The sequence below is a fragment of the Glycine max genome, chromosome 18 (genome assembly GCF_000004515.6).
Source record: "Glycine max cultivar Williams 82 chromosome 18, Glycine_max_v4.0, whole genome shotgun sequence".
Classification (NCBI taxonomy): Eukaryota; Viridiplantae; Streptophyta; class Magnoliopsida; order Fabales; family Fabaceae; genus Glycine; species Glycine max.
This window is the reverse complement of record NC_038254.2, coordinates 46,016,724-46,088,812: the sequence shown is the minus strand read 5'-3', so window position 1 is coordinate 46,088,812 and position 72,089 is coordinate 46,016,724. Positions and strand designations below refer to the sequence as shown.

The window sequence follows — 72,089 nt, the reverse complement described above, 5'->3', positions numbered from 1 at the left end:
TTTGTTAATTTTAAAAAAATAATTTTTAAGATATTTTTTAAAAATATAAATAAAGAAAATTAATAAAATTAGAGAAGATTATGAAGTTAAAGAAAATTAGTTAAAAATAGTGCATTGTAAATTAGTTTGGAAGATCTACATTAGTTAAAAATAATACAGTTAAATAATGATTTTGAATTTATGAATGATGTGAAATGAAATATATTGATAGGAAAAAATAATAATTTTCTTGACTAGAATTTTCGGGACGGTGGAGGTACCTATTTTTTGAATGACCAATTAGCTTGTAGATTGAACAACGTTTTGGTTGACCTTTTTTCTCTCTCATCCATATTAGTTCGTATTCTTGTAGATTTTGGTCAACCTTTTTTGTTTCTCCTCATGGCTAGATTGACACATAATTGTGGTCCTTCATATGGTGGTCAATATTCATGATGACGCATGTCTGTTAACGGGACTTTGTAGACACTTGACACATAATCCAATGTGTATATTGAACTAACATATTGCAAATAATCTATATTCCAATGTGTATATTGAACTAACATATTGCAAATAATCTATATTGATGTGCTTACATGCAGCAATGACATGTACACATGACATATGTAGCTTTTGAGGCTCCCTACAATCACATGTTCTTTGATCCATCCTGATAGTGAATTTCCTTATTCGACGCCTCTCTCTCGTATTCACTCTTTCCTTAACTTGAAATTGAAATCTTTGGCGGTCAAACTATTGAACGAAGTGAGTGTTGGACTTAGTTTCTTCTTCGATGATGAACTTCACTGCAATGAGTGTGTAAACTTGTCCTGAGGCGATCATTGCATCAGCCAGATTCTCACGATCAACAAAATATTTGTTTAACTTCTCATACGTGGCTCTGACCAAAGTAGTGATTGGAAAATTTTGAATTTTTTTTAGCACCGAGTTTAGTGACTCTACCAAATTAGTGGTCATGTGTCCCCACCGTTTTCCCTCATCCCATGCTAAGGTCCATTGCTCCCTTGGTATTTGATCAACCTAGGTAGTGTCGTGTGGGTTGTCTCCTTATAACTCCTGGTAGTGACGAAAAAACTTTGGTTGAGTCATGACATACCATGTAGTTTGAAAAAAAATGTAAATCTGAATGTTAGTTTAATGATAAATAATAAAATATTGTGAATTAGAATATAAACAAGATATCTTACCCATACTCAAGACGCTTTTTCTTTCGTCCTCATTTTTGAATTGTTTTTTATAATTTTGACCAATGTGTCGAATACAGAACACATGTGACAAGTTGTCTACTGTCCACCCATTGTCAGGTCGTCTGTATGCACTTTTGATTGACTCATACCTGTCAGAGATTAAGCATATACCATGTTGTGGTGTCACATGTGTTCTCAAGTTTTGCAAAAAAAAAAAAAGAAGTGTCAACCATCTGCTGTCTCACCCTCGACAATGGCAAATACCAATGGAAATATGTTTTTAGCCTCATCTTATGTAAATGCAATTAATAGCATCCCTTTGTATCTTCCATATAACCATGTTCCATCGATTTGCACAATGGGTTTACAAAATGCAAACGCATCAATGCATGCCTTCAATGACCAAAAAAGTCAATGGAATATGACCTTGTTTGGAATTGGTTGGTTCGACTCGTCCAGTGCAGGAATAGTTTGAATCCTGACAATTGTGCTAGGGACGAAAAGTTGCAAAGCTTGTAGGTATTTGGGAAGTATGTTGTATGACTCTTCCCAATTACCATATACCTGCTTGAGGGCCCATTGTTTTGCTAGTCATGCTTTACGATATGTGATGGTCTATCCAAACTCTTGTCCAACGAATGTGATGAATGTAGGAATGTTAGTTGCTCATTTTCTTCAACCATCGCAAGGATATTTTTGCCTACAAGTTTCAATTCCATCTTATTGTGATCTTGTGAAATGGTCGGCATAACGCATGTGTGAGGCCCTTTTATCATTCTAATTTCCCAAACTTTTAGATTTTTTCTTTCAAACGCTCTAAGTTTCCATTGACACCCCTCAATTGGGAAACATAAGACCCATGTATCCTTTGCACACCTCTTGTGTTTGAAAGTGACATGGTTCTTAATGTGTCACATTTTTACTGCGTGTTTGAGGTCCTCCAATTAACAGAATCACTGACCAACATACAACTCACCATCCTATGAGTTAGATTTTTGTTGTTGGTCCAAAAAATGTCTATAGTCGGGGTTTTCAGCCACTTAGTTGTCACCAACATCAATGCTATTTGGATATGGACAATAGACATTTTCAGTTGATGTTGGTTGGAAAGGGAATTGTATGCCATTATCGTTGTTGTCGTTAATGTTGTTGCTGTTCACCAAAATTTTGTCTTCGTCGTCACTGAAGTCACCAACTACTTCATCCGGCAACCCATTTTGAGCATGATAGTCATGTGACATTTCATTGCTTTGAGACTGAGCAACATGGATATCAATAGTTGGCTCGACATTTAGGTGGGAAGACTCATTTAGTTGAGGAGTCATCTCACAGTAGTTTGACGATCCACTAAGCAGTTGTGTGTATGAGCTAATGTGGGTATCAAATTCAATGGGTTCAAAATAAGGGATGTAATAATCATTTGTGAGCCTATATGGGATTGGTGTGTAGAAAATGGGCCTTCATGGTAGGTTTAAGTATGGTAGTTAGTGTATGGTATTTTGTGAATTATGGTGATTGAATGATTGTTTCGACATTGGTGGTAGAAGAAGGTTGTTGTTCGTATTGTACGAGCAACTGAAAGCCACTTAAGCATTGATGTCAGTTATATACATTGAATATGCCATCAATATCCTCATCGTCACTGATGGTAACAACCTAGTAATTTAACATGTCAGACCTAACAAAAACGTGGTATTGATAAATGACTGCGGTTATGGTTTGACCTCAGTTTAGGCCCATCTTACGTTGGATTTTTGTTTTCAAGGCATTGAGGGTCATGCCTCTCTTCATTGAAACAAGTATATTGTTTCCTCCCTTAAGCTTTACGCCATCATCATAGTCGGCTACATAGGCATTATAGTAGACTACGATAGGGACGTTTTCGTTTATGCTTGCCATGGTGATAATATGGTGTGTTGTATATGAATAAGGTTTGGAGACGGAGAGTGATTTGAAACTTCTGTCGTGAAGTGTTTTCTGTGTGTAAAAGAATACATTTGGAGACTAATTTATAGTGTTGTGGTATGAGAATTTGTTAGGGATAGATCCAATGGTCATCATCGCACGACAATTTTAACAGTCAAGATTGCCTCTACAATGACATGAACAATGCACCAACATTTTTGCAGTGAAAATTGTGGGAATAGTCCCGTGAACAATGCACCGACAATTTTTGCAGTAAAAAATGGGTCTACATTAACGTGAACAATAATTGAACAGTATACTGACACGCACAGTGACATGAACAATGTCTCTACAGGATTCATGATGCATCAATGACGTGTACAGTGACATGAACAATATACTGACATGCACAATGATGTGGCAGTGTGTTTGTAGGATTCCTAACACACATAGTGATGTGAACATTATTGCTAACGCGTACAATGACGCTGCAGGATTCCTGATGTGAATAGTGACACGCGCAATTTTTCCACACCTATAAAAACCATCTCAAATGGCTTATTCCATACAGCTTATCACACACACCTGTTCTTTTTTAATATTAACAACTAAATTTTCAATCATTTGATTGTGAAAAAGGAGAATGGAGGCGGCAACATTATTATGGAAACAAGATTGTCGCCGAGCTTCAAAGATACAAAACATGGTAAGTACTAATTAAATAATATTATAACCTTTTATTGTCCTGACAATTATAAAATAATAACTTTTGTTTTATAGGGACAACCACCAATAATCATTTCCTATTGTCATTTGATGTCCCTCCTCCTCCTTTAATTGAGTCGTTGCTTGCTCATATTGGGTTTGTTGATGTTGCAAAATTACGCACTTCAAAATTGATCACCATCTAGTGACTGCACTTGTTGAGCGATGGAGACCAAAGACTCTCACACTTTTCATCTTCCTGTTTGAGAATGCACAGCTTGACATAAGGGTGGACGATAGGCCAGTCACTGGTGCAACGTACTATGATTGGGAGGAAATGTGTGAACAATATTTGGGTGTGGTTCAACCAAAGGGAGAATCAATAGTAGGCTTTGCCATTAAGCTTAAGTGGTTGCAAGAAAATATGTCGCTGCTTCTTGCAAAACCAATACAACAAAAGTTAGAAACACATTGTAGAGCTTACATTTTACAACTAATTGGTGGGGTTTTAATGCCAGACAAGATGAGAAATTGCGTTCATTTGATGTACTTCATTGTGTTGGCTGATCTCGAATGAGTCAAACACTATAGTTAGGGCTCTGCTTGTCTAGCAATGCTATACAGGGAAATGTGTAGGTCCACTAACCCTGATGCCAAAACCATGGGCGGCTATAAGTCATTGTTGCAATCTTGGGCATGGTATTACATGCTCTTCATTGCAACAAGAGTTAATCAGATAGCATTGTATCCATTGGTTATGAGGTAATATGAATCTCAAATTCATTGTTATATGATTAGCATAGTATGTATTAAATTAATAATTTTTCATTTATTAGATGGAGTGGCGGTGGATTAAGCTTTTCTGGTACACCACATGGAGATGTCATCAGTTATAGAATGAGATTAGACCATATGACAGCTGAACAGGTAATAAATAAACTATGGGTTACGTAAAAATAATGTTGAGTTTTGTGTTTTTAATAATTAATTATTCCTTTTTATTATTTCAATTCTTGTGGAATCCACATCTCTACTTTTTGGATGCTTTGGAGTGGACAATTTTCGTAGACTCCTCTATATGGACAGCTTGCACCCCTCTAATTTATTTCTCGATAGTAGAATGTCACCAAGAGGATAGAGTTAAACTTCAATTCGACCTCCAACAAGGCATACCATATCCCCCAAAAAACACGGACAAACTTCACAAAATTGACATGCGAGGTCGAATTGACACAAATTAGGCTGAAAAACATGCAAAGTGGATAAGGTATTGACAACAATGTCAATCAATGGTTTTATAGGGACAACCGATTATAGGGCATGCAAAGCATTCTTAGGAATACATGGTGTGGTATCAAAGTAATACTATTATTTTTTTAAATATGCAACTGCCAAGTGGATCGTCAATGAATTTTGAAACTAGTCAATCCTCAAGGGCAACAAACATCGTGCAACCATAATGTAATCCTACATACACACCAACTCCCCCCATGACATATTACGTTCCACCCACATAAACACCGATTCCTCCCATGACAAATTACATTTTTCCTAGTCCTTCAAACATAGACTGCACTCCACCAATTGTCCAACCAGATGATTTCCCGAGCAATGTTTTTGGAACTGATTGTGGCACACCAACATCAGCTCGTGAATACATGCATAGCTTACAGAATGAAGTGGGTAACTTTACTCCATTAAGTTTCAATTTTATGTTTAGCCAAAATGTTGAAGAGAATAATCCACCATTGCATGATATACTAGATCAACACCCATGTCGAAATTCAGGACGTAATAGGAAACACCCTCCTTGTGGAACATGACACCATTATGGGGATTAAGTAGTCAAATCTAATGTATGATGAAAATATCATTCTTCAATTAACTTATGTTGCACTTTTTGACTTAATCTTCATGTTCCTTTAATTTTACAATTTATTTAAGTACCCTCATGACAAATGAAAATGACAACTGAACAACATCGTACAAACACATTAAACAAACGTCAAATACATAATAAAAACTAACAACTAATTAAAAGCAATACAATAACAACATATGTTAAATAGTTTATTCTAATTTCATTGAACTATTCAACTTCTGCTCCATCTCCGTCCAAATTAAGTCATTAGCGTGAGACAATGATGGTGAAGTATGAACTTCAACTCTAAGTTCCATACATATTACACTTGGCATGCTTGTGAATGTATTAAACATGCAACCAAACATCTTCTTCATGAGTAATTGGACATGCCATATACTCAACATGTCCATTCATTTCGTGTATAGGACAACGATACCAAATTGAAGTAATTGCAGATGAAACATCAACATCTGTAATTGATGATTGTATTACACTGGTTATGTCGGCTAGCGTCATTGTAGGATACAACAACATCGATTTTGTGTTGTCACTGGTGAAAATTGTGTTTCCACTTAAATTACGGGTGATCTCACCATTGACATAAACAAACACACAAATTGGGGCTAAACTCTTTTTTTTTTGCACTATTCTTTTTTGGCTCATTGACACTTTGATGTAATTATGCAAAGTATAGGGTGATATCATGCAATTAAATATATAATCAATCACAGGATAATGGTAGGCGTGCTTTGGAAGCTAGAGGCATGACAATAAGATAGTCGTGCATAGGGGTTTTGGAATATCGAGGCATTACAGTAAGACTATCTTTTTAATGGAAATTGGAATCACGAGGCATGACAGTAAAATGGTTTTTTTAATGGCCTTTAGAATCTCGAGGCCTCACATCCAGACAAAAGCCATGTGCAAGACAACCTCGCATGTCAAGTATCATTGCATGTGACCTCATAGTGAACAATCGCACACAATCAACAAACCATGTGCGACTGATTAAAGGTGTTTTTTATTAATACGGGTCACCGCACTTTATCAGTGCATGTGATTGAACAATGAATGCCTGCATGCAACAGACAAAATCCCAATTAATTATGATTTGGACCCTTGAAACAATGTTTAAGTGACCATGTTATGCATGTTTTTAAAATTATGTCCAATACATTAGTAATATCCATGAAACATTTTTTCCTTAATTTAAACGTCAAAGAATCCAAAAAATATATATCGTGCACCAGTTCCATGGACAACGACCTCAAATTAGGAAAAAAAAAAAAAGCTTTGGACCCTTGAAACAATGTTTAAGTGGCAATTTACCAATTCATCTAAATGCACAGTTAATACTATTGAGTCACCCAACTATAAACAAATTTTATAAATACCACTACAGCTAAAGACATTCGTAGAACTTTCAAATATTCATCTCCACCCCTACCACAATTTGTCACCTAATTGCATATGTTTGTGTTTACTATAACGGCCAAATCTACAACACTAATGAGAGCACTATCTTCGTTAGTAACAACACAAAAACTTTCATGGACAAAGGCCATACCTTTACACAGTTGATTGAACTTGTTCACTAAAAACTAAACATTGAATCACACCAATATAGCCAATATCTCCACTTTCGATGCCCCACATTTGAGTCAGGACAACCTTATATGTACACATCTTTTATTCTGTGAGATGATGCTGATGTTCGACAAATGTTCAACATTTTTTACAACAACCCACCACTACCATTTGTGGAGTTATTTGCCATAATTTGTGACAATAATAACCCACCAAGCAACCAACATGACTCAACCTCCAATCTTGAGGACCTATCAGATGAATACAAGAATTGTTGGGTCAAAAACTATGGTAGTGATATTGACTCCTCTTCCGGGCCTGAAGGAAGTAACATGTCTTCATCCCACAAAACAATATTCAAACAAGATTGGTAATCTAGGGATGATTCATGTCTTAGTTGTTTCTGCTTTGAGGTTTTCTTGTGGTGTTCTATGTCGGTGTTCAATGATCACTTTACGTAATGAAATAAATTGTTTATTTAATTTTATGTTAACAATTTCCAGTTTACCCATTTCTACTGTAGTAGGTGGCATGGTAACATAACAGTCGAAATTAACAACACTTTGTAATTTAAACATGACTCTTAAAAAAAATAAAGACTTCACCAACAAAACTTTTATAAAATTGACAACTTAGAATCTCTTTTTTAGTCTTAAAGTTATAATGGATGTCTGCTGCATCAAGTAGTAGGGAAAAATCACAGCCGAAATTCACAACACTCTTCAATTTGCACACGTCTCTTAAAAAATAAATGTTTCACCAACAAAACTGTAATAAATTCGAAAACTCAGAATCTACTTTTTAGTCTGAAAATTATAATGGACATTTACTGCATCAGGTAGAAGGGAAAAATCACAGTCAAAATTCATAACACTCTGTAGTTTGCACACGTCTCTTAAAAAACTAAATGTTTTACCAACAAAACTGACATAAAATTGACAACTTGGAATCTCTTTTTCAATCTAAAAGTTATAATGGATGTCTGCTGCATTAGGTAGGAGGGAAAAATCACAGTCGAAATTCACAACACTATGCAATTTACACATGTCTCTTAAAAAAATAAATGTTTCACCAAAAAGACTAGCATAAAATTGACAACTCAAAATCTCCTTTTAGTTTGAAAGTTATAATGGATGTCTGCTACATCAGGTAGTAGGGAAAAATCACAGTCGAAATTTAAAACATTCTGCAATTTACACACGTCTCTTAAAAAAATAAATGCTTCACCAACAAAACTGACATTAAATTGACAACTCAGACCCTCCTTTTTAGTCTGAAAGTTATAATGGAGGTCTGCTGCATCAGGTAGCATGAAAAAATCACAATTGAAATTGGCAACATTCTGCAATTTGCATATGTCTCTTAAAAAAATAAACGCTTCACTAACAAAACTAGCATAAAATTGACAACTAAGAATCTCTTTTTTATTCTGAAAGTTATAATGGACGTCTGCTGCATCAGGTAACATGGAAAAATCATAATCAAAATTCACAAAACCCTGCAATTTGCACATGTCTCTTAATAAAATAAATGTTTCACCAACAAAACTAATATTAAATTGACAACCAAGAATCTCTTATTTAGTCTGAAAGTTATAATAGACGTCTCCTACATCAAGTAACATGGAAAAATCATAGTCAAAATTAACAATATTCTACAATTTGCACACGTCTCTTAAAAAAATAAATGCTTCTCCAACAAAATTAACATTAAATTGACAACTTAGAATCTCTTTTTTAGTCTGAAAGTTATAATGGACGTCTGCAACATTAGGTAGCATTGAAAAAACATAGTCGAAATTGACAACACTCTGTATTTTGCACACGTCTCTAACAAAATTAAATGCTTCACCAAAAAAATTGACAACTTAGAATTTCCTTTTTAGACTGAAAGTTATAATGGACATCTGCTGCATCAGGTAACATGGAAAAATCACAGTCGGAATTCACAACATGCTGCAATTTGCACACGTCTCTTAATAAAATAAATGTTTCACCAACAAAACTGATATTAAATTAACAACCCAGAATCTCTTCTTTAGTCTGAAAGTTATAATGGACGTCTGCTGCATCAGGTAGCAGAGAAAAATAACAGTCGAAATTCACAACACTCTACAATTTACATACATCTCTTAAAAAAGAAATGTTTCACCAACAAAAATAACATAAAATTGACAACTCAAAATCTCTTTTTTAGTTTGAAAGTTATAATGGATGTTTGTTGCATCATGTAGCATGGAAAAATCACAGTCGAAATTTACAACACTCTACAGTTTGCACACGTCTCTTAAAAAAAGAAATGTTTCACCAACAAAAATAACATAAAATTGACAACTCAAAATCTCTCTTTTAGTTTGAAAGTTACAATGGACGTTTGCTGCATCATGTAACATGGAAAAATCACAGTCGAAATTGATAACACTCTACAATTTGCACACGTTTCAGACAAAATTAAATTTTTCACAACAAAATTGACATAAAATTGATAACTCAAAATCTCTTTTAGTCTAAAGTTATAATGGACGTCTGCTACATTAGGTAGCAGGGAAAATCACAATCAAAATTCACAAGACTCTACAATTTGTACACGTCTCTTAAAGAAATAAATGCTTCACCAACAAAACTGACATAAAATTGAAGACTCAGAATCTCTTTTTTAGTCTAAAAGTTGTAATGGACGTCTGCTGCATCAGGTAGCATGGAAAAATCACAGTCGAAATTCACAACACTCTTCAATTTGCACACGTCTCTTAAAAATATAAATGCTTCAACAACAAAACTGACATAAAATTGACAACTCAGAATCTATTTTTTAGTTTGAAAGTTATAATGGACGTCTGATACATCAGGTAGCATAGAAAAATCTCAGTTGAAATTCACAACACTCTACAATTTGCACGCGTCTCTTAAAAAATAAATGTTTCATAACCAAAACTGACATAAAATTGTCAACTCATAAACTCTTTTTTTAGTTTGAAAGTTATAATGGACATCTGTTGCATCAGGCAGTAAGGGAAAATTACAGTCAAAATTGACAACACTCTGCAATTTGCACACGTCTCTTACAAAATTAAATGACCCACCAACAAAATTGACATAAAATCTACAACTTGGAATCTCCTTGTTAGTCTTAAAATTAATAGACGTCTGCTACATCTGGTAGCAGGGAAAAATCGTAGTTGAAATTAACAACACTCTGCAATTTGCATACATCTCTTAAAAAATAAATGATTCACTAGCAAAACTAACATTAAATTGACAACTCAGAATTTCTTTTGTAGTCTGAAAGTTATAATGAATGTCTACTGCATCAGGTAGCAGGGAAAAATCACCCTCGAAATTCAATACAATTTGTAATTTGTAGACATCTATTAAAAAAAGAAATGTTTCACCAACAAAAATGACATAAAATTGACAACTCATAATCTCTTTTTTAGTCTGAAGGTTATCATGGACGTCTGCTGCATTAGAAAGCATGGAAAAATATAGTCGAAATGGACAACTTAGAATCTCCTTGTTAATCTTAAAATTATAATGGACGTCTGCTACATCAGGTAGCATGGAAAAATCATAGTCGAAATTCATAACACTCTACAATTTGCATAAGTCTCTTAAAAAAATAAATGCTTCACCAACAAAACTGACATAAAATTGACAACTCAGAATCTCTTTTTTTAGTCTGAAAGTTATAATGGACGTTTGCTACATCAGATAGCATGGAAATATCACACTCGAAATTCACAACACTCTGCAATTTGCACACGTCTCTTAAAAAATGAAATGTTTCACCAACTAAAATGATATAAAATTGACAACTCAGAATCTCTTTTTTAGTTTGAAGGTTATAATGGACATCTGCTGCATTAGGTAGCATGGGAAAATCATAGTCGAAATTGACAACTTATAATCTCCTTTTTAGTCTTAAAATTATAATGGACGTCTGCTACATTAGGTCGCCTGAAAAATCACAGTCGAAATTCACAACACTTTGCAATTTACACACGTCTCTTAAAAAAATAAATGCTTCACGAACAAAACTGACATTAAATTGACAACTCAGAATTTATTTTAGTCTGAAAGTTATAAGGGATGTCTGGTACATTAGGTAGCATGGAAAAATCACAGTTGAAATTCACAACACTCTGCAATTTTCACACGTCTCTTAAAAAAATAAATACTTCACCAACAAAACTAACATAAAATTGACAACTCAGAATCTCTTTTTTAGTCTGAAAGTTATAATGGACGACTGTTGCATCAGGTAGCTTGGAAAAATTATAGTCAAAATTCACAACAGTGTAATTTGCTCACGTCTATTAAAAAAATAAATGCTTCACCAACAAAACTGGCATAAAATTGAAAACTCAAAATCTCTTTTTTAGTGTGTAAAAGGAGTAGGAAACAAAAGAGAAATACACCTATACACCGAGAGACAGAGACTTAGAGCTCTCTAATGAATAAATCCTAAGCCTGAGTATCTCAAATAGGGTAAACCCTCTTTCTATGTCCATTATCCCTTTCTCTTCATTTATCCATCCCTTCCCTTTTTCTATCCATATCAACCCCTAAAGTGTAAAGTCTCTCATGGCAATGAGAGGCTAAACCCCCATTGTTGGAAGCCTGGCAGACCAACTCTTGTAATGTAACTCTTTCTTATTATGTATTTGATGCAATCTTGTTTCTATTGCTCTTTTCTATGCCTAATTGTTTATTATGGTCTAGCCATCCATATAGTGTTTAGGGGATAATGCATTGAAAAATGGTTATTTTCTAAAGAAATAGGAAAGGGTATCTAAATGAAATCATTGCTAGAAATAGATTGATATTCGTTTATCCTATTTCATGCATCTCTAATCTTAATGCGATTTATTATTTTTATCTTTGCAAAAAAATTTGGAAAAAAAATAGATAAATTAGGCTCTTTATGTGGGAAACCAAAGATAAAGTGTCTTAGTAGATGTGGGTGGAAATAGGGATATCATTAGATAAACTAAATCATTAACATTGCATCACAAGTAGTTTTGGCATGCTAGGTCCTAACATATTTTCATTTTGAATTCATCTTTTTATCATCATCTTAACTTCTACATTTTTTTTATCTTTATCATCTTTTACTTTAAATCTTTATCTTATCTTCTACCTCTCTTTATCTTCTATTTTAACTTTCTTATCCTTTTTATCTTTTACTTTCTTTAAATATTTCATCTACAATTCCTTATCTCTTGCTTAAAAATTGGGATATACACCAGCTCAAGTACGAACAAAGTCCCTGTGGATTCCACACAACATACATTCACAAACCAAATTCAATCTCAATACTATGACATTCATGGGAGAAACAACCAGTCAGACCATTGCTAACTCAGGATTAGCCTTCATTTTTCCAAATAGATCAATCATTCACAACCAAACTGGTGTTTATTTTCAAAGTCCCACTCCAACACCAATGCGAGTTCCTAATGATTGTTCTTTTGAGACACTCAAGAGTAGAATGCACAAAACCATTCAGCTAATCAATGATCAATTAGTGGATGAAATCTACTACCGACAACCATTCATAAATGCAAGTCAAAAATATTTTTTTCAATCTCTACAATTGAAAAATGATGATGATGTTTACACAATGTTAATGTGCAATGAGCAATACTTGTGTGTTGGCCCTATAGAATTATTATGTACCATTAATAGAACACTGTATGATATACTCAACCTACTTTAATCCACTATTACTCCTACTCATGATGCAATGTTGTATTACAACGGGAAGTAGAACATATCTAGCCAAGGCGGATTTTTAGGTTACTCTTTCACTAGAACAAATTCAATAAGATTTGACATTCCTTCGGGATGTAGCATGGACAAACTCAAGGATATAATCAAGCAAGTTGTACCTTTAGGGGTTCCCCCTTATGGAATTCACGAATCACAGGTAGTCAGACGATTGTTCTTTCGACAACCAGACCATGCTAAATATTTAGAAAAATTAATAGAATATGAAATAACAAAGTTGAAAAATGACGAAGACATGCTAAAGGTGTTAGTAGAATCCAACTACTGGAAATGATTCTGCCCAATAGAAATTTTAGTTATTTTTAGCATACCGGTAACCCAAATGGAAGAAGACATGTCTCTTGCACAACATCTTTTAGACTATCATTAGTTTCGTCATATTTGCGTTGCAATTGTGTTTTTTTAGTATGTTTCGTTATTCTTGTATCTCATCTCAGTCACTGTATTGTTTACTTTTATGTGTATCATATAACGTGTGCAATGTAGTAATTATTTATTCACTGTGTTTTTTTAATTTATTTTAATACTACTAACTAATTTTCTCATTTTTTAATTAATGTACATAACAAAACAAAACCACCAATGACACATAAATTTAGCTTTACAATAATTCACAACATGTTTAAATATCTTAAACTTGCAATTTATTTAAATACCTACATCATAACTAAAAAATCATATCATAATCTTATTCAATTTTATTAATTTCCTTTATTTATATTTCTAAAAAATATATTTTTTAAAATTAATTTTTTTTAAATTAAAAAATATAAAAAATCACGTTGAGAATTAGGGTTGGGGGAACTCAAATTCTCAACTGGTTTTTCAAAAATTTCTTTTGCAAATCACAAGTATAAATTCGGGTCCTCCCCCTGGAGTGATATGTTTTGGTAAATTTTGTTTTTTACTTCTATGTTTTGGAAAAAAAATCCACGAATGTTGGATGGTGATTGGATGGTGATTAAGTTTGTAATGGGCCACGAATGTCGTTATAAATGTGATTAAGTTTGTAATGACATACGGTTCAAATTCCGTTATCTAGATATTTTCCATCATAGACCTAATGGTTAGGCCCACTGGATCATAATTAGGTGTTCAAATTCCGTTATCATTAATGACATTACCGGTAAACTTAAATATGATCATATGAATCATAATTTTAACCTTTTTTTTTATTGGACAAAACAAAATGTTACAATTAATTGCATTCCACATAAATAATTCAAACATTTAGTCCATACTTATGCATAACAAGAAGTCTACTAGCACGGTCGCACATTAGTGTTTTTATTTTATTTTTAATTTAGTTTATTTATTAAAAAAATCTTATATTTTTAAGATATAAAAAAATCTAAATTTTTATAAATATTAAAACAAAAATTGTTATATTTAAATGAAAATTAAGAAGACAATAATTAAATAGATCTTTAATTTTGCATTCAAGTATTCATTCATTGTCACAACATTCAATTATTCACTAGAATTCATCTTATGGATAACCTTAGAATTTGGAATGTGTGATCAGTCAAAGAAAGATTTGGCTTCTTGGTTATAAAGATTTGTGCAATACAAATAATTCTAGTACATTTGATCTGTCCTCAATAAGTAAGTAATTTGATAAAATATTATCATTGTTCTAAATTCATATAAAAAATATGTTGTTCTTGACATAAATTTTTTTTTTACATTTAGTATCAAATCCAATTTTATATGATTTAGAATCTGATTGTTATATCCTTTATCTCTTATTTTTCTGATTAAATCTTGATGATTGTCTTCAGCAAGTTTTTTGTTCTCGATTTGTAATTGAATCCACCTGTTAAGTTATATGCTCCTTTGCAATTCAGAGGCAGATTCAATTGCATTATTTTTTTTAATTGTTAATTGTTGATATTATATATGATTGTTAAATTTGGTGAGGTTCAATTATTTTGTGCCACCGCTGAATTTTAATTAGCACTGCTGGTTCACGCTATTTGGCTATTTGCGCTCCAAATTAGCAATCCATGCATACTCCTATTTTAAAAATTTAGTTGCCCTATATTATTTATCGCATATAAGTGAATGCGAAACTGAAACCTTGTTATTTCCCATTTTGCAAATGGAAAACAAATCAACAAAAAATAGCTTTTTTTCTTAGTTTTTTTTTTTTATGTTGGGTTTGGACCCTAGACTGGCCAAGCCTAGGCCAATATGTTTTTTATTTTTTCTTTCTTTCTAGGTATGCTTTCATTACTATGTGTTGCTGTAGGAATTTTGTTGAAGGACAATACACTTCCAATTGAATGCCGCAACAGGGTTTATCTCCACCTGGGTTTAGTTGGCATCATGATTTTAATTGCAATTTCAATTATATTATGATTGAATCATGATGTATAATTCTTAAGCTACTGTTTGAAGTTTATAATATATTTTCATTGACTACTATTACTTGTTTTAATTGTTATGCATGTTAGTCAACTGATATTTCAATTGAATGAATGTCATTGTATTTAAATTCTACCTATTCTTATGTTATCTCAAGAATTAAATTGCACTCCTCGATTGCAATAGAAGTTGCACCTATTACTTTCCAATCAATGATATGTCATATTGTAAGGTTTTCATTCTTAATTGTTATATGTTTCTTATTTGAGACCATTTCTTGACTTCTAAGCATGGTATTTTTTGGAGTGATTTTTTAATTGTCATTCAATTATTTTATTACTTATACGCTCCTGATTGCTCATTTTCATCAATTGTCATTGAATTGATATATGCTATTGCTATAATAATTATGCAATGACTTATTTCCTATGACATGGTGATTTTAATTAATCACATATGGTTGGTGTACTATTTCAAACGCAGTTGGGTAATTGAATGGGTATTTATTTTTCTATGGTAATATTTGTTATTCTTATAATACTCAAATTTGATTTCAATTAATGAGTATTTATATCCTCTGACAAAGTGGCAATATAACTAAATTGTATTTTGATTCTTGTCTGGAATTATTGTCCTTGGGTATGTAGATATGCTTATCGAGTAGCTATGTTCCTTGTATTTTGATGTATGAGTTGTTGTTGTCACAAGGTGGGAAGGGAGTTCGATGTAGAGCCTTGTACGGTATTTCTTGTAGAAATTCTTTCTTGCATCTGGTGTACTTGGTTTTAACGCTTCTTGTGTTTTTCAGTGTCAATATATATGGTTGCCTATAAATAAATAAAAAAAGGGGTTAAATTGCTATGTTTTTCTTGTGCAATTGCTATTATTGCTTGCGTAAGTTACTATTTTGGTAATTGGCGTTACTTGTTTGCTTGCATTATATTGCTATAGCAATTGGAAAGATAAATCAATAAAAGAGAAGATAAAAAATTCATTGGTGGGATTTAAACTCAAGTTCAAAAGGTGAATTAGAAAAGCTTGACCACTAAACCAAATTGTGTTGCTAATATTGGTGTGTTGAACCTCTGAAATATGAATGTCAATGTATAGAGTATGTCTACATTGTGTTTTAATTTCTTTTTTCCCTACTGAGAATATATTATTAATTTTTTATTTAGTTGAATTTCAAAATTAATATGCTTCAATATATAGCCATTTTAGCCTATTTGGGTACAAAACATATTAGGAATGCAGTTCATTATTGTGTGATCAATAATGATACTTTTTAATGATGCATTTGCTTTGTTGACTAGGTCATGTTTTAGGATAACATAAAATTGATTCCTATGCAAGATTTTTCATGGGTTGTTATTTGTCCTTACCACTAAAATGGGATTACTTGTAACACCCCGAATGAATCGCATCAAAATAAGAGAGATTCAGAGGTTGTGCAGATATGAGACTTACAATTGAGAATGACTTAAAGAAATTTATCGGTATTACCTATACCAACAAGATGCATCTATTTTTTGGTAGCCTATTACTTAAGAACTCAACAGTTAAATGTGCTTGACTTGAAGTAATTATGGGATGGATGACCTTTTGTAATGTTTTCCAGAAAGCGTGTGAGTGAGGACAAAGCATGCTGAAAAGTCTCGTGTTGGTTTGTGTAGACATTCAATGATCCTAAAAGAAGATGAATGTTGTTAGAGCTGGTTGTTGATGTCTTAGAAAATGCTACCTATGGAGAATTCTAACCAACGAGGAGTGGAGTGAAGTGCCATCATGTCAAGTTTTGTAGTGTGTGAGCCACCAAGAAGTTGACAATCAGGGGCATTACACCACTTGTATTGATTCATGGTGGTTTTGTAGTTTAAGGAATGCTATGATATTTGCATGTGATTTTCTACCCAAAAGGGATTGTTATATGCTTAGGATAAAAGTTAAGAATGGATGGAGTTACTGGAGAATGTACTCAGTCAAGGGATTTGTTTGCCAAGAGGAGACAATTTTCTGAACTTAGTATGTGCTCATGGATTAACCCATCTGAGGTATTGACCTAGGTTGTGACCTTGGTGTGTGCATTTTGCCCAAAGGGAAATATGCTATTATACTAGCCTTGCTTTGATAGTTTATTATGTCCTAAGCTATATCTTGTTATATTGTATGTTTGGTGCATTCTTGTTTTGTCTAACAATTATATGTTTTGGATGGAGATATTGGAGAACACATTGGGATAGGGAATTTGTCTACCCAAAGGGGATAATTTTTGGAATCCAGTGTGTACTCATGGATTAACCCATCTAAGGTTTTGGCTAGAGCTATATAGCCTTGGTTAGTGCATTTAGCCCAAAGGTAAATGTGTTATTGAAGGGCCTCATTATTGATAATTCCTTACATCTTACACTATATCTTGCCATAGTATATATATGTCCCTATTAACTATAGGTAGTTAATGGTTTTGAAACCCATAACTCAAAGTAGTCGTGGAAATAGAGGGAGACATTAACTTGATTTTAGAATTTGGATCTTAGCTTGTTTTGAAGGATAGTTTTATCTACCTCCCTTTAAGAGATCATTATGTTAAATATGTTATCACAAGGCAACAAATGGGATCATTTATTACACACTCATAGGATAGTAGAATAGTTCCTTTATAAATGATACTTAGGAGTCTTAAACTGTATTATGTGGTCGAAGGACGTGACTGCACACTCAAGGATATGATGAAGAACACTAAGACTGTGGATTCCATGTATACTAAGTTCCTGAAGTTTGATGTCCCAGGCCTTGTCATCCTATCAAATAAAGTTAATGTTGTTTTAAGCAACATTGTTTCTCTGTTGCTACTTAACCCTTATAGTAATGTCATATCTACTATCCATGATTAAGTTCATTTTTTCTGTTATGGATGTAGGTAACCCTTGAGTTAATGATGTGGTTTGTTCTCCGGCTATGGTTCAGGTTTCACAACCTATTGGTCTAGTTGAGTAATTCCTACAAAAGGTTTTATTAAGTAAAGGCGACCTTAAGTTGGTGATGACTTTATGGTATATTTCAATGAGGATACAAATAAGATTAGAGATATTGTTGATTTGAGATTTATCAAGTCTCTTCTTGCCTTTAGTCTAAAATATGAAAGTGTAGTATTAAGAGATGTAACTATGTTAGTTAATGACATATGAGAATCGATTGAAGAAGGGTTATCTAGGTATAAAAGGATTTAATAAGTAACATTGAGAGATTTAAAGTTATACAAGTCACCGAAAAGTCACATTTATACACGCAACAACATGAAGGTTTTCATATTGATGATAATGGGGAGTTTGTTTGTGAGCTAAAGAATTCAATTTGTGGTTTGAAACAAAGTTCTGGATAATGGTAGCTAGAATTTAATAATCAAGTAACTTTCATGGGGGTTAGAGAGAATAATTTCGACTAGTGTATATACCTTGAGGTCAGTGGAAGCAAGTTTGTCTTCATGTTATACGTAGATGATGTATTGTTGACTTCTAATGACCTTAGAATGTTGCATAAGACAAAACAAATATTGACTAGCTCTTTAATGTGAAACATCTTGGTAATACTTTTTTTTTGTATTGGGAATCGATACTCATAGGGATGGATCACGTTGTGCAATAGGGTTGTCTCATAAGGCTTACATCAATAAAGTCTTCAAGAGATTGATTAGTATACATATTTGTAAACCCAAATGTATTCAATAGTTAAAAGTTATAAATTCAACAAGGATTAATGTCCTAAGAGTGAGATTGAGTGAGCAGAAATGAATGATAAACCTTTTAGAAGTGTTTTGGAAACTTCATGTATACTTAGGTATGCATTAGGTTTGATGTATCCTTTATAGCTGGCATTCTTGGTAGATACCTGTCAAACCCTAAGAATGACCTCTTGATAGATACTAAGAAGGTCATGAGGACTTGTAAAGGAAAAAAGAGTATATCCTTGAATATAGAAGAGTTGACAACATGGAGATCATAGGGTGCATGAACCTAAATCTTGGTGGTGCCCCGCTGAGAGGAAATCCACTTCTGGATGCATCTTTATGATGGTCAGGAGTGTGACATCTTGTAAAAGTAAGAAATAAACTCGTGTTGTCTCTTCTAGTATGCAAGCAAAGTTCATTGCTTGTTTTGTTTTGCTATTCCTAGGCCAATGAGGATTCTCTATGACATATATGTAGTGTTCCATATAAAGAACAATAAGACTTCTAGTGGTTCTATACTCATGGAGTTGAACAATGTCTTGGCTATAAGATATCTTGTCAATTAAAGGTTGTCATTGTTGTTTAACATATAGACACAAACTTCGTGCTAGTTGATCCTTTAACCAAGGTACCCAGGCCCATGATTTCTTTTAAGAGACATGTAGTTTATATGGGCATTGTGAGTTCTTTTAATCTTTTAACATGCTTGGTTAGTGGGAGTATAAGTAATGTGTTGTTTTCCCCTATGTTGACAAACCTTTAAATTTTGGGCCTTTTTGGTGATATTTTCATTTGATTTGAATTTTATCATGTACTTTGTATATAGGTACATAGACTATAATAATATTAAAAGTTATTGTGACACCCTCTACCCCGACAAACATATTTATATAATATTATACATGAAAATGCGAAATTAATTAAAAAGATTTTATTTAATAAACATAAAAGAGTTCACGTGGGTAAAAAGTTTACATCCACGTTAATCATTAAATTAAAAACTTATCAAATAAGGGTATGAAAACATCTCCGACCCAAAACAAGACCGTCCAATTTTTACAAAAGAAAACAAGTTAAGTAGCAGAATAACATAAAGTAACATGTTTAGAACATTATGCAAATAATATAGAAACCCATGCCCCAATGTCACATCCTATTAGAACGTTGTGTCCCAGTGTTCTTTAGCACGAGGTTCTTTAAAGTCATTCACCTAACCATCTTCAACCACGAACACAAGGTTCGAGATCATCACATGATTTAAACACAAATAACACGCAGGGAGTGAGTTATCATATTCCTAAATAGATAGAGATAAACAAAAACACACACATATATAATATAAGTATAACAACCTCAACTTAGCATAATTCGCATCATTTTACCACTCGTTGCGTAACATCACTTGTCCCAAGGATTTAATCACAAAATCATATTCCACACCTTCACATTAATCATGTGTTCAGAACAACATATCTCAAGTACAACACAACATCTCACACTCACACAATTCATTTCCCACCATTACATAACAAGTCACAATGATCATTATACAGACGCTATCCAACGTATACACTAAGATTCAATTCTATATGCAATGTGGTACCATGTCAGTGAAAAACTACACCAGGGCACCTAGGAGTACATAACAAGACATACCATACAATGGGTATGTTAGGTCACTCTCATTAAGTGAAATCATAAGGTGACCAGTCAGAGTCACTCTTTTTTGCGAGAATGCTTCAACCATATGGGATCAAAATAGGCTTAAAAGAGCATTTAAACCGAGTGTATTTACCCCCAAGGCCTATACTCCAAAGAATCTGTTAGAGCCTCACCTTCCTGATTCAGGTCTAACCCCTAAAACAACTTTTGCAGACAAACACTGCTCATGAATTATACAATACCCATAACCTCACACTTATTTTCAAACACGTTCAACACATTGTGCTACAATTTAACACCTCAGGTTCTTAACTTGGAACCCTACACTTTACTTTTAACACCTCGGGCATAAACACTTTTCTCAAAGTAAACACTTGTCAGGTTATTGTATAATTCACAATTCACAACACAAGTAATATCACATCAAGTTTTAACCAAACAATTATTCACAACCATATTTCATGTTTTCAATTTAATATCTCACAATGTCACAATTCACCATCACATGTTCACGTGTATCTCACAAATTAACACATGCTTAACTTGCCACTTATACTCAATCTCAATCACAATTTCATAATCTCAAAACGTCATGTCATTACACCTCATGAATCATATACACATCAGACAATAGTAATATTTACATGGCACAAAACATATATGTATATACATATATATATATATATATATATATATATCATACAATAGTCATCTTCCAACATTTAAGGCATATAATCATTCACTTATTTATTCAGTTAATAACAACCACATGTACAAGTATATCCTTACATTTCCTCCTAATTTACTACGACCTTTGTAGAGTAAAATTACAAGTACAAGGGATGTACTAATCCTATTAAGTTCATACTTGTCTTGTTTGAAAGCTACGACAATTATCTACAACTCTTATGTTGATCACAAAAACGGTAAACATTAGATCATTGCTTAATCCTGAGAGCTCGAGCTTTTCTTAGCAATTTGAATCTCTAGGGAGCTATACAACTTCGAATTAGGTGAAACCAATGGAATTTGTTAACTAACATACATGGCTACAACTTTCATGAAGACCACAAAACCTAATTCAATCATTTTATTAGTCATTTATAGGCTACAAGTTAACTCACGTTGTTAGGAAAATAGCACGGGCGTGCTCTCATCAAATACGATCATGCTTCACGAAAAACCTTTGTTTCGTGAAGCAAAAGAGGCACAATTCAGACCTCAAAATACACCCAAATTCAAAATGAATAGCATGGAACATGTGATCACATCATGGGGAACAAAACCCCTCAATCAATTTCAATAAAACATGCAAGAATAAAAAATTGCCAAATTCCAAACACTCAATTAAACCATCTAATTTGCATCAGGACATCAATTGACCCGTCAAACATGAGCAATTCATAGTTATCATTGTACATGAAAAATTAAAATGCATAAAACACCCGAAAATTAATCCCAATTTGATCCTCTAAGGATCCCTACACATGTTCACTATAACCCAATTGCGATAAAATCATTCCTTACCTCTATGCGGGCTCACATGCGTAGTCCAAAAATGATATTAGTGTCTCTAGAAATTCCCTAAGATTCCTTAAGCTTTTCCTCTAGTTGTTCTGCTAGGGTTTCCAAGCATCAGAGGGAAGGAGAAGGGATTGAACCCTTAATTTCACTGTCTCCGTGCGAGAGGAATTTTTTTTTTCTCTCTCTCTCTCTATAGGAATTATTTTGCAAATTCTGACAGTGGGAATGTGCAAAAATGAGTGCCGAAGGTGGTGTCTAAATTCTTGAATGATCCAACGATTAACATGTCTGGGATCATAGTTTTACTAGAATAGGTTTGGATGTATGTAGGAAAAGAGAGGGTTTCAAGAGAAGAAAAAAGGAGAATGAAAATGGAAGGAAAAGAGAGCGTAGAAACTTATCATAAATGTAAAACTTGACCTAATATGTCTCTATTTATAGTTAAGATACTTTGAGCCTATTATTTACTCTATTTTTTTATTTATTTTATTATTTTATAAAATGAACTCTATTTTACTTCCTATCAAATGAATAACTAAAGTATCCTTTTATTTTCTAATAATACATATTTATGTTATTTACGTTAAAACTATTATTTTAATTAATAAAAATATTTCTCCTTATTTATTTAATTATAAAAATCTCATTATTTTTCTAAAACTCTATTTATTTTTAAATAAAACCCTTTTTAATTTATTTTACAAAATACATGATGTTACATATATCGTTGGGACCACTATGTCAGTGGTTGACACCAGGATTGGAGCTTAGGCCTAGTAATATTATAGCTTAGTGTCGTTGGGACCACTATTTTGGTGATCGACACTAGGATTGAAGCTGAGGCATAATAATATTAAAGCTTGGTGTTGTTAGGATCACTGTGGGCCGGTGATCGACATCAAAATCAGAGCTAAAGCATAATGATATTGGAGCTCGATATTGTAAGGACTACTGTGCCTATAGTCGATGCTATTTTGGAGCTAAGGATTGATGGTTTCCTGATAAGCCATGTAATTTCTTTGGCTATCAAGCACTTGAGAGAAATTAAGGACTGACGAAGAAAATGACATTATCGCTTTTTAATCACATTGGCATGTCATTTCTTGCTACACCCCACATTGATGACTAGTCAATGGAGTCGATAATATTTGTAACAAGAACATGTTGTATCAATGAGGGATGCACTTATCGCCATGATTCGATGTTACATGGCTTTTGTTGGATGGAGTCTTAACTAGGTGTTGTACCTTGGGTTCATATGTTTTATGGCCACAATATGTTATTTGCCCGAGAGTCATTTTTGAAAATGTTTTTTAAACTTTAAGGATACACAATTAATTTTGCTCAAGTGGGAGAATGTTAGAATTTTCCTATGAGTTTTTGTGGTTTGCAATTAATTGTAACATTTTATTTTGCAAAAACCAGACTAATATTATGATCCATTTAATAATACTTAAGCCCACTAATAATGTGATTAATGATAACGGACTTTGGGCACCTAATTCTAAGCAGTGTGGGAAATAGTGTGAGCCTAACCACTAGGCCCATGATAGGAGGTGCTTAGGGTTAATAAATAGTGTGGCTAGGTCCTTTTTCCATCACGACATTCAATTGCTCATTAGGGTTTGCTCCATTGAGAATCCTATAATTTGGAGCATGTGATCAGGCAAAGGAAGACTTGGCTTCTTGGTTTCAAGGATTTGTGCAACACAAATAATTCTAGTACATTTGATCTATCCCTAACTAGTAAGTAATTTGATAAAATATTATCATTGTTCTAAATTCATATAAAGTATATGTTGTTAGTGTCATATGTTTTCTTACAATAAAGTCATTGTATGCCACATTATCCTTACATTTGCAAAAAGGTTTTTTCAGACTCATAACCAATCGGTCACTTTAAAAAGAAAGTGAACATAGATTTTGAACATATAATCATGTAATTAGAAAAAAGAATGTTTATATGTTCTTTATTGTTGTTTGTGAAAAAAAATCCTTAAGAACAATTTTCAAACATTACCTTCACTAACCTTTAGACACTATTACTTTTTCATGAGCTTTCAAACATTAATCTTGCACACCACTTACTAGAGGGAGAAAACAAGGTTAAAAGCTGAAAACATTATAAGAGAGAGAGAGAGAAATAGAATGCATTACTTTATAATGCTACAATTTGAATGAAAGAAGAACACAATAAAGAACAAAAACAAAAACGAGAGTGATGTATAATAAGATGGTGTAGTTTGAAATCATACTCCCTCTAGTCTCGATTATAAGAAAAAAAAGACATGCTTTAGAATTATTAAGAAAATTAGTTAACTTCATTAAATTATGTCTTTACAATTAAAAAATAAACACTTCTTAATTATATTTCGTTGGAACTCGATATCAAGCATAAAAAATTCTTTGGCCTTACCACGTGTAGGGTATTTTGGAGAGAATCTCATTAAATAAGGTATAGGAAATTAAGATTTATTTATATTTGAGGCCAAAAAATAAGGAACTTTTGTTGCTTATATTTGAAACCAGAGAGAGTACATATATAAGAGAAAAATTGAAGAGGTATATGAATGTGATTATCCTTTCCTCAAGATATTTTGGATCCAGAGAACTAGCTTTTGAAATTGAAGCGAGAACTAGGGATGGGCAAATACTCGTTATTCAACCCAAACCTGAAAAATCCAAACAAAGAAAAATGCTTTAGGGCATATTTAGGCATTCTTCTAGGTTATGTGAGTAAAAAAACTAGTTTTGGGTGGGTTATTACTAGTCACTTCAATTTTAGACTTTTTATTTCGTCAAAAACTAAATCTGACTTACTTAATACCATATAAGACTTATGATTTTCAATGGTCCTAAGTTATAAAATGAATGTGATGTAGTGAATTGTCTAATCAAGTTTAGCCTTCAATGTTTAGTCACTTCAGCGTTCATAAATAAAACCAATGAGCTCCAAAATCAAAATCAAAATCAAATTTGAAATTTCAATTTTGAATTTATAAAAAAGGGAAAACTAAAAATGGAATATAGGACTAGTGGAGAAAATTCTAGTCTCACAAACTCTTAGAGTCTCTTCTCACTTTAGACTCTTGATCTCTCACGCTTGTGAGCTGTGCAAAGAAAAACTTCTTTATTCTCACTTCTTTACTCTCACTTCTCACTTCATTTTTCTCTTCTCAATTCTTTGTTCTCATATTCCCAATTTCAGTAGTCAAAATCCCTTATTTTCTAACCTCTAAAGCTTGAGCTTAAATTTCTTTCCTCTGTTGGTATTTTATTTATTTTTTAGTTTGATGGATCATATGCCATATGTAACACCCTAAAGGCTATTACCATAACTACGCTTAGGTTTCTAAGAACGTGAAATTTAAAATACAAAAATGACATGAGTTTCATGTAAAAGCTAAACAATTTATTACACAAGGATTCCATGCATGCTTAATTCTATTTCATTAATCACCCAAAGGTGTAATACAAAACATAGGGAAATACATTGTCATAACCAAAGCTAAGCTATGTCTTCTTATATGTGGCTTCAAGCTCCATCAACACCAAAAAGAGGAAAAAAAACTTAAAGGGGTGAGATATAATGTCTTAATAAGTAGCTAGACTCTTCTACCCAAACATCATTTTGCTTATCTCTCATGGATTTACTTTCACTAAGTCTCTAACAAATCTTTCAGGTCTAAGGTCGAATCTATACCTTTTGATCATTAATAATTTCCATTCTCTTCTCTCTTATTCTCAGACTGATACAGTGATTTACTCTCATTATCAGTTTAAGATTTCATCTCACTAATAATACTTTCCTACCATAATTTTACCTACTTTAGTCAATATTCCTTATGTAGACTCTACCCTTTTTTTCCTATGATTCTTATGAAATACCTAAAACACACTAAAAGAGAGGGGGGGGGGTGTTGAACAATGTGATGGATAAAACTTAGTCTTTTAAAAACTTTTAAAATCTTTTTTCAGTGGATGATGGGTTTCATCTAAGGGATTTAAAATCACGTCGTGCTTAGAAAACTAATTCACAAAACTTGGATATAGTAGTGTAGGAGTAACTTATAGAAAAGAACTAGTTATATAGAAACAGTAAAGAAAACACAGGTTTTATATTGGTTCACCTCAACTCTTGGGCTATGTCCAGTTCTCCTTCAAACCTTAAAGGGTTCCACTAATCAATTCTTTGATTACAATCAAGTATTCTCTATGCCGCTTCTAGCTATAACAAGTACTCTCTAGGCCACTTCTGGCACTACACTTAATCTCCCCCTGAGATTAAGACCCAAATATTCTTTGTCACTAAGTCACTCCTAGCTTTCACAAACAATATTTGTTTGATACAAAATGTATTCTTAATCACTTAAAGAGTGTTTTCACAATAAGCTTGAATATAATGAAACTCACTAACTTAGCAAAGCTAAGATTCACCCAATTTTCTCAAGTTTTCTTCATCCAACGAACTGACAGGGTTACAACACTTGTTCGTTTTGTATCAGATTATTCTCTTATGATTCGACAAACTTTAACAAAAACATCTTCAAGCTTTATATAGACTTTAGAGCTTTGATCCATTGAGAGATCCCAGCTAGTTGTTGTCTAATAGCTTTGGTGCTTGACACGAGTCCCCTATTGTGCAGAGAGAGTGGGGACCACAAACATTTTCTTCAACAAATTTTCTAAGAAGTACAATATGCTAGTGTCATCTAGTGCTCAGAGCTGACTTTCAACATAAAAATCGAAAGAAATGTTAACAACATAAGACAAATGAATTAAGAATGACGATACAAGACAATTTAAATCTTCTCTTTTGTGCGCTATGACACGAGTTTCTTATTGAACCTATGGACATTAATTTTTTATGATTGTTTTTAGTACTTGAGGATTGAGTAACTGTTTCATTGCTTTTGTAATGCGAGCCAAGTGCTAAAGCACTTGTCTTTTTAGGACTAGACGCTGAAGCGGTATCATCCAATGACTAATACTTTGGCTATTGTGCAGAGCCTTTTTGTTCATGCTTTTCTGCTTGTATCTCATAGAGATAGATGAGCTTGTAGCTTAAGCTTGAAATGTTAATACATAAAATTTATACTTTGCTAACATCAAAACCTTAGGGATTTAATTGTTTGGTACAATCCAAAGTGACTTGGACGCAACCATACTTAACATCTTATAGTTGTCTACCAAGGTCATGTATAAGGTTACTATTGCTTCTAGGATGCTTCTAACATTTAGTTGGACTTATGTCATTCTATCATCAACTGGTGTAGTGATAATTGCTATGCATATGTAATTTTTACATGCCAATCTCACAGCAACTATCTACTTTCCTCTATTTTAATGCTTCTTTTGGGTTAAAACATTAAGAATTTAGCTTCTTTTACGTTTTTATCGACTGGATGCTAAAGTTAGTTCATTTACAATATTTTTGGTTCTATTTTTTTGTAAAATTGCACAACAGAAGGTCTAGAAGATGATTGAAGAACTAGAGCAGCACGCTCAGCGTGAGGAGCTAACCTAGAGGCTGATTTAGCGTGCATCTGGAGGCTTAGGATGTTTCTAATGCTTATAGGATGTTTCTAACATTCAGCTGGACTTACGTTATTCTATCATCAACTGGTGTAGTAATAATTGCTTTGCATATATAATTTGTACATTTAAATCTCATAGCAATTATCTACCTTCCTCTCTTTTAATGCTTCTTTTGGGTTAAAACACTAGGAATTTAGCTTCTTCTGAGTTTTTTTCCAGTGGATGCTAGAGTTAGTTAATTTTTAATGATTTTATTTGTAGTTTTTGTAGAATTGCGCAGCAGGAGACCTAAAAGATGGTTGAAGAATTGGAGTAGCGCACTCAGCGTGTCAACAACCGCTTAGCGTGCATCTGGCGGCTTAGCACGCAGTCACTTATGTCAGATGGGATTTGCATGTGCACTCAATGCACACATACAGGCTTAGCGCATAGTCAATGTCAAAAAAACATGATTGTGCTGCGTTTTAAAGATAAAAAGAGGGAAAATTGAAAAAAAGCAGTTGGGACCAAATAGGAGAGCTAGGGCATGAGACAAGAAAGGAAACCCACTCACTTGGGCACGATTTTCACCATTTTCTCCCATCCCTCTTGTTTCCTTTTTGTATTTGTAAGCCTCTTATGACAATGGCTACAGGCTAAACCACCCCATTGTTGGGAGCTCAATAACCAAACACTTTTGATGTAATGATTGTTACTATCTATTTAATGTTATTTCAATGTTATTGTTTCTTTTCTGAGTTTATTGTCATGTTTATGGTTTGATCACCCATGCTCATGTAGTGTTATAGAGTTTATACATTGAAAAATGTTTATATCCTAAGAACTTGAGAACAACATCTAGGTAATCCATGTCTAGGGATAGAATGGTATTATTTAACCTTATTTATGCACCTTTATTCTTAAAGCAAATTATTTGATGTAGCTCTTAAGGGATTAGGAGTGAAATTATGAAAGTTAGGCTCTTTCACATGAGGAATCATGATTAGGGTAGGTTAGCAGATGAAGGTAATAATTGGAATAACGTTAAATAGTGAAAAATTTCTAACATTGCATCAAGAGTAATTTTGATCAGCCGAGCACTCAACACATGACGAAACTCTACATCAATCAACAACTTACCACCCCAAGTGTTTGTTTGTTGTCTCTTGCATGTGCTCTGCTCTTTATCTTTATTTATGTTGAATTTTACATTTTCCACATCATTATTTAACAAATATCAAATTTAGTTTAGTATTCGCTTAAAATTTGATATATACAAACTTTGAGTATAGTCAAAGTCCCTGTGGACTCGACACTTAGACTTACCGTTTTAATTACTACTTGGATGAATTGGTGCACTTTCCAAGGAGTTAACAAGTTTTTGACGCCATTGTCAGGGACTTTGTCCCCTGTAGTCAATAGTTTGTATATCCTCATTTCATTAATTATTTATTCTTTGATTCTTTGTTTTAAAAGAAGTATCTTTTTCTTGTGAGTGTATGCTTGCAGGGTGGAACCTTTGAAGAACTTGATCCATGGAAGATATTTTGAGTAGTATGCTTAGACAACAAAGGCTTCTTAGTAATCAATTAGAGATGTTGTTTGAGCATCCTGAAATCATGCAATTAGGGGCCAGTCATCCACAACCTATCAATTGCGATTTTTATGGAGGAGAGCATTTCGATGATAGTTGTCATCTTTACTCCATGGAAAATTCTTGGTGGGAGCAAGAGTTACACTTTTACAAACAATATGAAGAAGAAACACTCTCTAATCTTGAGAATGTGTTGATGTAATTCATGGAAACTTCCCAAGCTAGCTTCAAAGCCAATCAAAACTCTATTCAAAATTTGGAGATTCAAGTTGGTAAGCTAGTAAAATAAGTGGTTGAAATACCTTATTTGGTCATAAGGGAAGAAAATTTTGTAGAGGTTAAAGCACATGAGGATAGTCTTGTAGAAGAGCATGATTCAAGAGAAAAAGAGGAAGAAAAAAAAAAGAGAAAGGTGAGGAGAGAACACAACAACAATGGGAGAAGTTGACGTAGCTCCATGTGGAGCTTGTAGGCCTTAGATATTCTTCATCAATGGAGTCCTTTGCTTCTTGAAGAGCAATGGCAGCGGAATGGACATGAAAGAAATATTATTGGAGATGCCACTTCAAGGATAAGATGAGTCAAGAAGAAGCTCACCACCATAGAAAGCCATGGATAAGAGCTTGAAGGTAGGAGAAGATGAGTGGAGGGAGAAAGAGAGAAGGAGCACGAAATTTTGTGTCTCAAATGAGGTCTGAACTTTGAAGTGTAATTCTCAAATGATCAAAGTTAAAAAAATGCACACACAAGGCCTTTATTTATAGCCTAAGTGTCACAAAATTGGAGGGAAATTTGAATTTCTATTCAAATTTCACTTGAATTTGAATTTGAATTGGTGGAGCCAAATTTGGAGCCAAAATTTCACTAATTATGGTTCACAATAATCCAAGATCAAGTCCAAGATTCTCCACTAAGTGTGCTTAGATGTCATGAGACATGTAAAGCATGAAGGACATGTACAAAGTGTGACTATATGATGTGACAATGGGGTGTAGCAAGCAAATGCTCACTTCCCCCTTAAGATGGTCCAAAATTTAATTGGATTGGGCTTCTCCTAATTCAGTTAAATTTATCTCCCAACACACACATCAAATAGTGCACCTAATGCATGTGAAATTACAAAACTACCCATAATACAAAAACTAGTCTAGGTGCCCTAAAATACAAGGGCTGAAAAATCCTATATTATTAGGGTACCCTCCCTACACTATGGAACCCTAAATACATGGTCCAAAAATAATGAAACCTTAATCTAATATGTACAAAGATAAGTGAGCTCATACTGAGCCCATGGGCCCAAAATCTACCCTAAGACTCATGAGAACCTTAAGGTCTTCTCCTGCATCTCTGACCCAATCTTCTTGGAGTCTTCTATTCAATGCCCTTGGAGGGTAGGATTGCATCAAAGTGCTCACAAGCAGAAAATCAACAATAAAAACCTTTCCTTATCAATTGATTGGCAAGGAAGAAAGGCATGGAGAATGTGATAAATCTTTAAGTACCATTTTCTCCTTGATCACCAACATGTCCTTTGTAATGATTTGGAAGTTGTTTCATGGATACATGATTCTCATGGAGTCTTTAGCTAAGAAGCAAAAATGCAAGGAAGATGTGTTTTATGTGACATTCATGCCACCTTGAAGGCATTTGGCCCATCAAACTAGTGACGCTGAAAAAGCGCTTACTAGGAGGCAACCCAGGATTTCTACCCTTTTTCTCTTTTTTTGTGACTTGTTTAATAATCGTGTTAGTTGATTTATGTGTTGTTTTGTTGATGTTTGGTTGATTTTGGTTATGCCCATGACTTTGAATATTTGTGTTAGTTGATTTGTGTGTAGATGTTTGTTGTTGTTTGTTGTCTAATTATGTTGTGCACTCAACGCTCATGTGTGCGTGCTTAGTGCTTACATGCTGTTTTGATAGTTGTGCTAAGCCTGCACGTCACTCTAAGCTCAAAGAACTCCCTGTTTTGAAATATTTCGTATTTGGGCTAAGCGTATGTGGGCAACTTGCTAAGCCTACATGTCGCGCTAAGCCCAAAAACACCTTTATTTTTTAATATCTCTAATTAGGCTATCCGCATAGGAGTAGGCTAAGCGAGTCACACATTCTTGTTAAGCTTGCGAGGCTCGCTAAATGGATTTTGCAGGAAATTTCCTCTTGCAGAACTCGCTAAGCCCCACATGGTGCGTTAAGCCCAATGATATGTTTGGAGTTACAATTTAATTATTTGGGCTTAATGCACAAGTTTGGGCTCAACGCAGCTAAAAAAAAGTTAATTTTTTTTTTAAAAATTTCTTTTATTTTTGTTTTGGCATGTCTCCTGCACAGCAGACTTAGCACACACTTACGTGTTAAGGTCCAGTGTTCCTTAGTGTTTGCACTTTTTGTGTTGGGCTAAGCGCCAGTTGCGTGCTAAGCCTAATAAACTTGATGTTGTTTTTTGTTGTTGTTGTCAATTGGGCTTGGTGCATATTTATGCGCTAAGCCCACTATGCATTTATGTCTGTTTTGTTTTGGGAAGCGCTAAGCGCGCACCTGTGTGCTTAGCGCACCACTCCTACCTGCCTTACTTTGATTTTTGTTACTTTTCAAGTTTGAATTCACTGTTATGTTTAATTTTGCATGAAAGACATGATGATACATTTTGGTTAACTCTGATACTGAACACATTCTGGGCATGTTTTGGTTGAATTGATTGCATGACTGAGACATTGTGTACTAGTTATTAATGTTGTGAATTTTTTTATTTTTGAGAGAGCACATGTTGTTGAGTGATGGTTTTGTGAATTAAATGCGCGTGAGTGAGTTGGTTAGCTTGCATCATATAAAATTTATGGAAGAAAAACTAAATGATTCATGTTACCGTGTGAGTTGTGTGTACCTTAATTGCGAGAGAACGATTGGTTTTACTCAAGGCCTTGTTGTTTAATTTAATTTTAGCCACTTAGCCAAAAAGCTAACCCTGTTGTAAATGAATGTTATGTTGGACAAGTAGCCTCAATAACTTAAGAGGGGGGGGGGGGGTGAATTAAGTTTTAATCGATGTTCTTTAAATGTGCAAGACAAATTAAATTGCAATAAAATAAACGAGATAAGGGAAGAGAGAATTACAAACTCGATTTATATTGGTTCGACCACATCCCGTGCCTACGTCCAGACCTCAAGCAACCCACTTGAGATTTTCCACTATCTTTGTAAATCCTTTACAATCTCCGAATACACCTTGGGATCCTTCACCCTGTGTTCAAGATTCTCACAAGCCAAGAGACAAACAGTCTCTTGATTACAACTAAGTTTATGAGATGTACAAAAAGATTTATCTCCTTTAGAGTAGATGATACAAATTGAAGTTCCTAGAAGAATTTTCCATAATTTGCATGAGTCCATTATGCCTATTCAAAATAGTTTGAAGAGATGTGTCTTTTCAAAAAGTTTTTCTGAAACTTTTTCACTGGTAATCGATTACACAATTATATTCTTGAAGAGTCATGACTTTTCAAAAGCTTTTCTGAAATCTCTTTGCTGGTAATCGATTACACAAATCAAAATTCAAATAAGTTTGTGTCGTTATGTCAACAGTTCAAAATTTCAAAACGTCATGTTCAAAATCTCTCTGGTAATCGATTACAAGAACCTGGTAATCGATTATCAGAACCTGGTAATCGATTACCAGTTCAAAAAGATATTATTTTGAACTGATTTAACTTTGATGAAAGAAGTTTAACAATTAAAAATTTTGAGGCCAAACTATAGCAATAAAAATTTGAGATTCTTTTAACAAAATTGACTAAGTTCTTATCTTAGATTTACTTGATCTTGTGTGTTGACTTGATTCAATCTAGGCTCATCAAGTAAATACTTTGGCATCATCAAAACCTGCATTATATACATTCACATTATTCCCCTTTTTGATGATGACAACCATATTTAGGTAAATAGTAAAGAGAGAAATAATATCCATCTATGTCGTTCACTCCCCCTTGATTTTTCAGTGATTGCTTATATAAAAAAAAGTTTAAGATTTGATGAAAAATTTATATATAAAACTTTTTCAACTTTGGACAAAAACATGGATAGAAAAATATACAATTCTCCTTACCATCTATCTCTCCCCCTTTGGCAACATCAAAATCAAATTATGAGTAGAGAGAAGAAAAACATACAACGAGTATAATAAATAAGATACCAAACCATACCATACCTGGTCAGAGTACCATCCAAGCAGAATAATAGGACCTTAATGTAACTTAAACAAGTCTAAAAGTCTAAAGGACTAAAGTACTAAAATAATTTAATGCAATAAGTATGAAAGTCTAAAGGACTAAATAAACCCAATGTGAATAATTATTAAAATCATTAAATATGCAAGGAGGAAAAGATCATAGGTAATTGTATGGACTAGGAATCTAAGTCAGATTGGTCAACAATTCCTAATTCTCTTCTAATGGTAAAGAAACTTTCTTTGGGCAGAAGTTTTGTAAAGATATCGGCCAATTGATTTTTAGTTTCAACAAACTCTAGTACACAATCATCCTTTTGAACATGATCTCTAAGGAAGTGATGCCTTATTTCAATATGTTTTGTTCTAGAGTGCATAATAGGATTTTTGGATAGGTTGATTGCACTTGTATTGTCACAACGGATAGGAATATGATCACGCATTAAACCATAATCAGAGAGTTGTTGTCTCATCCATAGGATTTGTGCACAACAACTTCCACCAGAAATATATTTCGCTTCTGCAGTTGATAAGACAACACTATTTTTCTTTTTGCTTTGCCACGATACTAGTGCCGAACCAATAAAGTGGCAAGTCCCACTAGTGCTTTTCTATCATTTTGCATCCAGCAAAATCAGAATCAAAGTATCCTACTATCGGTTTTGCATCTAGCACACATGCAAGGACTAAACATAATATCCGGTCTACTTCCTGATAAATAAAGAAGAGATCCGACCATACCTCTATATTTCTTTATATCTACTGATTGACCAGCTTCATCTTTATCCAAGTAGCAAGCAATGCTCATAGGGGTAGCCATTTGTTTAGCATTTTCCATTGCAAACTTCTTGACCAATTCTTTGAAATATTTTGCTTGACTAATAAAGATTCCATTTTTGGTTTGTTTTATTTGTATTCCAAGAAAGAAATTCAACTCACCCATCATGGACATTTCAAATTCACTTTGCATATCATTAGATAATTCTTTGCACAAGGAATCATTAGTAGCTCCAAAGATTATATCATCTACATATATTTGAACTAGGAGAATGTCATGCATTTTTTTATGAAAAGTGTGGTATCAACCTTTCCTCTTGTAAAGGCCTTTTCTAAAAGAAATTTGCTCAATCATTCATACCAAGCCCTAGGGGCTTGTTTTAAACCATATAGAGTCCTTTTCAATTTAAAAACATGATTGGGCAAATCTAAATTTTCTGTCTCTTGCATGTGCTCTGCTCTTTATCTTTATTTATGTTGAATTTTACATTCTTCGCATCATTACTGAACAAATATCAAATTTAGTACAATATTCGCTTAAAATTTGAGATATACAAACTTTGAGTACAATCAAAGTTCCTGTGGATTCGACACTCGAACTTACCGTTTTAATTACTAGGACGAATTAATGCACTTGCCAAGGAGTTAAAATGTAGTATATGGCACTATCTACATCGATTTAGCCAATAACCGATGTAGAATGGTGACTTTCTACATGCATAACTATCATTTTCTAAACCAGGTTGTAGAGGGACCAATGTAGAAATAATGGGTTCTACTTCGATTTAGAAATAGATGTAGTATGCCTTTCAGAACTCATGTAAAAGTTGACTTACATTTAACATCACTTCATGCGACATCGATTTTGGAACCGATGTAGTATGCCATCCAAAATTGATGTTAAATGTCTTTGTTGTAGTAATGATAGGCCGAGTCTTTGAATTTGGATGAAATGAACTATTTTGAATTGTTTATATCATAAAGAGCACTTAGACCAAAGATATTTTTCCTTTTCATTTCATGACGTGACAAACAAGTTGTCAACATTTAAATTCTATTTAGAATTACTAGCTCTACAAATGTCTATCTTTTTCAATAACTCAATTGTTGCTAGAAAAAAGGTTACTATGAGTATCCTTCTTTCTTGTAGTGGAACAACTGTAATATGAATTAATCAAGGTTGTAATACCAATAATAAATTTTAAAAGGGAAAACCTTGATCCTTGTGACAAATGATGCACAAAACAACATGATAACTCTCAAAGAGTAATTTCATAACAATAATGCTAATACACAAAAAATTCAGCAATAATTGCTCATGGAGCTTGGAAAAAAGAAATTATACCTCAATCCATAGTCAAGAGTGTCAAAATGAGTTGAATTTGATGAATTCGAATCGACTAATAATTAACTTTTATGTATGAATTAAGTTGGATTGTGAAAATTCAAATCAAAAACTTATTTTGGCCAAGTCCAACCTATCCCAAATTTTGGAGTCGGGTTGACCCATGAACCAGTTCAACCAAAGTCTGAACTTTAAGCAAAATTCCAACCTATCATTAAATTGTATCGAGCTAGCCCAATCCAAAAATATGTTGGTTTGTAACGGCTGGACTCACTGAAGCTACAATTATTAGTCTAAATAGCCCGAATTGAAATCAACAATTGAAGCTGGATTCACTGATCATACAATTACAACTGCTGTTAATCAAGCCTTGTGGCCAAGGAAGATTAATTCAAGTTACAAACCTTTTCTCCGTTTAATTATCAGTTAGCAAATTCGAATTCCTAAGGACAAAACTTGGTATTTACAGCTCCTAAAGCAGAGAGGAGTGTTAGTAAATGTGTTTAGGACTGCTAATAGGAATTGTGAATGTGTTTTATTTGTTTCTCTTGTTTATGTTTTTAGGAAGTAGTTATTTTGTTGTTCTCTAGTCATGGGCTCATGGCATAATTAATTTTAGGATCATTTTGTTAGTGGGGAGTTGCTGTTTTTAACTTTTAAGTTGTAAGGTTTCTGATGTTTTTTAACATTTTCTCTTACTCGGGTAAAACTAAGAGAACAAGTTCAACACCTCTTTGTTCTTTATCAACTAAAAAACAAAGATTCTGAGATTACAATAGCATCAAACTACAATTCGTTATTTTGCATAGTTCAATTGGAGTGCAGAAGTGCTTCCTTTTATAGATTTTAGAACGAACAACACTTTGCTTTGTAGGTGGTGATAAAGAAAAAAAGACTGTTGGATAAGGTGGCACACGATGAGGAAATTTTCAGAAAGAATTTGAGAAAACATGAAAAAGTTGAAATAAACTATGCTTTATAGGGTTGGTAAGTGATAACATTGTGTGTTGCCAAGTGACATGGCTTTTTGTTTAGAGAGTATGCGAAAATGCATTGTTCATTAAGCTACTTATAGTGTATTTATAGGATCATGACTCTTGAGATTAGCTAACCCAAAAAGGATGGGAGAACAACAAAGAATAGTAGTAAGCACTATAAATATAATCTACCAAGAGATTTGATAATATATTTATTCTACCTTGGTACATTTCCCTCTGTTCTCTAAATGACCTTAATAATTAAAATTAGAAAGACCCTAAACCTTAGTTTCCGCACCCTCACAATCACTTTTGCCTTCATAGCAATCAGCCACTGCTAACTTTTGCACATTTTTGTAGGAATATCGACGTGCAACAAACACAAACAAGAACAAATTCACCGTGGCTATGGCTGCCAATAGCCAATAGAATTTGTCCAATCGACTACTATTCAAATCCTTACCAAACCAACTCTTCCCACTCTTCTTAGTCATGTGATCAACAACTGTTATCAGCATACTACTTAGGAAACTCGCTGCACCAATTACACTAAGGTAAAATGCTATGCCTAGGCTTCTCATTGAGTCAGGGACTTGGTCATAAAAGTACTCTTGCAAACCCACAAGAGTGAAACCATCACCAAAGCCAATAATAAGAAACTGTGGTGCCAACCAGAACACACTCATTGTTAGTGAACCCTTAAAGGGATCCCTCTCAACAGCTTCAAGCCTCTTTTTCTCTACCAAAGCTGCTACTATCATTGTAGCAATAGAGAAGAGCATTCCAAAGCCAATCCTCTGAAGAATGTTAATTCCTCTCTCGTTTTGTGTTAGCCTTCTTAACACAGGCACAAGAATTTTGTCGTATATGGCCACAGAAACTACCATTCCCAAGGCAGCAACAGTGAAGATTGAAGCTGGAGGAATCTCAAACCCGTTACCTATCTTTCTGTTCAACTGGGTACCTTGTTTTACGAAGAATGTAGCTGTTTGTGCTACACACATACCAAATGGTATGGTGGATACCCAAATGGGGATAATGTTGATAATAAGCTTCATTTCTTCAACCTTAGTTACAGTTGCTAGGTTCCATGGACTCTGTTTCTCTGCTGAACTTCCATCATCAACAATAATTGCTGCCTTGTCAAGAAATCTGAAATCAAATTATAGCAACGATGAATTAGATTACATGTTTAAGAATAAATTAGTAGAGGTTAAAATGGGACAAAACATAACATATCAGTTCTGTTCTAAGCATAGAATTTAATTAGAACATTCACGGTATAAAAGTTTCTATATTATTATATACGATAAAGATGGTTAATTTTTATAATAATTATTTTAAAAATCATATATAAAGTGATTTCTAATTGATTGACATTATTAAATAATTTAGATTGATATTGTATATAGTAAGATTATTAACTTTTATAATAATTACAGTCACATATGACTTTTTATAAATCTCCAAAGAGTGTTAAAAAAAGTAATACATTTTGGTTGCACTAAGGATAACCGAACAGAAAAATAAGATCTGTTTTATTTTGTGTTTGCTCGACAAATACTACCAAGTCATGCTACTTACTTGAGTTTGTTAGTGTGACACAGAAATCTTCTATTATTGCTGTTATACTTGGGAACCTCATATAATTGATCAGGATTAGAAGGATATGGAAGCTTTCTTTTGGAAATGGCAGCAAAAAGAACCTGCAACATTGGAGTCAAGGGACTCCCAGTTGGTACCCTATAACGATAAAATGGCCTTCCTATTATGAAGATGAGCAGTGAAAAAGCCATGACCACTGTGAAGATAATATCAGCAGCTCCCCAGTTTATGTTGTCTTGTATGTAAACAATGAGGGTCACTCCAACAATAAGTCCACTGCATAGAGCACAATTCCACCAATTGAAAAATGACATTTTTTGCTTCCTTTCTTCATCATGGTCCTCATCAAATTGGTCAGCTCCAAAGCTCTCCAAGGAGGGTTTGTGCCCTCCAGTTCCAATAGATATCAAGTAAATGGCAAGGAAGAAAACCACTTCATGTATTCTCCTTGGTTCAGTGCACATGTTTGTGTCACCACATGGCTTTAAGGATGGTAAGAACCAGGACAGAGTAAGGAGAACCAAACCCTGCATTTTATTTATGAGAACAAGTTTTCTTGGTTAGAAGATATAGAGGAAATGGACAGATCAATAATGATAATGTGTGCAATACTGAGGGTATGTTTGGATTTCGAGAGAGAATTTAAAAGTAAGTTGGAGAGTAAAATCAGTTTGAGATTATGTTTGGTTATTCCTCAAAAGTATGTTTGATGGTAAAATTTTGTTTGAAAACTCAATTTTGAAAAAGACTTAAGATATTTTTGTAAACTCAGTTTGCAAACTTAAGTTTGCCCAAAACTTAAATTTGTAAACTTTAATTCAAACATATGCTAAGTTGTAATGAAATAGGGATTGAGCTTACTATGAGATAAACAAAGCATGATGCCAGCACAGTGGAGTAACGGCCCAAGTATGCATCAGCTATGAATCCACCAAACAGTGGCATCAAAGTTGTGACACCAGCCCAGTAGTTCACATTTCTTGCTGCTGTTTTGAGTTCTTGATGCATAACCTTTGTGAGGTAAAGGACCAAACTAGTTGCTATTCCAAAGTAGCTCAACCTCTCGCTAGTCTCAATAGCTGAAAACAAAGATCAAATTAAAATCTTATGGTTAATTAATGGCACTTGATGAAGATAAACAACTTTTGATTCAAACACACGTTACTTAATATTTAGGTACTCTAGTTCGGAAGATCTTGATTGCATTTGGTAAGAGTAACAGATTAATTTTGGAAAGTAATTAGTAAATTTCATTCAGATAAGTGGTATAAATAAGTTGTTATTTCCAAATATATTAAAATCAAACACAAACCTCATATTTACTATTCAATTCTCCTTTAATTGAAATCCTTGGGCTACCCAAATCTCATTAAACCAAGAAAAGAAAAAGAAACAAAGATATCCTACTGTATAGTATAAATGATAAATACGGACAAAATTTTTGCTAGTTTTGGATTACATAAATGGAAGAAATTTGTTAGCTTCTTGTAATTTAATCTTGTAAGTTCAAGTAATAATTTTTTTTTGACATAAGTTCAAGTAGTAATATTAACATTTGGATACATCAAGAAAAAAGTGATTTTAATTTACTTGCTTGAAGCTTATGTGTATGGAAGATATTATTCAAAGTTCCACGTACAAAGGTGGATCGATCAACTATTTGAAACAGAACAAACTACCTGAGCCACTAATCCCTAATCTTGTTATTATATATAAATCAAGATCATGGCTAGGTAGGTGCAACTTGCAAGAATTGCTTAAAGCTTTGGATAATGGACCTATAAGAGTTGCTAAAGGAGATGTTTTCTTGTTGGTTCCAATCCGTTCCTCCAGATAATTCGGATTGTCTTCTCTTTGGCCTCACAGATATATATATATATATATATATATATATATATATATATATATATATATATATATATATATATATATATATATATATATATATATATATATAAAAGAATTGTTTGCAAATCAACATGTATCAGAAAGACAAGGTCCAATCTCTTGTCTCTATTATTAAGTCTTTTAAACAAGTTGATACATAAATATTAGAAAGAACGTTAAACCAAATAATGAGAGATAACCATGTTAATTTACATGGTACACCGGAGATAGTGGATTCGGCTTTAGAGTTTTGAGGCAGTTCTTTAGTTTTCCGACAAGCATAGCGGATACTGTGGCTAACCATGAGCTATTCTTAGATTATATGACCAAGCTATTTTTATTTCTTCCTAATTTTGCTGTTTTACCTTTAGTTTAGGATTGGTCCTCTACTATTTTTTTTCTTCTATAAAGGTGGTTTCTTGTAGTGTATAAGTTTCCTACATATTACCCCTTGAGTGCAACTCATGTTTAGATAAATTTTAGAATAATTCTGACATATTTTTACTGCAAATATATTTTAGGAGAAATAAATTTATTATTTTTTTAAAATGATTTTAAGTGTGATTTCAGCAATTTTTTTTGAAAAAAATTGTTAACAATGAATATTTGAAATCAATTAAACAAATAATATATTCAGTATTTTATCATCTAAATCATAGTTCACTTTCTAAAAACAATCACAAAACACTTCAAAAATAATTTTATTCTATGAAACGAGCCTCTCCCTTCCTTCATTTTCCTTTCATCACTCACTTAAGCTTATATCTCCTTTTATTCTCTCATACTTTAACAACTTCACATTTAATTATATGCGGAAATTTGTTTTAATTAGTTATAATGAAAGACGATCATAATTGTGTGTTCTAGGGCTCAATGAATCTTACTATGCATACTACAAGTAGAATTTCAAAACTAGTGGAATATCACGATTCACGTGGGTTCTGAAAAATTTGCGTAATTATTCTCAAGTGAAATTCTGAAATAGTTATTAGTTTGTGGTAGAGGATATAAGGTCGGCCACTGCAGCGCCGCACTTTATATATACACTATACAAGTTTCATGCAACGGTCCATGTACAATAATCACGTACGTTTTCAACCTTTAAATACCAAACACGATTGATTTAAATCAGGGTCAGTATCTTCAAAAGAAGAACCACTACTAATGGCAACATTCTTAGTGATAGCATCCATTAGGCTTTATGCGGTTGATATGGTTTATCACATCATAATTTTAATGGTCTTAGGATAATGTCTATTAGTGGCTAGTGGCATGTGGGACTGGGAATCCACCGTTTTCATGGTTGTACTGTTTTTGACTTAAACTAGGGTGGAGTACAACAAGGGAAATTGACCATAATCATTTCCCCTTTTTGCTGCTTCTTTCTTTTTGTTCAGGCCAATAATTCCTCTTAGCTAGGGTGGGTTTGGTGGGTAAGATATAGATACAAAAGAAAGAAAAAATTTAAGAAAATTAATATGGAATTCATACTTTTATCACACTTCTTTTTTTGTGCCAAATGTTTTTATTACATAAAAATCTCACTATACTACTTTAATTTAAATATATTTTCTCCATTTCATTCTACCAAAACAATCCGCTTGAACATAAGGATATGAATACTACCTTGATAAATATATGACAACTCAAATGATAACCTAATTAAAATAATTTTGCAAGTGGTTTGATTTTAAAATTAGACTCTCTTAATTCGTGTTTACTAAATTTATTAATTTCCTCCTAACCAAATAAATAAAGAAAAAAATTAAGTCTGAGCATCTAAATATATACATATATATATATATATATATATATATATATATATATATATATATATATATGTATATAGATGTATGTATGTATGTATATAGATGCTTGCTATTTCAACTTGTTGTTCTACAACCACTAACCAAGCGACGTATATATATGAAGCTTTGAGAACCTTATCAACAATCTAATTTTCTGTACGTAATATAGTTGGATTTGACTCTCCTGATGGAATAGATGTTTCATAAACTTCTTTAATATATTCTGTTTTCATGAATTAGAAGAAAAGTTATTCTCCTCAGATGATTTGGATTATTGAAAATTTAGATAATGTTATATGTGTGTATGTATGTATAAGTTGGATGAGGCATTTCTTATTTATGAGAGATTGTTTGCTTGTGGCAGGGAATATATAATGTGATGATATACGTACATGCATGTGTGGGCGATTAATGCAGCATATTTTGGGAATAATTCTCACGAAAATGTAAAGCGATTGTGAAGACTTAATAAAGTATATGTTGGGTAATTAAGGAGCGAAAAACAGAAAGAAAATAAAGACATGAATCTTTCCCCATTTATTATGTGTTCGCTATGTGTAAGGAGTGTACAGTGACTTACAACTTTTTTATAATCATTTTTAACTTATAATTTTATTAAGTTTCACTGAAAAACTTATTATTATATGTTTTTAATTTTATGAATAAACTCCTTTTTGATAAAAAAAATCTATTAAATAAGTGTTTAATCAAAGTATTTAACTGAGCACACTAGTGTCTAAAACATTTCACCAAGGTGCTTCTCTTTAACAACTATATTTGTCATTAGCAGCGCTAGCTAGTACTAACTTCAGGTAAATATATTCTTCATTCAAATGTAACATATATGCCAGAAGCCACACTACGCAAACTCCTTTCATAATTTTTTTTATTAAAATCATCTGTGGTAGCCTTCAATCGTGAAGAAGACAAATACTTAAGTAGAGGTCAAGAACAAAGTTTCAGCAAACACAAGGAGGGACTCTAGTAACTGATTGAAGAGTCTGAATATTAAAGCAAAATAGAAACGATAAAAGTAGAAGCATGAAGAATATTTCAAGAGTAGTAGTAGGTGAAAGTTTGAGGAAGAAGGAGCTTTCCCTAAACTTTATTGAGAACCAAAAGGAGCATAAAGAAAGCACACATAAAACCAAATTAAATTGCATGTCCAAGTCCAATAGCTATTATTATATATGGAATGCAATAATAATTAACTTGTATTAATGAAGCAACTAAACTCCTTAGTCCTTACCAATAATGAATAGAGCAGCTTTCCAAGAACCAGTTGAAGCTCTGAGTGGAACCCTGTCTTTGTGGTCAACTGAAGAATCAAGAACCCATTTCATCTCATCACCCTCTTCTGGAGCTTTCACTTCAAGACTAACCTTCTCCATCTTGCAGCAGTGTTGCTTGAGTTCTGCTACTTTAATACTGCAAGTAGAGAAGACTTCTAGCCTTGCTTGTTGCTAGTGTCTATCTATTACACTCACCAAACCTTTAACCTCATGATCTCTTTTTATAGAGGAGGGATTTGCTTTCTTTCTTTCTTTCTTTTTTTCTTTTTTGAAAACTTATTCCTTTTTATCTTCTGTTGTTGACATAATAAAGATATCTTTTTATATCATTATTGATTTATTTTTTCATCCTAATTTTTATCATTTATAAATCACTTTCTCCTTTTTTTTTCCTTCTAATTTTTCTCTTTCCTCACAAATATTGTAGGTGTGATAAAAAAACCCTTTAATATTTTTGTGTTAGTATTTGTATCAATTGAGAAACGAATTTTTTAATAGTAATGATGCATAAAATATATTAAGTTCGCACAAGGAAAAATACATCTTACTTAACACTAATAGTTACTCAAAATTAAAGTTTAGATATCCAATTCAAATGATTAGTTATAATTTTAATTAGTTAAGTTTATTAAACTAACAATAGAGATGATTAAAAATAAGGATTTAAATATTTTATGATTTTAATTTATTTTTATAAGAAAGCAAATAGATGAATATAAAGAGAAATTTTTAGTTATGATAAAAATGATTATGGGTTATGACTCATCAGTACCAATTTTTCCTCAATCTTAATCCTAATGAAATTTCTTCCCTAGTTAATTACCGATTTCCAAAATTAACTAAATCTTATGATCATGGATTTATCAATTTAAGTCAAACGATAAAATCAATTATAGGAATGATTAATTAAAGATCAACTAATCTATCGAAAATTATTCAAAGAGTTTGATCATGCAATTTGGTGCAAAACATTCTTTATCTAGATATACCAATTACATGCAGATGATCATTATCATGCAATCAATTCAGTATTAAAATGACTAGTTCCAAATAAGCCTTAAAAAAAGAAGAAAATTAATTAACATAAAAAATGAGGAATATCATTAAGAACAAGGAGATAAGTACATTTGCACAGTTACATCATAATCTCGGACTAGGGGAACTAGTCACTCATGACCAGAGTAAAACTAGCAATCTTATAAAAAGTAAATATAGAGATATCAATAGGTAAGAACGATGATCACGATCCATTCTAGCGGTGTTTTCCACGCTATTCAACTCTCAAAAGCCCTCAAGGTATTCGCTTAAATTTTAAAACAAATAAGAATAAAAGTCAAGAAGATAGTTTTTACAAAGACAGAAACCTCTATATATAGCTTCCTAAAGATAACTACATGAAAAGGTGCATTATGGCCGTAGTGAATCCACCACGGTTGTGGTCGGAAGTGACGCTAAAGCCTTGAGTTATTATGGATTGACTATGACCCTCTTGATTGACCACGATCATGATGAGTTTATCACGACCATTATCGGATCCTTAACCCTATTCTAGGAGTGTTGTTATCATTTGATTGCGGTTGTGTTGATTACTACGACCGTGGTAAATAGACCACGACCGTGATCAAGTGTAGATTCTTTAAATCTTCATAAATTTGAGTAATTTTTAACTCTTTCACTCAATTGAATGATTGTACTTTTGCAATATAAAACTAGTGTCTAAATGTGAGTTCTATCAAGAAAATATATGTAAAGTAGTACAAAAACTCACCCAAAATATCACTTAAAAAGTGATTTATCAAGTTCACCTAATTAGGTCATTTGAAGATACTAATCTCTTTAATTTAGGGTAAATTTGCCTCTAATTAAAGCTTAAATTCTGGTAGCAAAAAAAAAAAAAAAATAAACACCATTTTTTAAAGTCAAGGTTTGCAAGCCTCACAAGAGAGCGGGCGATCCCAACTAGATTGGGACTACCAAATGATCCATAGCTGATAAAATTTAACTTTTATAAAATAGTACGAAAGGAACTGGCAGACTCAAGTGGAGCTGAGGGGATGCACTTGCACTCCTTAACTTTGAGATATACATAAGAGCATATTAATGTATTGTTATTTTTTGCACCCCTGTTTTTATAATTTGATCCCGTTGGCTTCAATTTTTTACTTATTGTGAAATTTTATCTTTTAATAATTATTTTTTTATTATTATATTTTATCTAGTTGGACATTTCATTTAATATTCTTTCTTCATTTACATGATAATAAATTATTATTATTTTTTTAAAAAAAATAAGTTGCCCCATTGGCTCTACGTCCTGGATGGCATTTAATCCATTTTACTATGTTTAGCTAGCACTCAGCATTAATGGATCTACAAATATGTATAAAGTCTCATATGCAAAAAAGTGCATAACACATGATGACAAAAAACATGTTGCATTTATCTAAAAAAACGTTGTATAAACAAAAAGCCATGATATTTCAACAATTATGCATCTTAGCTTTCTTCACTTTTCTTTTGTAAAATTTTATTTTATGCTTCGTTGTCAGAGCGCGACGCAAACCTGCCTTTGTACCAAACCAAAATTTTAAAATTTGTACCGTACATCGATCAGGAGTAAGGTGACCACATCTCAAGAAAAAGGCGTGTCACACATCCAAAATTTGATGTGGCCATTAAGTACATTAGACACAAAAGATTGAAACTTGATATATGGATGATTAATTCAGTGTTTATAGTAAAATATGCAAATTGTTTTATCCTATGTACTTCCTAATTTGGTTATTTATCCTACCATTACAATTTAGGAAGATGCGAATCTTCAAAAGTTTAAGATATGAATTCTTTTTGTTACGGTAACTGCTCTTATCAAAAGATATTCCCAACAACAAAATCGTATTGAAGTGATGACACACCCTTCATTTGGCCGGTTCTCATTACAGGTCTCTTCCTTACCTTGCTTTCAAATTGTTTGCTTTTTAGCTTTGATTCTTTTTTATTATCATTAATTTTAGCTCTGAATTGAACTCTAACATTGTATTTGGATGGAGAAATTTAACCAGGTAAAGTATTTCAACAGAGATATTAAATTGTCTTCCAATAATCTAATATGTTAGGATGGGGTATTTTAAAAGTAATTAAAATGCTGTCATTTTTACAAAGTATTTTAATATACTAATTTGAGAGAATTTGAAATTCCCATTAAAAAGCAAAGAAATTAAATGATGTAAGCTCCATTGGAGCTTGTAGGCCTAGGATCTTCTTTATCAATGGATTTCTTTGCTTCTTAGAAGATGAATGGCAGCGGAATGGAGAAGGAAGAGAAAGAGGAGACGCCACTTCAAGGAGAAGATGAGTCTAGAAGAAGCTCACCACCATAGGAGGCCATGGATAAGAGCTTGGAGGAAGAAGGAGATGAATGAAGGGAGAGGGAGAGAAGAACACGAAATTTTATGCTCTAAAAAAGCTTTGAAATCTGAAGTTTAATTTTCAAATCATCAAAGTTGAAAAAAATGCACACGCATGACTTCTATTTATAGCCTAAGTGTCACACAAAATTGGAGGGAAATTTGAATTTCAATTCAAATTTCACTTGAATTTGAAATTGAATTTGTGGAGCCAAACTTTGGAGCCAAAATTTCACTAATTATGATTAGTGAATTTTAGTTATGGTTCAACTCACTAATCCAAGATCAATTCCAAGATTCTTCACTAAGTGTGCTGAGGTGTCATGAGGCATGTAAAGCATGAAGGACATGTACAAAATGTGACTATATGATGTGGCAATGGGGTGTAGTAAGCAAATGCTCACCTCCCCCTCTAAAATTTAATTGGATTGGGCTTCTACCAATTCAATTAAATTTATTTCCAACCACACGCATCAAATATTCACGTAGTGCATGTGAAATTACAAAACTACCCCTAATACAAAAACTAGTCTATGTACCCTAAAATACAAGGGCTGAAAAATCCTATATTTCTAGGGCACCCTACCTACATTATGGAGCCCTAAATACAAGACCCAAAATTAATGAAACCTTAATATAATATGTACAAAGATAAGTGGGCTCATACTTAGCCCATGGGCCCAAAATCTACCCTAAGGCTCATGAGAACCCTAGGGCCTTCTCTTGCATGTTTGGCCCAATGTTCTTGGAGTCTTCTATCTAATGCCCTTGGGGGGTAGGATTGCATCATTCCCTCCCCCTTGAAAAGGATTTGACCTCAAATCCAGAGGTTCTTGAAACTCATTAATTCTTTCCTCAACATGTGTAAAAAGAATAAAAACATATGTATTAGTGATGTTGGGTATGTTAGAGTACAGTAAGGATTGAAAACCCCTTTCTTGACCATCTTCCCATAAAAGAATATAGTGCCTCACCAACTCAATGAGTGGTGCTACAAGTATAGAAAAATATGGGACAAACCTTTTGTAAAAGTTTGTTAAGATATTGAAGCCCCAAATTTCCCTTATACTTGGTGGAGTAGGCCACTCAGGAATGACCTTTATTCTCTTAGGGTCCATGGGAAGCCATTGATCACTATTTAAAAAGTTAAGAAAGTAATGGAATAAAACATACCTTTTTCTTTATTTTCATGTTGATTATTCTTACAAAAAATTACGACAAACCTAAGGTGTCCCACATGAACACCTAGGTTTGCATTGAAACAAAAAATAAGAACAAACCTACCTAATGAGTCCCTATGTACACAAATCATGAAGATATTGGGTGCATGAGTGATTTTACAAAAGAGTGTTGCACCACTCAACACATACCACCTATCATAGGGATTTGGTGCCTAATAATACCTATTTTAGGCACCAACAAAGCACAAGAATTTAAGCTCTTGTGAACCAAACCCTCATCCAACAACTCCTTTACTTGAGGAATAACCTCAAACCCAAGAGGTGTGGCAATGCTAGCAAGTGTCTTTTTACAAAAGAGAAAATGTGGAGGTTGTCTAAGAGGGAAAGTTTCTTTAATGTCTGTCTTTATTGTAAAATGAGACTTACCTCCTTACACTTCTTTTTAACCATTAATGGTTGTCCTTCTTCTTGGGGGTAGATTTCTTCACTAGATTCTTCCCCTTTTGCTTCTTCACTTTCACTAGAGGAAGGTGAGGTAGTAACCTTATCTTGGCTACTATAAATGTATTGGTCCCTCATAATCATGGTTTTTGTGGTGGGGCATTGAGAAGTAATGTGTTCTCTTCCAAGACATTTAAAGCACTTTATAGAGATAGTTTTCTCTTGCATACTAGCCTTAGGGGCTTGCTTTTCTATTGTCTTCCTCTTGTCATCTTTGGGCTTAGAAGGTGTCACCCCTAAGATGCCTTGACCTTGGTCTTTCTTTGGATAAGAGTGAGAGCCATAAGATTTTGAAGTAGACTTCCTTTTAAGTTGTTGCTCTACCCTTATTTCCCAATCTAAGTTAGCCTCTACATTGTCCTTCCCATGAAAGTATGGGAGGTTAATGTTAGCCTCTTGAGGCTTTCTTTCCTTTTCTCTCATATGGGAGTGAGATCTAAGATGTGACCTATACCTTCCTTCATAATAGTCATGAAGTTCTTCACTTAGGCTCTTGCAAGAGTTATGACTACTATAGGAGGCATGTTTTTCTTTTCTTAACTCTTTTAGTATTTTCCTTCTTTCTTCTTCCCTTATTTTCTTTTTTTCATCTTGACTTATTTCTTCCACTCTTTTTTCCCTTTTTCTTTTCTTTTTTGTTTTTCTTTCCATAACTTAAGGGATCTCAACTCATCTAATATCTTATACAAGGGGTCCTTAGTAGTAGAACCCTCACCATTAATACTAGATGAAGAATGAAGACTCATGGTGGTTTCTAAGTTGTGGTTCTTTCTTGTTGGGGGTTTGAAAAAAAAAGGTAAAAGAAACTATGGTTGAAACTAGCCAAAATAAACACTAAAAGAGGTGTGAAAGATAAGGTAAAAACTAATTGGTAAAAGGCAAGCTATTTAGGCGGTTTGACAATGGAGGGTAAAGGAAATAAGCTATGAAAGTAAGCAAGAAATTAAAGTGCAAGAAATGCAAACTAGGTGGATCCTAAGAGTGTTTGGATGACCTCATTTAAGGTTCCCAACAAAACACTCACTATCCTAAGGTAAAATTGCCTAAAATTATTACACACAAATGGAAGTAGGGTGACCTAGCGGAGGCTCCCAACTTACTTCCAATGAAAGGCCTTTTTGGTACAAAATTTGAAAGCAAAGCAAATTGCCAATTACAAAATTACAAAGAAAAAAAGTCCTCAATTGTGGTGGCTATTCTCTCTTTAGTGTTTCACTCAATTTGGAGTGCTTCTTATTCCAATATCTCTTAAGGTGGTTGGCCCCTTGCTTCTTGACTCAAATTCTTCAAGATATGACACCAATCCTCCTTTCCAATTCCCTATATGGCAACTCACAAGCAAGGAAACAAAGAGACAAGCAATAACCAAAGACTAAAAAAAATGAAATGAAAGCTAAACCAATAGAGTTTTAACAAGACAAATTTCCAAGGATTATTCAACAATTAAAGCAATGAAAAGCACAAAAAAGCAAGCTAGGACTCAAAGAGAAACCTAGAATGGCTCTAGAGTATAGTAGAAAAACTAAAAAAAAAAACTCAAGAAACCTCTAGTTTTGGCACTTGTTTTCACAATAATTTTCAATTGAAATTTCAGAACTAGGATTGGTATAAAATAGGCACCAATTATAGAACAAATTTTGAGCCAAAACAACAAGCACACTTCCCTTTCACCTTTTTTTTTCCTGGACACTGGTTTTTCTACCAACTTGTGTGATTTTTCTTATTTTTTCCTTTAACCCAAATCATTTGGTTCTTTTTTATAATTTTGGTCCAGATATCTAGAAAATTCAGTAAAAATTTCAGCTCAAAAAACGTAATGATCAATTCCCAGTAATTTATACAAATTCGTATGTTCAAGCTACCAGCACCAGCGATTTGAACCTAGAAATCAAGAGTAGTGTTTATGTTGCTTAAGATTTGGATAGTTACAATTTGTGTTTGCTTATGCTCAATTATCTTGAATAACGCAATTCAAGAGAGCTTAAGACTTATTTGATTCACAAATCCAGCCACAACTCAACTTCATCATAGGCATCATGTAGGAATCTTAGAAAACAAAAAAGAGTTCAACAACAAGACTACTTCTAGGAATTGATTTAGAACATGTTATGAACTAAATAACATGCATGAATTAGACTCAAAATTCAAAAGATAGGCTAAGAATGATAAGAATACATGAACAAATGTATCTAGAATTCAATAAACAAAATAAAAATTCAACACAAACTTAGAGCATAATGTGACAATTACTATGACTAAACATGACTCTAAGACAACATGGATTAAGTGATTTACACTTAGATTTTTGTGTTTTTTTTTTCTAATCAATATTTTTGGAAGAACATTTAGATCTAAGGTTCAGCACAAGAATATTATGAATTAAAAATCATAGAACCTAAAATCAACACAAAAACAAGATTCAAGAGTAGATCTACAAAATTTGAACCATAGAAATGCAAGAACAAGTGTAGATCTAAGATTTAATTGGTTTATTTTTTTTAATCTACTCTAAACAACACCAAACCACAAGACAATGGAGGATATACATGGAGAATAAGATGAAGAACAAGGAATTAAAGAGAAATCACCGAACAAAAAGATAGAGAAAGCAAAAGAACATCACCTAGATGAAGATGCTCTTGATACCACATGATGTAAGCTCCATTGGAGCTTGTAGGCCTAGGATCTTCTTCATCAATGGATTCCTTTGCTTCTTGGAAGATGAATGGCAGCGGAATGGAGAAGGAAGAGAGAGAGGAGACGCCACTTCAAGGAGAAGATGAGTCTAGAAGAAGCTCACCACCATAAGAGGCCATGGATAAGAGCTTGGAGGAAGAAGGAAATGAATGAAGGGAGAGGGAGAGAAGAGCACGAATTTTTATGCTCTAAAAGAGCTTTAAAATTTGAAGTTTAATTTTCAAATCATCAAAGTTAAAAAAAATGCACACACATGACCTCTATTTATAGCCTAAGTGTCACACAAAATTGGAGGAAAATTTGAATTTCAATTTAAATTTCACTTGAATTTGAAATTGAATTTGTGGAGCCAAACTTTGGAGCCAAAATTTCACTAACTATGATTAGTGAATTTTAGTTATGGTTCAGCCCACTAATCCAAGATCAATTCTAAGATTCTCCACTAAGTGTGTTTAGGTGTCATGAGGCATGTAAAGCATGAAGGACATGCACAAAATGTGACTATATGATGTGACAATGGGGTGTAGTAAGCAAATGCTCACCTCCCCCTCTAAAATTTAATTGGATTGGGCTTCTACCAATTCAATTAAATTTATTTCCAACCACACGCATCAAATATTCACGTAATGCATGTGAAATTACAAAACTACCCCTAATACAAAAACTAGTCTAGGTGCCCTAAAATACAAGGGCTGAAAAATCCTATATTTCTAGGGTACCCTACCTACATTATGGAGCCCTAAATACAAGACCCAAAATTAATGAAACCTTAATATAATATGTACAAAGATAAGTGGGCTCATACTTAACCCATGGGCCCGAAATCTACCCTAAGGCTCATGAGAACCCTAGGGCCTTCTCTTGCATGTTTGGCCCAATGTTCTTGGAGTCTTCTATCCAATGCCCTTGGGGGGTAGGATTGCATCATTAAATTCCTCCCTGTATCCCTCTCTCAACACACCACGAGCTCTCTCTCTCATCGCACACACACACCACGAGCTCTCTCTCTCCCTCTCAGCACACCGGTATGAACGTTCCAAGCTAAGGTTTTATTGGAGATATTCCTTATTGCTTAGGTTTGCATATCATATCCCAAAAAATAATAAATTTATGATTAAATAATATAAACATATTAAAGTACAAAGAAATAGACATAATATTTATATATCATCTCTATATATTATCATCTTTCCATTTTTTTACAGCTATCTTTCAATATTTTTAATACTCATTGATATATTGAGAAATGTTTTAAAAATTAAAATATTATTATATTTGGGTTAAATTCTTATTTTAAGCATATTACATTGGTTGTGTGGAAATGGATCACTGGACAAATCAATATTACAAAAGAAATGTTCATGGAAGTATGCTAATTGATAAGCAATAACCTGATGGCATTGATGGGATAGGTTGGTATTGCTTTTTGTTGGCAGCTATACCATGATGGCAATGATAAGCAATACACGTTGGAGGATTTATTGGTTGCTAAGGTAGCGGGTTAGGACTTAGGATGTAATACTTATGTAATCTCTCTTAGGATGCAATAAGGGCTTTTTAATAAGTGCCTTTTGTTTTAAGGTTATTGTTTAAGAAATAAAAAAAAAGATTTTATTAAAAATCATACAAGAGCACTTTTTATTCTTTATATTCGTGTATATATCCATTACTCTACTAATACTAGGAACTAGGAACTACTTTGCAGTATATTTTACCAAAAGATATTTATACTAAATACCAAAAGTATAACAAGAATCATATGCTGCATATATTTCTCCTACACTAATTAAAGATAATATAAGATAGAGTTTTACATATACAACCACACTATTAGTTAATAATAGAATATGAAATATAGTATATTGCTCCTAAATAGATTAATCTATATAAAATTAATAATAATGGATTGGTTGTTGTTATGCCCTTCGACTTTGGAGTAAGGTTGAACCTGGTCAAATGTTACCCATGTTGTCATTGTTTTGTGATCAAGTTACACATTTGTATTTGTAGGCCCAAAATAGCTTTTTGGTACAAGTGTTAACTTGGTCTGGTCTAATATGAATATATACACAGGGAGAGAAAAGAACAAGACATGATTTAATAGTATCATTGTTTTTAGTTGATCATCTTTGTATTGCACTAGTACCATTGTTTTACATCTTTTACCTAGATATTTGTTTTAAATCTCCAAATAATATATGCACATATTATTTTATATCATTATCATGCAGTTTGGATTGAGAAGAAATGGATCATAGCATAGTTGACACTGCAATGACTTCACGAAAACGTAAAAGAGAAGAGTATAAGAAGATAATCTTATTAGCTGCTGCTTGTGTTGTTCATATGGTCATTGGTGTAGTGACATGGTATCATAATAACTATTTTGTTAAGGAGCCAACCCCTAATTGGGAACTAGAACGTCACAACTTCCTTAATCGTCTTTATAGAGGAACAAATAAAGATTGCATTGAACAATTGAGGCTTAGTAAAAATGCATTTTTTAACCTTTGTAGAATTTTACAAGAAAAGGGTGGATTAGTAAGAACAAGAAATGTTCCAACAACTGAAGTAGTAGCAATGTTTTTACATATCCTTGCTCACAACCTAAAATATAGGGTAGTGCAATTTAGTTATTGTAGATCTAAAGAAACCATAAGTAGGCAATTCAATTATGTCTTGAGAGCGGTAATGAAAGTGAGCAAAGAATATTTGAATTTTCAACCTTGTACTTTAGAAGGTGCGGAAGCAAACAAGTGGAGATGGTTTGAGGTAAGTTTATCAATTGTTAGGAGAAATTAGTTAATTATAAAATTTTCTTAGAATCTAAAAAAATTGTCTTGTTTGTAGAGATGTATTGGAGCACTTGATGGGACTCATATTCCGGTTACAGTTTCTCCTGATGAGAGACCTAGATATCGTAATAGAAAGGGTGATGTCTCTACAAATGTGTTAGCTGCTTGTGGTCCAGATTTAAGGTTTATTTATGTGTTACCTGGGTGGGAAGGGTCTGCAGGAGATTCTCGAGTATTACGAGATGCATTACGTCGTCAAAACAAACTTGAAATTCCAACTGGTAATATTTCTTAGAAATAATTTTTTTCTTTTTTTTTGGTCTAGTTTAAGTCTATGTTTGTTATTTTAAACATTGTAGGTAAGTATTTTCTTGTGGATGCGGGATATACCAATGGTCCGGGATTTTTAGCACCATATCAAGGGACTAGATATCATCTCAATGAGGGGATTGGAAACACCCCTCAAAGTTACAAGGAGTTATTTAATCTTCGTCATGCAAGTGCCCGAAATGCAATAGAAAGGTCATTTGGGATCTTGAAAAAAAGATGGAGTATATTAAGAACTCCTTCATTTTTTGATATAAACACAAAAATAAGAATTATCAATGCTTGTTTTGTGTTACACAATTTCATAAGAGACGAACAACAAACTGATCAACTTTTAGAAGTTCAAGACTTAGAATTTTTATTTGTTGTTGATGAAGAGTTAGTCCATCAATCAAGGGAAGAAGTTCAAAATAATGTCATAGATTATATCACAACTATTCAAGCTACCGAGGAATGGACAAGATTTCAAGATACATTAGCTATGAATATGTTTGCTAACTATCATCAAGTTAGGAGAAACTTTGCTTAGGGATAGTTCTTTTTTAAATGTAATTTGCTATTGCTGACAAACTTTGTGTGCTTTGTTACTATTGTACTTTTCTATTGAAGATAGACTTTGAGGTAATTTGCTATTGCATAAAAACTTTGCTTGAAATATTTTCTATGATTGTGCAGTGGACTAGTCAAATGAATAAAGTAGGTCATATCTAATATTTGTTATGTGCAGGTTGAATAAGTGACATTAACTTCAATGGAGTCATCTACTGAAAAAATGACGGACAAAAGAAAAGTTTTAGGAAAAAATAATGAGGAAACAAGAAGTTATTTTACATGGAATTTGGAAATGGAACGTGTAGTGGCTGATGTACTTAGAGATCAAAGGAATTTGGGCAACAAGGGTGACGGAGGTTGGAAAAGGTCAGCATTGAATGCTGCAGCCGCAGTGAATGTTAATGTCACATCAGATAATGTCAAAATCCGTATCAAATTATGGAGATCGTGGTATGGTATTGTAAGTGACATCCTTGGCCAAAGTGGATTTGATTGGGATGGCACTAAGCACATGATCACAATTGAGAATGAAAATGCTTGGAATGAATATTGCACTGTAAATATTCTTTAATATGTTGCTATTTGTTATTCAAAGTATATTGGATTTGATTTTTTTCTTTTTTTTTCCAGTCGCATAAATCGGCTAAACCGTTTCGATTCAAGGTGCTTCAAAATTGGGATGATATAGTGGATTTGTGTGCTAAAGATAGAGCCACCGGTCATGGAGCTGAAACTGCTATGGATGCTGATGAAGCGATGAGTAGAGAAACAAATGAAGTGGAATTCATGGGGTTAGGTGCTACTGCCATAGATTTAGAAGAATCAAGCTCTAATACAAAAGAAAAAAGGCAAGGTTCGACTTCTTCTGGCACACATCCTCACAAGAGAAAGATGGGAGAAAAAGAAGGAATAGCAGCTTCTTTGGATAAAATGACGAACTCTTTTAACGGAATGGTAGAAAAAATGGATGGTAAAGTTGATGATGAAGATATTCAAGAAGTATTACGTGAGGCAGCTTTGATCCCAGATCTTAATAGACAACAATGGGCTAAAGCTATTAAATGGTTAGCTGACGATCCAAAGCCGTTAGCTATTGTGAAAGCCCTTCCAATTCACCAAAAGACAGATTATGTTTTAACACATCTTGGAGAATGAAACTTGGTGAGTAACCTTTTGTCTACATTTCCAATTTCAATTTTCAAATTATAAATTTGTGTCTTTTTTATGCCTAATTGAGCTCATATTTTCACTATAATTATTTGTCCTTCCTCTTGTGACTTATATTATCTTGTTTCTTCTCCCCTAAATGGCAGCATTGGATGTTAGTTATTCAGGTTTCTCGACCTTTTACACTTGATGATGAATGAAGAATATTGTTTTTTTTTTAATTTGGACCTTGTAATTCTTGTTTAAGATCTTTGTTTGGAACTTGATTAATTAGGACCTTGTAATGCTTGTGTTGAATCGTGTTGATGCGTTGGTGCATTATTAACAATTTGATGCGTTATTAACAATTTGAATTTTCTTCCCGTATGAACAATGAAATTAATATCATTTGAATTTTGTACGAGATAATTGTCCTTAAATTACATAATTATTTAATTTTAATATGTTTTTTAAAATTATTGCAAGACTAGGTAATTAATTTTTTAAACAAGAATAAAGAATTACATATCATTCATCTTTTAATTTTGCAGTATTGTTTAATCCAAGTTTTTTTGTGTTACTACAAGAATATTGTATAAGATTCAAAATTGTTTAACATTAAAATTATTTTGATTATTTAATTATTAAATATTTAAAAAATTTATTATTACATATTTTATAACATTAAATTTATTTTGAATATTTAACTATTTAAAAAATGACTCATGTTTATTTTCATTCAATATTGAAATTTTAATTTTTAAATAAATATTTTAAAATGAAAATTTGAATTTCATTGAAATTGAATTACTTTATCGAAACAAGGAAATTAAAATACAAGAAATTGAATTGCCTCATCCAAACAAAATATTTACAAAATGAAAGGAATTTAAATCAAGGCAATCAAAATGCTGGGAATTTGAATTTCCTAGAAATCTTTAAATTTCTCATCCAAACACATAGTAATTTTCTTTAATTTCTTTGTCTGAAATATTTTTTTATCAATTTTTTTTAATTAGGGTGAGTGTATTGAAATTCAAGATGGGTTAGTCACTTACAATACTGGTATAGAAGGATTTTTCTGGTGGGATTATATCTCAGTTTTTTTTTTTACTGGATAGACAATCTTCCCTGTTATAAGTTCCGTTAGATCTCCATTTTGTTTGTCTTGAGTTAGGCTTCATGTCTCCCGAAGTTTTCTTGTATTGTTCCATCTTTTTTAATCAATTAATGGACTCAAGCTATGATGTTCAGTGGGGTGTCAACCTAATTGAAGAATTGATATTGACCCCTTCAAATTTGTTATTGGTCCCTATGCAAAAGTTTAAAAATACTCTTTTCTTCTTTCCTCTAATATTGGCACCCACCTCATCCCATCCTTTCTTCCTTTTTCCTTCCTTCTTTTCCTTCTTTCCCTTTACCCTTTCTCTCTTACCTCCTTTTCTCTTATTCTCTCTTCCCTCCCTCCTTCACGAATCCTTCCTCTTGCTAGGTTTTCTTTTTCCGCTTTTGGCAACTCAACGGAATTGTACAATTTGTACAACATAATTGTGATTCCATTTTTTTTTTAGTTATCTGGTAATTCTGATGGGATGGAAATTATGTAACAAATCATTTTTTTATTGAAGTATTCATTTTTTTGTATTGATTTTATAGGTCAATGGATTGGAGTACTTTCATATCTAATGAGGTTATAATACCAACTGGATGAGAAAATATGGATGATGAAAGTTAATGTTTCTTTTACAAACCCAACCTTTTATAAGGAGTTGAGCCTCATGATAGTGGTTTGGGGAATGATAACGATGAAAATGTGGGTAGTCATAACATTGATATGCAGCCGCAACCTTGTTAACTTTTCTAGTTATTTCATGACCGATGATGTATAATATTTCATAATTTTTATATGTTTGTGTTTTGTGAAGCGTTGTGTTTTGCTACTGAATAATTTTTTTGATTCTTTTAGGTTTTTCAAGAGCACAATGATTTGTTAAGTTGGGCTCGACATGTAGGAAAGGAGCACGAGTTTGTGGTTGTGATTCAAAAGTTTGAAAGTAAAAAAAAAAAACATGTGTTAGATTGGGTTGCGAAAAGGGGAGAAATAAGTACAAATAATATGAAGACAAGTTAGTGCATAAGATCACTAGAGCCAAAAAAATATGGGTGTTCTTTTAAATTAAAAGGGAAGTTTGTAAGAACCATAGGGTGAAAACTTATTGAAGAATGTGGATTTCATAACCATAAAATAATGACAACATTACTTGGTCATTCATATGGTAGTTGTAAAACTATGTTTCTCGTAATGCATGATTAAGTAATTTTAAATAAATTGCAAGAGTAATTAAATTTAATATACATTACTAAAAAAAACTATTTTTTTACAACGCACCTTCTAAGACAGTTCCCAAAAACCACCTTAGAATGTCAAGCGGTGGCAATGTTGTAAATAACAAAAAATGTACAACGACGGTTTTATAAAAATTGTCTTAGAAAGTGAGTGTTCAAAAACAATTTTGTTAAAACCGTCCTTGAAATTAATGACGCTCACTCTCCTCATACACCCTTTATTTCAAAACCCCTCACTCAAAATATCTCCTTTCGACTTCTCCTTCCACGAGCAACAGAGACAGCGTCTCTCTCTCTCTCTCTTGATTCATTCATTCTCTCTCGATGTGCGTGACAAACGCTACCCGCATGTCGGCGTGTAGAGACGGCACGACAACGCACCTAAAAGTGATCTCGATCTTTGTCATCTTGGTGACAAGTGTGGTTAGGATGTCATCGCTGGCGGTCCTCGCCAAAATCTTCAATGGGAAGCCTCTCTACGACAAGGTCGTCGTCGTAATCAAGTGTTTCGTGGTGGGGGTGATACTCTCGACCTCACTAGTCCACGTGTTCCCCAACGCGTATGCCGCACTCGTCGACTGCCAGTGGCATCGCTTCACCCTGGGAGGGACCTCCCCTTCGCAGGCCTCGTCATGCTCGTCGGTGCACTCCTAGCCCTAGTCGTGAACCTCGTCGCCAACTCGCACGTGGAGCAGCACGCGCACGTGCAATACGCACTGGTGGAGAAAGAGGTTGTGGTGGAGCTCGACGGAGCTGTTGGCGATGGCGACAAAGAAAAGGGTGAAGAATTGGCGAAATTGAAATAGAGGTTGGTTTCGCAAGTGCTGGAGATTGGGATAATATTTCACTTTGTGATAATTGGGGTTACTATGGTCATGCGAGTTCACGTGCTTGGCTCTTTGACACAAATGTCCTTTTGCACCTAATTTTGCATATTGGGTCCTTATTTTATATGATTTTGATATTTCATATTTGCATATGATTATATTTATAGTTTCTAGCAATTTGTTCTTTTAAGCTTAATTCATATATTTCTTGTTTGCAGGGTGTAAAATGTGGTATTTATGGTGCCAATTCTACAAAATCGATTATGAGTATGCAAGTACATTGTATTTTGAATTTGCTTCCCTTGTTTTCTTCCAAGTTTTTTCCATCTTAGTTTTTTTGCTCACTCTATATGTTGGAAGCTTCTATTTTGTGCTAAGTATTTATTGTTATTTCCATGTCTACTGTATTGTTTTTTTGGTAGTTGGATTTTTGTAGTCCTTATTGAGCTAAGGAGAATAAGGTATTTCTTGATTGAAGCTTTGTTTCTTATATTGAATATCTACTCTCTGCAAAGAGTTCCACTTGTTTTAATTGTTGCTCTATTCTTAGGTTGTGCCGGATATGGGTATCCCTGCTCACCTAACAATAATGTTGTCGAACTAACTTCTCCCACTTGAGGGTTTTTAACATATTGGCAAATAATTGCAGGCTTGCAATGCTCATGGACTTTATTATGCTCCTTTATATGATACCTTGGGTATGTTCAGCTATTGAAGACATTTCCAAATGCAACAAAGTATCTCAAGAGTTAGTTTTGTCGACTCTCTCCTTTCTTTCCTAAAATGCTTATGCTTCAAAAAGAAGCATTCATTTTTTTGTCTTTGTTTCAGCAATTGCAAGCTTTGGAAAGGTTACCTCTGAACAAAAGCAAGAAGTTGAAAATTCTAGGTTGGCAATATATTCATGGGATGAATTCTTACAAGTGGTGGGTTATTCATTTCAAGTACTATTGCGCTTTATCCACAAGTTGTATATACTTGGCAATTGACTAAGAAGAATGTATACATATCATACCTTCCACTTGCACATATATTTGATGGGATCATTGGGGAGACATTCATATGGCATGGTGCTTCAATAGGTTTCTGGCGTAGCGTGAGTATATGTAGTATATATGTCATTATGAAATGAACATTTGATGTAATAATTGAACTTTGGATTTGGAATATGATCATCATTTACTCAATGGTTGTAGGATGTCAAATTGTTAATTGAAGATGTTGGGGAACTAAAACCAATTATTTTCTGTGTTGTTACCCGTGTGCTTGATAGAGTGTACTCAGATAAACTCATGAAAAATCTCATGATTGCTAATATGAATTTTTATTAGGTTGTACTTGTATGTAAATCACTGGTGGCCTCTCATTGGTTGTTGCTAGGTGCACCTAGCGTTATTGCTGGTGCACCTAGCACTTAATGCGAAAAGTCACAAATGCCCCTTGTTATTTTTAAAAAAAACCAATGCACCCAGCGAGCCATTTCTTCTTCCTTTCCACGAGGCTTTTCTTCTTCTTCCGCGACCTTACTGCTTCTTCTTCTTCCTCCTTCTGTGCGACCTCTGCTGGCGGCGTGGGTTGATTCTTCTTCTTCCTCCTCCTGCGCGACCTCGACTGGTGGTGGTGCTTCACCTTGTGGCGCGTTCTTCTTCTTCGTTCTACTGCTCACCATTGTTGGCGACATCGAGGTAAGCGCGTTCTTCTTCTTCTTCGTTCTGCTGCTTCACCTTTCTGTTGCATTTCTGGTATTGTAGTGTAGGCTAGTATTGATCTGTTGCATTTCTGCTGCATTTCTTCGTTCTTTTTTCTGCCGCAGTAGGAAAAAGTAGATCCGTGAGCATTTTTGTCCGTGTAGTTCCTTTGGATCAAGTTGATCCACACGAAACTTGCGGATCAAGTTGATCCGCGTGAAGCTTGCAGATCAAGTTGATCGACAAGAAGCTTTTTAAATTTTAAAAAGTTTATATTAGGTTATAATTAATGAAAAATGGTTTTTAATAAGGGTTTAGGGTTACTTTTGAAGCTTTTAGCCTGAAGTATGATATTGTATAATGGTTGTTTAAGATATTGTTTTGAAATTTGGTTTTGAGGTTTTTTGGTTTGTATTGTATAGTATATGAAAGTATAATGTTTGTTTAAGATATTTTGTTTGGTGTGAATTTATATTTTGAAGGTTTTAGTGGTTTATTACTTTATTTATATCCTGTATGGTATACGCAATTGAAAATAGGAACACAAACTATTATTAGGTTGTAGCTTTACTTTGAACACAAACTACTAAGTTTTGCTCAAAGTTTCTCCTACTTATGTGTTTGAAGCCCTTAAATTTAGTCACTCATTAGAATCCCAAACGGATACTAAAAAAATTAGTCATTGATTGTAATCTTTTTTAAGGGCTTTTCATGTGGTGCTTCACATGTGCCTAAAAAGGATTAGAATCCTTAAATTTAGACAACAATTTGTGATGGTGCTTGTCATATGTCTCAAAGCAGTCAACTAATTAGGTCCAAAACTTCCTAAAATTGTTGTATAATATATCATTAACCATAAAACAAAATCATAAACTATGTTAGCAATAAGAGAAATAAATGGTGTCACTCGGATGCCACAAAGGTGAACCTAGCTCATCCATGACATAGCTGAAAAATATCGACAAAAACTATGTTAAGACTAAACCCAACCATTAGGCACAAGAAAATGAGCAAAGAAATATGTTGAGAGTGATGGAAATGACCAAACCAAGCCATATTTTCAAAACCATACACACACACACACATAAAATTTCTAAATTTCTCCTTGAGAAGGGAAAATGCAAAATACCCTTTGAAATTGTGTGGTTTAGTGATGAAATTTGTGGTAGACATTTGCAGATCATGGTTAAGACTAGAGGATTAGGCCGTGCCTTAGGTAGGGTTGTTGGCAGAGGTCTGGGGAGAGGGGATGGTGGTGATTCTATCAATTAGTGAGAACATGTGTAGGGATCCTTAGAGTATCAATTGGAATGGGTCTTGGGTAAATTGAGTTCTTTTTATTAACGTGAATTATATTCTAAATAATATTATTCAATGACTTATTTTATGTTAGAGTTTTGTGGTCTTAGTCCCACATCGCTTGGATTGTTAGAGTTTTGTAGTCTTAGTCCCACATTGCTTAGTTTGTAAAAACTTGTGTCTCATTAGTGTTATATATAGAGAGACACCTTGTAAGCTTTTATATGTGCAAGTAATAAAAAGTTCTCCTAGTGTAGCCGTGGACGTAAGCACATACATTGTGTGCTGAACCACGTTAAAACTTGTGTCTTTTCTCTCTTCCCTTTATTCCTTTCTCTTCTTGTATTGCTCTATACTAACAACTGGTATCAAGAGCTTTTGGTTACTCCACAAGATTTCCTTAGTTTAAAGGAATTAGTGAGAGTCTTCTCAGTTTAAAGGAGGCAGTAGGAGCAATGACATTAGAAGAGGGGAAGGTGAAGATCAAGAAGTTCGATGGCAGAGATTTCAGCTTTTGGAAGATGCAGATAGAGGATTATCTATATCAAAAGAAGTCGTATCAGCCCTTATCAGGGGTTAAGCCAGACGACATGAAGCAAGAAGAATGGAACTTGCTGGATCGACAAGCTCTTAGCGTGATCAGATTGACATTAGCTAAGAACGTCGCGTTCAACATCGTAAACGAGAAGACTACTACAGGCTTAATGAAGGCGTTATCAGATATGTACGAGAAGCCGTCGGCAGCCAACAAAGTATACTTGATGCGCCAGTTGTTCAACCTCAAGATGGGAGAAGGTATCTCTGTAACTGATCATATTAATGAATTTAATACTATTCTTGCCCAGTTGGAATCAGTGCAGATTAAATTTGATGATGAGGTGAAGGCATTGATTCTATTGTCATCACTACCGGATAGTTGGGCTACAACTGTTACTGCAGTTAGTAGTTCTACAAGGGAGAACACATTAAAGCTTAGTGACATCTGTGACTTGATCTTAAGTGAAGATGTTCGCAAGACAGATTCAGTAGAATCTTCCAGTCATGTTTCCAATTCAACATTGAATACTAAAGGCAGGGGAAGGACTACCCAGAAGGGTCAGAATGGTCGAGGTAGATCAAAGTCAAGAGGTAAAGGTCAGAGAAAATTTCAAAGTGACGTTACTTGCTGGAATTGTGACAAGAGAGGTCACTTTACCAATCAGGGCAAGGCACCAAAGAAGAACAAGTCGCACAAAAACAAGAAGCACGATGATGATGAATCCGCAAATGCAGCAACTGATGAACTTGATGATGCATTAATTTGCAGTTTGGATAGTCCTGTTGATTCATGGATCATGGACTTAGGTGCATCATTCCACACTACTCCCTCTAAAGATTTATTGTCTAACTATATTTTTGGAAGATTTGGGAAAGTTTACCTTGTAGATGGAAAATCTCTTAACATTGTCGAAAAAGGTGATATTGACATCAAGACCTCCAGTGGATCCCTATGGACATTGCATAATCTCAGACATATTCCTGCCTTAAAGAGAAATTTAATATCTATAGGGCAGTTGGATGATGAGGGGCATCACACCACTTTTGGAGATGGTGCTTAGAAGGTAACAAAAGGAAATCTCGTTATGGCTCGTGGAAAGAAGCGAGGATCTCTTTACATGATTGCAGATGAGGATATGGTACCAGTTACTGAGGCTGTCAATAATTCAACCATGTGGCATCAAAGACTTGGACACATAAGTGAAAAGGGAATGAAGCTTATGGTGGCAAAGGGTAAGCTACCAAGCCTGAAGCATGTTGATGTTGGTGTTTGTGAACACTGTATCCTTGGAAAGTAGAAAAAGGTCAAATTCTCAAGGGCAGGGAAGACTCCTAAAGTTGAAAGGCTAGAATTAGTGCACACAGATGTTTGGGGGCCAGCCCTAGTGAAATCTATTGGAAACTCACGCTATTATGTCACCTTTATCGACGACTCTACTAGAAAGGTATGGGTTTATTTTCTTAAAAATAAATCTGATGTGTTTTATGTGTTTAAAAAGTGGAAAATAGAAGTTGAAAATTAGATAGGTCTAAAGGTTAAAAGTCTGAAATCTGACAATGGCGGGGAGTATGATAGTCAGGAGTTTAAAGACTTCTGTTCAGAACATGGGATCAGAATGATCAAGACAATACTTGGAACACCTGAGCAAAACGGTGTTGCAGAAAGGATGAATAGAACCTTGAACGAGAGAGCGAGGTGTATACGGATCCAATCTGGCTTGCCTAAAGCATTTTGGGCAGAAGCAATAAACACAGCAACATATCTCATCAATAAAGGACTATCAGTTCCTTTGAATTATCAGTTGCCCGAAGAAGTATGGTCTGCAAAGGAAGTAAAACTTTCACATTTGAGAATTGTTGGTTGTGTTTCATATATACTGACAGACTCTAATAGTAGAGATAAATTGGATTTGAAGGTGAGGAAGTGTTATTTTATTGGTTATGTATCTGACATGTATGGCTACAAGTTTTGGGATGACCAAACCAAGAAATTTATCAAAAGGAGGAATGTTACTTTTAATGAGAACTTATTTTATAAGGATAAATTTTCTGCAGAATCTACGTGTGCAGGTAAACTGTCAGAAATTTTTGAGAAAGCAACACTTGAAGAAATTTCAGAAAGTGATGTAGCCAACAGAAACAAAAGTACAGGTGTAGAGGTTGAGTCAGAACCAAAACCATCAACTCCTCCAAGAAAATCTAGCAGAATTTCAGTACCACCAGATAGGTATTCCCCTTCATTGCATTATTTGTTGTTAACTGATGCTGGTGAGCCAGAATGTTTCAATGAGGCTATGCAGGGGAATGACACTATTGAGTGGGAGCTAGAGATGAAAAATGAGATGACATCCCTTCAGAAGAGTAAGACGTGGTCTTTAACTAAATTGCTAGAAGGAAAGAAAGCGTTACAGAATAGGTGGATCTATAGGCTAAAGGAAGAATCTAACGGTAGAAGAAGATACAAGGCGAGACTTGTGGTGAAAGGGTTTCAGTAGAAACAAGGAATTGATTTCATAGAGATCTTCTCTCCAGTTGTAAAGATGACTACCATCAGAGTTATTATGAGTATAGTAGCTGCAGAGAATCTTCACTTGGAGCAGTTAGATGATAAAACTGCATTCTTGCATGGGGATTTAGAGGAAGACATCTATATGTGATGCAATCCTACCCCGCAAGGGCATTGGATAGAAAACTCCAAGTAGATTGGGCCAGAGATGCAAGAGAAGGCCCTAGGGTTCTTATGAGCCTTAGGGTAGATTTCGGGCCCATGGGCTAAGTACGAGCCCACTTATCTTTGTAAATATTAGATTAAGGTTTCATTATTTTTGGGCCTTGTATTTAGGGCTCCATAATGTAGGTAGGGTACCCTAGAAATATAGGATTTTTCAGCCCTTGTATTTTAGGGCACCTAGACTAGTTTTTGTATTAGGGGTAGTTTTGTAATTTCACATGCACTAAGTGGATATTTGATGTGTGTGGTTGGAAATAAATTTAATTGAATTGGTAGAAGCCCAATCCAATTAAATTTTAGAGGGGGAGGTGAGCATTTGCTTACTACACCCCATTGCCACATCATATAGTCACACTTTGTGCATGTCCTTCATGCTTTTCATGCCTCATGACACCTAAGCACACTTAGTGGAGAATCTTGGAATTGATCTTGGATTAGTGGGCTGAACCATAACTAAAATTCACTAATCATAATTAGTGAAATTTTGGCTCCAAAGTTTGGCTCCACAAATTCAATTTCAAATTCAAGTGAAATTTGAATTTCCCTCCAATTTTGTGTGACACTTAGGCTATAAATAGAGGTCATGTGTGTGCATTTTTTTCAACTTTGATCATTTGAATATTAACTTCAGATTTCAGAGCTCTTTTTGAGCACAAAATTTCGTGCTCTTCTCTCCCCCTCCCTTCATTCATCTCCTTCTTCCTCCAAGCTCTTATCCATGGCCTCCTATGGTGGTGAGCTTCTTCTAGACTTATCTTCTCCTTGAAGTGGCGTCTCCTCTCTCTCTTCCTTCTCCATTCCGCTGCCTTTTATCTTCCAAGAAGCAAAGGAATCCATTGATGAAGAAGATCCTAGGCCTACAAGCTCCAATGGAGCTTGCATCAATATGACCCAACCAGAAGGTTTTGAAGTGCCAGGCAAGGAGAATCTTGTGTGCAAGCTTCACAAAAGTTTATATGGCTTGAAACAAGCACTGAGGCAGTGGTACAAGAAGTTTAATGAGTTTATGAGCAACTCAGGATTCAACAGATGTGACATGGACCATTGCTGCTATGTTAAGAAATATACTAATAGTTATGTTATCCTTGTTGTGTATGTTGATGACATGTTGATTGCAGGATCTAGTATGGCAGAAATTAACAGGTTGAAGTAGCCACTGCAACAAATCTGTTAAATAATGGAGGTTATTTTTTCGTTTAGTGGAGGTTTTTACCCTCCGCAAAATAAATTACGGAGGTTTTCAAAAACCTCCGCAATTATATTCGCCACAAGCAATTAGCGGCGGTTTTCAAAAACCTCTGGTATCGAGAATATTTTGCAGAGGTTTTTTTGTAGAGGTTTTAAACCTACGCTAACTGTGGAGGTTTTTTAAAGGAGGTTTTAAACCTACGCTAACTGTGAAGATTTATTGGAAGAGGTTTTTATACCTACACTAAATATGGAGGTTTTTTGTAGGAGGTTTTAAACCTATGCTAAATGCGGAGGTTTATTAAAAGAGGTTTTAAAACTATACTATGGAGGTTTTTTTTAAAAAAATCATGCTAGCAATAGATGTTTTACAATTGATTTTCTAATTCTCCTTATTTTCTTGTATATAATGATTTTGTATACTCATTTTAGTTTCATAATCTACATGTATTATAATTTTTCATTTTCTTATGATATTGATAAAAAAATGTAATAAAAAAACTCATAATGAGGACGTAGAAATTATATTTCAATAACCAAAATAATAGCATATAGTTCAAAGATTTATAATTCAAATTTCTATTGTAAATCAAAGTATGACATAAAATCCATAACAAAGTAATATTAGTCTTGTACTAAACTTTAAATCCAAAATATATTATAAGCAAACTAAGGGTTGCTAGCACCAGAAGATCCTCTTGCATCCAAAGGTGTATTAGGAACACTTGAAGCATCATTTGGCTTAAATAAGAAAAGAAAACACACTTAGTCACATATACTATATACAAGGGTGTATCACACATACTAAATCATAATGACCATCAATAAAAATAATCAATTCTAAACAATTGTTTTAATATTCTAAACTTATGCATGGTTATTACTTTGGTCATGTATGTTTACTTAAAGACCTAACTTGAGATAAAGAGTATTAAGAGCTAGCCAAAATGAATAAAATTCTACCTTAATATTGTTGATTAACTATAAAATCTACCTACAAAACTGTAAATTAATTAGCTTAATAAACACACGTACCAATTACAAAATATATTTCCTTACTAATATGCGTGAATAAATTAATAAACTATAGACATATGTAAAACAGTTTTAAGAGTACATTGTGTATTATACTAACAAGTTTTAGGATACCTCACATATACATAATGATGTATGCATATTAATTACTTACATGTGTTTGATCAGGAGTGAAATAACTAGCTAATTCTTCAGGGATCCTTCCTTCCTTCATTATCATGTAGGCCATAAAAGCTGATTCTAAATTGTTGTATTTCTCTTGCCATTGGTTTGAAGATGGAAAGGCAACACCAGATGAAGAAGAGCTCAGACTAGAAGCTCGAAGTCTTGTGTTCCTGAATGTATTTGAAGGAATAGCTCCTAATCCCATGCATCACACTCTCCCAGAGTGCTCTAACCCTAACACTCTACCAATAGCATCAAGAGGAGAAACTTCAGATTCATAAACTATGCTTTGAGTCAATCCTACTTCAATTTGTTCCTGCAAACATGTAATAAAATGAAATATAAAATTTTTAAGATTAAGCACAATCCTTGAAAACAATGTTACTAAAGAAAAACATACCGCTATAGTCTTTGCTGCTTCATTTACAAATGATCCATCTTTCCTTTTATGAGTTTCAATATATAATTGTCCATGACTTGGTAGCTTCCCAATTTCTAAAAACCAAGATAAATAAAGAGTAAGTAAACATTGAACTTCTTTAATTAGTAAAAGTTAACATTTAGTGTCATTACCAACTCATTTCTTCTTCTAGGATTAGCTTTGGATCCACCAGTGTGTGGAATAACTTGCTTGCTTCGAATTTCTTTATTTCTCCTACAAAGTTCCTATATGCAAAGCAATTTCAAGTTTACAACTTGTAATAGTAATCATATAATTAGCTATAAAAACAATTCAATAATTAAAACAATCTAATTGTACCAATGTTGATGGTTTATGACGATAATGAACAAAACGAGCCCATTGATCTTTATCTATGCCTATTGGCACATTTTTTATGATTTCATCTCTCGTTTTGGTTGGATCGTTGAACTCATTCCATAAGCTTTGCCTATTTGCAGCCCATTTTCTTCCCATACTCAATTTGCAATACCGTTTTGCACCAGCTTCATTAATCTTAAAATAAAATCGAGGCTAAAAAAAAGACAAATTTATCAAATATCATATGCAAATATATATATATATATATATATATATATATATATATATGAAAAATAGTAAAGATAGGGTTTCTAAGTGGTGTAGATATAAAAAGGTATATATAACTAATTGACATACCTTTAAAATTGTTTCAAAGCAATCATCAAAATAAGCTTTAGGTACGCCTGAAGGTCCAGACCATCTATCATAATCCATAGGAAATAATTTGCAATCAGCTGCTAGTGTTCCAAGAAATCTTGCAAGCAAGGCTTGTGCTTCACCAATTGCTTGGCCTTGGTCATCAAAATTCACAATGATGCGTAACTCCCTAGGTAAGCTATTGACTACCCTAACTTTCACCTTAATCTTCTTGATCGTTTCTTCAGAGTCTTTAACAATAAAAGAATTTCTCAATAAGAAAATGTAATATACTTCATATGATGATAATTACAAAAATAAAAATAAAATACAATACTTGTATACCTATTGCCTCAACAGTCCAACAGTGTGTAGACTCACGCCCAACATGACGTCTAGTTGTTTCATCTTCTTGTGGAACTTCAGATGTTGATACATGAGAAAAAGGGACATTACCAGTTGGGACTTCAGGAGCTTGTGTGGAATCACTTGGTGGGAAAGAAATTTCAGGATTCATTGTTGGAACTTCAGATGTTGATAGATGAGAAAGAGGGACATTACCAGTTGGGACTTCAGGAGCTTGTGTGGAATCACTTGGTGAGGAACATTGTGGTTGAGGTGCTGATTTTTGTGGATTTCTAAAATGCTTCACCTTTGGCATGACTACATATTCATGACAACAATATTAAGAGAAAAATAATTAAGAATAATAAAATTTAAGATGACATACTATCAAAATTAAAACAAGATTAAAATATTAATAAATGAAATAATAACAAACATTTATAAGTCAATCAACTATATCATATTTAGACAAGTGTGAATTTCTTACTATTTTAGGAGTTACAATTCAATAAACTATATCATCATTTAGATGGTTTGTAGCCAATTGTACATATTGATCATTAAGCCTAGAAATTTGTTCAAGTTGTTGCTCTTGGTATGGCTCATTTTCATATGCATTTTCTTCTACTTCTTCTCCCATGTAATATAAATCTCTTGGATTTATGTGTACAACAACACTCCATCCTTCATTGACTACATCATCTACATAATACACCATTTGTGCTTAAGATGCTTCAATGTACGGTTCATGTTCTTCACGATCACCAATATGAATCAATCTATCAAAGTTAACACAATTAAAATTCCAACAATCCTTTTTATACCCTCTATCTCGTGTAGTATCAGCCCATTTACATTTAAAAAGAATAACAGAGAATCGACCATAGTAGTTAATCTCAATGATATCTTTCAACTTCCCTTAATAAGGTAAATCTGCTTGCCTTAAGTTGCCATCAATGCTACTTGAAACACATGATGTGTTAGATGTTAAGAAAACACCACTGTTTTGTGTTTTTAATCCTTCTTCTCGAGCCAAGGTTCGAAATTTGAACCCATTAATATTATATGCAGTAAATCTTGTTGCATTGTCCAAGGGTCCTCGTGCTAAAAAAATTTGGATCAGTAGACATTTCATTCATTGTATCTGGATTCATAATCTAAAAAAATTGGAAGTTAGAGTTTGAAACAAAGACGGTAAAAAAATCCCTATCCACTAAATGACTACTCACCCGCTTTCTAAACCAATCAACAAACTCTTTATTGACTTTTTTCTCTATCTCTGTAGACGAAGGTCTTCTTCCTCTTGAACTCCTTTTTATGAATTCTCTAAATTCACTACATAAATTAATTATTATAATCAATACACATGACTATTATTTATAAGTAGTATAACAATAAAAGTTTATGTCACTTTACTTACTCCACAAATGGTGTGACTATAGTGCAATTAAGGAGCACATATCGATGAGCTTGCAATTTTTGCATTGGAGTTAAAGTGAACATTGAACAAGCTCCTACTGGTTTTCCAATTTGTGGGAAGATAGAGGACACATAAAAAGTCTCATTATCAATAGGGTTATCACAAACACGTTTAGGTCTATTGAACCTTGTCTCTATACCAAGAACAAAAGGTAAGAGACTCTTCAGCTAAATACCCCTCAGCTATGGATCCTTCAGGTTGTTCCTTGTTTCTCACAAAGGATTTTAAGTGGCCTAATTCCCTATAGAAATAACTAACAATTAAAGAGTGTACAAGTAAGATATTTGTAATATAGCATCATAAATTTAAATTATTTAAATCTTCACCTCTCTACTGGATACATATATCGATAATGCACTAGGCCTCCAAGTTTTGCTTCTTCTCTAAGATGAACAGTTAAATGAACCATAACTGTGAATAATGATGGAGGGAATAACATTTCTAAGTGGCATAGTGTAACCACAATGCGATCTTGGAGCAACTAAAGTTCTGGAAGATTTAAAGTTTTACCACAAAGTATTCTAAAAAAAGAACAGAACTCCACTAAGACAGAAGTCACATGGTCTGGCAACAAGTTACGAATTGCTAGTGGTAGCAATTGTTCCATAATAATATGGCAATCGTGACATTTTAACCCAGATATTTTATTAAGTTTCTCATCAATACATCTGGAAATGTTACTTGAGTAACCATCTGGTACTGTAATAGTCTTCAAAGTTTTCAAAAATAACTTTTTGGTACCACGTGTTAGTGAAAACAAAGCAAGGTGATACTTTCCATTATCATCTGGCCAAAGATCAAGCCTTAATCCCATTTCTTTTAAGTCTTTTCGAGCATTAAGGTTGTCTTTTGATTTATCCTTCTCATGGAGCAATGTATACATGACATTGCCGCATACATTTTTTTCAATATGCATAATATATATATATATATATATATATATATATATATATATATATATATATATATATATATATATATATATATATATATATATATATATATCTGACCTTAATAGCCAAAAAAGAAAAAGCAAATTAACCACTTATTTTTTGGAGCAAGTGTGCTACAAATCCAAGCCGAAATTGCTTGCATCAATGCCAAATGGAATCAAAAGTATATGCTAATTCCAATGGGAGTTACTTGGCATTCAATTAAGCAATAAAAGTATATGCTTATAAGTTCCAAATGACTTTTTCTAACTTTTGTGTTCTTATCAAGTTCAAATAGGGTTACTTTTATAATTTGTAAAAAGAAAAAATATTTAAAGTTGGGAGCAAATTATTTGAAAATGGTATATCTATATTCTTTACACTATAGGTCCTGATAAAATTAGTTATTATATTGGACACAGTAATACTTTATATCAATACTATAATTAAAA

The 72,089-nt window shown here is 33.5% G+C and overlaps 3 protein-coding genes and 1 pseudogene across 3 annotated transcripts; 3 read left to right on the top strand and 1 right to left on the bottom strand.

The window, feature by feature from the left end:
• Nucleotides 1-36,933: 36,933 nt before the first annotated feature.
• On the bottom strand, nucleotides 36,934-43,582 carry LOC100790191 (protein NRT1/ PTR FAMILY 5.6). The gene is made up of 4 exons (XM_006602551.4): nucleotides 43,299-43,582; nucleotides 39,216-39,433; nucleotides 38,334-38,881; nucleotides 36,934-37,901 (listed from the first exon to the last, which is right to left on the bottom strand). The coding sequence occupies exons 1-4, from the start codon at nucleotides 43,438-43,440 to the stop codon at nucleotides 37,028-37,030; spliced, it is 1,782 nt and encodes a 593-aa protein (XP_006602614.1). The 5' UTR covers nucleotides 43,441-43,582; the 3' UTR covers nucleotides 36,934-37,027.
• A 10,125-nt stretch (nucleotides 43,583-53,707) lies between these two features.
• Nucleotides 53,708-54,985, top strand: LOC100789653 (uncharacterized). Its single transcript, XM_041011826.1, has 6 exons — nucleotides 53,708-53,899; nucleotides 53,978-54,203; nucleotides 54,282-54,326; nucleotides 54,654-54,757; nucleotides 54,859-54,870; nucleotides 54,977-54,985. The coding sequence occupies exons 1-6, from the start codon at nucleotides 53,708-53,710 to the stop codon at nucleotides 54,983-54,985; spliced, it is 588 nt and encodes a 195-aa protein (XP_040867760.1).
• Nucleotides 54,986-55,093: 108 nt separating this feature from the next.
• LOC102667018 (uncharacterized) lies at nucleotides 55,094-55,956 on the top strand. The gene is made up of 2 exons (XM_026126891.1): nucleotides 55,094-55,357; nucleotides 55,432-55,956. The coding sequence occupies exons 1-2, from the start codon at nucleotides 55,094-55,096 to the stop codon at nucleotides 55,954-55,956; spliced, it is 789 nt and encodes a 262-aa protein (XP_025982676.1).
• A 2,661-nt stretch (nucleotides 55,957-58,617) lies between these two features.
• Nucleotides 58,618-62,080, top strand: LOC113000216 (zinc transporter 6, chloroplastic-like; annotated as a pseudogene).
• Nucleotides 62,081-72,089: the final 10,009 nt, after the last annotated feature.

Excerpts from the sequence above, each read along its gene's own strand:
- LOC100790191 (XM_006602551.4), bottom strand. The coding sequence starts at position 43,440 with ATGGAGAAGGTTAGTCTTGAAGTGAAAGCTCCAGAAGAGGGTGATGAG. Across the intron at positions 38,882-39,215 it reads CATGCTTTGTTTATCTCATA|GGTTTGGTTCTCCTTACTCT; the intron begins GTAAGCTCAATC and ends AATAAAATGCAG. Across the intron at positions 37,902-38,333 it reads TGTCACACTAACAAACTCAA|ATTTCTTGACAAGGCAGCAA; the intron begins GTAAGTAGCATG and ends ATTTGATTTCAG.
- LOC100789653 (XM_041011826.1), top strand. The coding sequence starts at position 53,708 with ATGTTTTTACATATCCTTGCTCACAACCTAAAATATAGGGTAGTGCAA. Across the intron at positions 53,900-53,977 it reads ACAAGTGGAGATGGTTTGAG|AGATGTATTGGAGCACTTGA; the intron begins GTAAGTTTATCA and ends TCTTGTTTGTAG. Across the intron at positions 54,327-54,653 it reads ATATACCAATGGTCCGGGAT|TTCAAAATAATGTCATAGAT; the intron begins TTTTAGCACCAT and ends CAAGGGAAGAAG.
- LOC102667018 (XM_026126891.1), top strand. The coding sequence starts at position 55,094 with ATGGAACGTGTAGTGGCTGATGTACTTAGAGATCAAAGGAATTTGGGC. Across the intron at positions 55,358-55,431 it reads CTTGGAATGAATATTGCACT|TCGCATAAATCGGCTAAACC; the intron begins GTAAATATTCTT and ends TTTTTTTTCCAG.